This window comes from Crassostrea angulata, chromosome 7 (assembly GCF_025612915.1).
Source record: "Crassostrea angulata isolate pt1a10 chromosome 7, ASM2561291v2, whole genome shotgun sequence".
Classification (NCBI taxonomy): Eukaryota; Metazoa; Mollusca; class Bivalvia; order Ostreida; family Ostreidae; genus Magallana; species Magallana angulata.
Genome location: NC_069117.1, coordinates 2,299,653 through 2,362,821, shown reverse-complemented (window position 1 = coordinate 2,362,821; position 63,169 = coordinate 2,299,653). Strand labels below are relative to the sequence as shown.

The window sequence follows — 63,169 nt, the reverse complement described above, 5'->3', positions numbered from 1 at the left end:
ACATTCAACCTGGACGAATTTCTGTCCACGTTCAGGCAATTTTGTGAAAAAGTCAAAGCCTGTCAACAGGTTTGTTTACGAGTAACATTACTCTATTTATATTTAGGCAGGTAATTTCTTAATTTTGATGATTTAGGCCAGACTCCTTAACATTAAACTTGATTTTTTAAGGTGAAGGTGGGACCTTGATAATAAGATAAATAAATAATAAATACAAAGCAAATTATTTTTTCAGGAGTTAGAAACTCAACGTCAGAAGGAAGAAACAGAGGAAAAAAGACGCAAAGCGCAAGAGGACAAAGTAGACCGTAGAAAAGGTTTCGTTATTATATCAATGATTTTTATCTTTCCTATCTAGACATAATGTTTGTAATTTTTGCTTAGTAATACGTGTTGAGGCTCTGTATGAGTTTGGCCTTGTTATATTGCAGTTTGTTTTAATCCCTCCACAAAAACTGAGGACAGAAAGATAGTGGACAACATTGTTGACGAGATCCGCCGGGGGAAGGTGCTGAGGAGGCTGTCCCTCCGGAAAAAGAACAATGTGACGGGAGGGGTGGGCAACGGCTGTTAGAGAGAGAGAGAGAGAGAGAGAGAGAGAGAGAGAGAGAGAGAGAGAGACAGACAGACAGACAGACAGACAGACAGACAGACTACTTTAATTATGCTAATGTTATTCTTTTTGTGTCAGTTGGTTAATTTGAAATAAATTTATCCTAAGAACATCAAGGCTTGAAAATTTGTTTTGTTTAGTAGCTTAATAACAGTGAAAGCAGACTTTGGCCACTTTCGCCGTCATTTAGTTCATATCTTATAACCATTGTTCTGTATCTGTATTAAGATTTAATTTTATAAACTTGCGGTTGTTATGGAGACGTATGTAATGCATTCGGGGTGGATGTTATTCGCGAGCGGAAATTCCCGACAAGTTGCAATTGAAGTAAAGTAATTGCGTGGACCCTGAGGTCCACGCAGAAAATATATAAGCGAGGTTAAACCGGATGCTATGGGGAAAATTCAGCCTGCGCATGAGCTAGCCTGGTTCCTGTGCGTAATGGGTAGCTCAGGGAACCAGGCTAGCACACGTTTATCTGAATTGGGATCGGGATTCCGTACCATATGCACACATAAGTTCAAAGGCGCTGTAAAGTTGTCGGTAAACAGTACAGAAACAAAGTATTCCTTTTAAAGAAATGAATGGCATGTGATATGAACTATCAATATTATGAAATAAGTTAATGTTATGCCGAAACTACAACATGCATCAAATAGCATAATTTGCAATGTTTTGTTTTCCGAATACACATGTAACTTAACTTTACTTTTATAGTAGGCGAAACTAGGGTACTTCCCGATTAATTTTTTTTTAAGCATTTAAGTATGATTGAATATTTATGTCACTGTATAAAAGTTAAAATCTCAAGAAAAATGCATCAAAATATGAAATTTTTAATTTACACAAAGCTGTCACTGCATAGTTTACAAAGTAGTGCGAATCGTAATGTGTGCGCAAATAGTAGAATTCACCGAATGCCTGTTACTATACATGCAAACTTCATTCATAGATAGATCCTAATTATTTTTAGAATTATGAACACTTTAAATTCTGAGATAAAAAGTCAGGGCTATACATACATGTATACGTAATACAACGTACAAATTTAGTGGTTAAAAGCAGAGGGCTAGAGTCGGTGGAAGCTCTGATAATCTTAAGGCTTTCACGTTTTCGTTGGAAACACATGCAAATGGTCCACGTATTGTAGTCCTTTTTTAAAGGACAGCAACTTGTTTTTTTTATAAACCGCAACTTTTGATATTCCGTCAAGTAGAAAAACAATACTTAATTTATGACGTAGGCATTCATAAAAAGACGATTTAAATAAAGGGTCTTGCTTCATCTATTAATCATTACCCATACGTTGATGAAGAACATAAAGTTGAAGTAAAAGGACTCTGGGTCAGAGGAATACCAGTCCACCATAAAGGCCAACGGGTGTCTTTTATAAGGTATCGCTACAAAATTCCTGACATCACAAATTAAATCAATGAGATTTATTCATTACTAATTTTTAGCATTAAAACTTTTTATGAGATTTGATTCAACTCAAAAGTTGTAACAAATTAAGTTTGCGAACTGATCCAACCTAGAGCAATTTTTGTTGACAAAGTGCAATGTACATGTAACTTGTATTAATCAATATAAGCGTTCAGCGGTCGTTATCAAAATGATTAAATTTATCGCACCAATCAGATTTGCTGAATTTACTGATATGTATGATTTCCACGTGAATATGATGCAAATGCACCTGTGTACTAACCAGGTTGCTATAATCGAAATGGTAAAGTTCACAGTACTGATTAACATGTGTCAAAATTGAAGGTGACATACAGTTATTATAATGTAAAACTAGGTTTTATTGACAACACTTTTTTTCGTTTCCCAACAGATAAAACATATGTACATCAGATACAGGACACTATCAAAAGAGGAGACTGTGGCTTCTTCATATATACCTGTTTGAAAAGAGTCTCATAAAAGAGTCCAGGTACTCTTTACTAACCTCCCTAATACAGGTTTATTTAGCTACCTTTATTCAAGTTTGGTAAATAATCATTTTCTTAATTTTATTTTTTAATGTAAAACTGACAAAAAGTCGTGAAGAAGTGACAACATTTTTGCATTAGGTAGTTTAAAAAAAGTAACACAGCACTAAGATAGTTACATGTAAATCATTGTTGTATTTTAAAAGTAGTTTTATCCATTATTTGAGTAACAACCTTGTGTGCGATGAGGCATAGATAAGTGTGATTTCCGCACATTGTGTTGAATTAGTATCAAACCATTGTCATGTTATCCAGAACTGTTTTTTCTTTGGTATTTTGTGAAGAAGTAGTCGTTAGGTAACACATCAACAGTTATTCACAGCCTCAGAGCTTTAAGAACTTTGACTGCATTTGCCCTAGGGAGCAAAATTTCTAAGGGCTATTTTATAAATTGTCTTCAGATCATTTCAAAGGTAAAAACCGCAACAAAGTGCGACTTTTTGTACAAATGCTCTTATAGGAAAGTTGATTAAGTAGCTACATTAACTTCCTTTACAAGATGTAGGTAGGTTATTAAAGCTATGTGGGTATTTGATTAAACTACTTTGCTTAATCTAGTGGCTGTGCTAGACCTGATTATAGCACCGACTGTTAATGCGTAGGGTCTTTGTACAGGAGTTTTCACTGAGTTTCCCCCCAAATATTTAATCACGTGTACTTTCCCGCTCATTGATTCCCCGATCCAAAGCTTCCCTTTCCTGTCGATAACTACGGCTCCCGGTGTTACGATTGTAGGCTCTGTCATCAGGAACGTCAGAAACTCTCCATATTTATCCAGCAGGTGAATCTTGTGGTTAACGTTGTCTGTGATCACAATGTTACACAAATGGTCGGTGGCCAAACTATATGGTCGGAAAGAGTTTTCGTTTTGGCCCCGGTACGAGAACTGGAAGACCCCAAACTGGTCAACAACAATGACGGCATTCAGTCCGTGGTCTGCTACACAGACGTCACCATTCCTATTGCAGCACACAAAGGAAGGTTTCTTGTACAGTGGCTTGTCACCATTGTGCTCAATTTCCTGGACCTTTATTATATTTCTGTCGTAGCGCTCGACGAAAGAACGTTTATCTTTTTTACTGCACACACAAACAAGGAGGTGACCGAATGAGTTAAATGCTAGTCCTCGGAGTTCAACATCAAAAAACCATAAAACCGTATCTATTTCGTTTGAATTCATATTTTCAATTGTCTTTATGGTACTTCTTTGGTCGTCTGTTCTGTGGCTATAATAAATCCCTCGAGAAGATGAGAAAGCAATATAGGGACTTTCGCATGATACTTTATATGTCTGAAGGCTGCCATCTCTCATGGTAGCATCCAACATGTGGACCCGTTTTTCAGCCCCACTCGTCAGAACTCGACTAGGACTGACAGTAGCAAAATCAAACGAACCTTGTGTCGGTGAGCTACTCTGCAAAACCTTCAAAACAATTGGATGCTGTTGAAGATGCTTTTTAACTATTTCAAAATTATCCGTTCTGATATCAAATTGGCTGATGTGGTTTTCTGTACCCTGATAAATAAATTCTCCTATAAAATGAGGAAAAGTTTCATGGACTAGTAAATTTGGTTTGAATTCGGGTTTTTCTAAGCCGTTCAATTGTTTTAATTCAGGATGCGTGCGAAAATCGGCAATTTTTGATTCAAATAGACAATAAATAGATTTGTCGTCTGAGCTCAGCAAATTTGAATTTTTTTGTATTAGGCTTTCCAAATCATCTACTTTTCTTTCGATAACTTTCTGAAGGTGTTCGATACGATTTATTTGTTCATCTTCCTTTCCTTGGAGAGCATTAGCTAAATATTTGGCTGCACTTTTTACTTGCTCGAGTAAAAGACGTTCACAAGTCTCCAAAAGTTCTTTAGCTGTTTTGTAGGCGGTCTCAATCTCTAATCGCTGTTTGGAAATAACATCTAGTTCTTTTTGAAGGAAGGGCTTAATGTTTTCTTTCAGCTCCTTATTTTCGAGGAAAATCTTCTCCTTTAAGACAGCATATAATGCCTTAGAGTCGTCAGCCCTATAATGACAATGTTGTTGAAATACTGCGGACTCATTACACTTTCTACAGAACCATTCGGAATTTTCATTATTCTCCACAGGCTGTTGCTTGTCCTTTTGTTCTCCATAATGTTCACTGCAAAGGTGGGCATAACTTGAATAACACGTACGGGCTGGACTCTGTCCACAAACATCACAAAATGACTTCTCGTCCTGTGCTTCATTCGTTGGCTGGTCCGCCATTACTAAGAAATGAGGATCACTTTATGATTGCAAATTACGAACTAAATAAGTGATCCGCATTGTGTTCGTTTATGTTTTGTTTATAAAATGATATGGTATCAGTAAGTAACAGATAGTGATGGGACGTTTAGTTACTTTGACACACATTGATAAGATTTAGTTTTCTCCCAAACATTCATTATCGGTATGTTCATTGTTTTATTTCATTTTACAATGTAGTCAAAGCCTGTTAGTTATACAAGATAAAAAGGTTATAACTTTTGCAGGAAAAGCGATGTGAAACTGTTAGAAAACATATTTAATGATTAAAAATGCTTGCATAAACAATTCTTTGAAGATTAATAATTTTTTAATTATTGAACTTGAACTACTATTTTTTCTATCTATACTATACTTGAACCTTTGTGGACTATTCACATTTTCATCATAATTGAATTGCATATCTTTAATCTCTATCGGTGCCTATTCCAATCGCCATTTTCCGCTCACTTTTTATTAACCGATGGGTTAATTGAACCTAGAGACGATTTGAGCTTAAATTTTTCAAAATTCTTCCATTTTTACTAAATAGAATGGTTAGCATGGTATCTTTAATGCCTGGTAATAAAATATTTTAAAAATTTCAATATTTGTACAAACACAGACAACCACACACCTCGGGTTAAAGTTAAAAAAAGTCATTTATTATTAAATGTCAATTTGGAAAAGAATTACATGTACAAACATGAAATTAGTTTCACAGTATTACACTTCCAAAGCTTGCAATGATCAAAGTATCACCAATTGCAACTTCAAAGCTCAATTAGCGCAAATACTTGAGCAGTATGTTTCATTAATTCTTCTTTTGAATGTATGACATGTTTACCTTAACCCGCGGCCATCTTGTACATTTGAGGATAAGAATGTAACCATTTCTTGAACTGGCTTATTTCTGCCCGAAACTGGCCAAAAAAAAAGATATAAAAGCAATAAAAAAGAAGTCCTACATGTCATTTTGTTTGAAAAGTATGCATACAAGAACAGGACAATGCCTTTTTAATTACTCAGAACAGCTGTGGAACCGCACAGCTACAAACTTATTTCGAAGATTTAAAAAAAATTATGAAGGGGGTTCATTGGTGTCCTCTATACAATTATTTGTTGTTGATGTTGATCACCCTTTTCATGATAACCTAAAATGTTTATATATTTGGTATATAAAATTTAAATTAAACAGTTAGGATTAAGACAGACATAAATAAATTGGACATAGACATGATTTATGATCAAAAACGTATTCTTTTATTTTATATGCTCGAAATTGTTAACTTGTACATTTTGAATAATTGGCATACAATTGAATGTTAGAAGTCGATATACAAGCGAGATACAGAGGTAAAAATTCATTCTTATATAAACAAAGCTGTTTATATAACTTGTATATGCTTGTAACACAAATTTTGATTTTCAAATTTGATGAAACATTAAGAATACCCAAATTTACTATCATAGGTACTAAACATGGATGAAATGAATATAATAATTTTGAGCATAAATCGTGTCTAAGTCTTCTAAAACAAGTTTTTGCTCTATATTCTACCCCTTATTCTATAGAGATCCGTGTTTGCGCTGATCCCTACCGGCCAGAAGAGGGTGATTACTCCTTTATGGCACCTGATCCTACGTCTAATTTTGGTAGAAGCCCGTGTTTGCTCTGCTCCTGTTTTGTATTTTTCCGTTGGACTTTGATTAAGAACTCTGTTCGTTATCGCCACATTTCATGGTATAATGTTAAAATTTAAATAAAAAAGTATTCTTTCTACTACCTATCTATTTTTTGGTTTATTATACTCATTTTTGGTTTTAGTCAACTTATTAATATCTTGTTATTAATATATTGGTCGTGATATATTCTCTTAAACTCTTGCACTTGTACTATTATTTTAAAATTGAATAAAATCGTTCTTTGGTTCACCTTGTTTCGTACAAATAGCTCAGATACACCTGGTTTTAAAGGTACAATCAAATCAGGCCTTTTAGCATGTTAATCTTCTGCTTCAAATTTTAACTAAGTTAGGACAAAGTCATTTCTAGTGACAGGCATTCAACTTCATTTAATAAAATGATGAAATAATGGAGGTATTTACAAAACTAAAAATATTGTTAGTGCCTTACGATCTTTTTTTCAAGGACTACAACTAAAGCATGTTTAATTCAGTAAAATTTGTTCATGTTCGCCTGTGACGTGAAAAGGAACGGGTCATTTAGAAATGCATAACTAAAATTCGAGACAGTCTATTATTTTAATATAGTAGTATAGATGATGCTGTCATTCCCAATTTGGATATTAGATGATGTGATTGTGCGTAGATTCTAATAAAATGTTCCATGTATCCTTCGCAAATCAATGCTTCATTTGATCTTATGTAATGTTTTTGAAAATCTCAACTAAGTATATACAGTCTCTTCTTCTTTGCTAATAGGACATTCTGTGTAGAAATAAATTCCATAGTTTTCGAAAAGTGAACAAAAACCCCACATGTTTATTTTAGAGTATGTATGAAATAACACAGTTCTTTAGGTGGCTTTAAACACCAAAATAAATTCTGATGAATATATACAGTGTCATTTTTAAAACATTATCTAAGAAATGAAAGATTGATACCAGCTCTCATTTATATTTCATGTGATGTTTTTATATATCTTCAAAGAAATTTGAAAAAAAATGATTTGGCTGTTACAAAAGTTCTTAAGGCTGAAAATTTGTAAGTAATACTTGATAAAATATCTAATATTACATGCCAAATAAATTGAGATAGAATTGTGATCACATTTATATCAAAAATTATCTATGACAATCAAATATCATATTCGTTTTGGTAATTTCTAAACGTATGGAGATTATAACTATGTACGAGATCAGTGTTCTATGTCCAAAATTCAAAGTTATGAATTACCTCAAGATGTCCCATAAAAGCTTTCTTAAAAAGCTTATTTCCAATGGGGTCCTTATATAACAATTTAATTAAAATAAAAAAAGTATAGCCTACTACAAATTTACACAATGTAATTTCGGCAGGGTACTGAAAATGAAATGTAGCATAATGCTTTGAAAAATGCCATGTCTCCTTCGGTAATTCATTATAATGGAAAGTAATAACAATAATTAAGATAAAAAAGAAAATGGACAAGCCGTTATAAGTATCTGTTGCAATTGTAGACTAAACAGATTTTACAGCTTTCTTAAATTTCCTTGACCTTCAAGGGCATTGCTTTGCAGTATTTGATTGCATTGTGGAAAAACACGAAGACTCTCTACCTTTCATCTTAGGTATAATAAAATTCTTATTGGTTGCACTTCTTGTAATATTATTTAGAACAAAAACTTCATTTAGATATGTTGGTGCATTGCCATAATAATGTATTAAAACATGGTGTAAGGTTAATCATGATCTACGTTCACAAAAAATACGTAATAAGCAAAAAAAATTAAATATTTTCTATCATTTTTTTAAAGGAAACATCAAGCGCATGGTTGCTCCAATACTATTTTGTAATATAATGTGCAAAATGAATGAACAATAATATATGTGAAAAAGATTTTGGAGAAGCGATGCGCTCTTTATTTTCTAATGTTAGATAGAAAGGAAAACTGATGAATTTTTCATGTGTTTGAGATATAGCGGAAAATTACGTGACGCCAAAGAGACACCAGGAATGAACAATGCTGTAAAACTTATACATTTCCATTTTGTTTATATACAATCAAATTATTAGTGTGATATGATTTGATTTAAAAATGGGGCAGATATATAAGACCTTATCGAATTAGTCCTTTTTAAATTAATCATCAAGCATATTCGACAACCATATTCATAATAAGAAATTGAAACGAAAATCAGAAGTTATATTTTTTTTTTGAATTATTAACAGATATAGATTTTCATTATCAGTTTTTAGAAAAATTAAAGGATTACTTCACCTTTCTCAACGAATATAATTAGATAATGATCTCTTGCATAAATTGGGACCAAATTTTAAGATGTATCATAAAATATCTTGCCTACGCCTAAACTTGTTTCCAGTTTCTCTAAAACAAAACAATATGTGTTAAAATTCACATAAAATAAGTTAGTGTTAGTATTAATCTCTTATTAGTGAATTCATTTTTCAAACTTTGATACTTTATAGTTCCGTCAAATAACATTTCGGTATGCAGAGGAACCTTTTAAATAATGTTCTGGGAAAAAGAACGTTTTGTTTTTAGAAGTTTTGTTCATTCATTCACAAACATGTGGTCAGATTGAAGGAAGCTAAACGAAATGCAATAAAAAAAATATCACCTGAGATTTCAGCGCAGGTGAGTATTTATGTATTTTAAACACTTAACATACACGATTGTAATCTTTCATCACAATATCACACACAGTTTATGTTGAGAACTTCCCTTGGATTCACTCGGGCTTGGTTTTCCATCGTCTATCATGCTTTTTATAAGTCTTCTTTTCTTTGACAACGCCTTTGGTAACGCAACTTGTGCATTGTTTAGAGGTGTTTGTTGCATGTTGGGAACAATCTAAACGAAAAAGAAACGAACCTTTTAAAGTCTTTACATCTAACATAAAACTGCATGTAATATCTACGAGCTGAAATTTCTACATGTGTCTATTATCTTGATACTTTGAATAAACACGTCATCAATGTATCACTGCAACAAGCAGTCATTACGTTCAGGAATATTAAAGTAAGTTCAGGAATATTGAAGTAAGAATATATAAGTAGTATTGTTTTCTTTGAAGCACAGCACACATTTACAACAAGACGTCAACAACTTAACGCATGTAAAAAAGATTAACGAGCAAACCTTTAATTTTCTTACATATATGTTTATAAATCTATGAAACCAAATACAACAGCATACACTTTACATTCACAACTATACACTTTTCAATTAAATTATTTTTTCACCATTTCATCCTACGTCACTAGGCCGCCTAAAATTATGTAATGTTTAATTATGACGCCATGTTGGGAAAGAATACAAGGTGTAATATTAAAAATGTATCCCATAATTAATATCCACCGTATATTTAAGGAATGAACTCAATATCTACCCAAGTTTTACTCGTATAACCTGGGTTGGGGCAGTTTACGCTATATAATCCGCGAAGCGGATTATAAAAAAGCGGAAATTGCCCCAACCCAGGTTTTACGAGTATAAGTTGGGCAGATTATGAGTTCATATCTTATAATTTAATTTTCTGTACAAATTGAATCAATGACATTGATCTGTTCAAAATTCAAACGTAACGTCAAGCGGAATAGTACATTTTTTACGTTGGTGCATGTGATGTGTCTTATGACATGCAAAGCAGGGCTGCGTTTTACAAAAGAACTTACGACCTAATAAACGGATGTTATTTGATAAAAACTAATCAGTGTTTCAATTTAGTTCTATTAAAATATGAAGATAGAAATCAAAATAATTGTGAATTAACGGTGTTATATAAGTTTTGTTTTTTAAAGATCAATCCATGAGACTAAAGATACATGTAAATACGACTTTGTCGTAAGTTCTTTTGTTACACGCAGCCATGCAGAGAGAGAGAGAGAGAGAGAGAGAGAGAGAGAGAGAGAGCTTTCTTTCCTTTGATTCACTCGGGCTTGATTTTCTATCTGTCATGCTTTTTCGAAGTCCTCTTTCTTTTGATAACGCCTTTGGTAACGCAACTTGTGCATTATTTAAAGATGTATGTTGCATTTTATGAACAATCTAAGCGAAAAAGTAAAAAAACCATCCGTTTAACTTCTCTACATCTAACTTACAACAACATGCAATATTTATGATTTTTTATATCTTAGTGCACCTACTAAATTGACACAGTAAACAAATACGTCATCAAGATATCAATATCATTACTTTCACAAATATCACAGTTATTTACTTCATAAATTACTAATAATGGAATTTTATAAAAAAAAAAAAAAAACCAAAAAAAACCCCGAGTTTCTTTATCAAAATTCTTGAATCCACGTTTTATTTAAACTAAAACCCAGTTTTAGGGTCAGTGTGCAGAAATAATAAAAGCCCTTCTGATTTATAAAAAATTGTATTAATTCTTTCAACAAATCTTAAATTACCACAGCTTGATCAAGATATGTTTATTCGCCCATGATTTTTATTGAAGCATTATACAGAATAGAGTTTTAATTTTTGTTTTTATTGCCATTATAAGAAAATTGAATATGAATCTCAGATTTTTTCTCGAATGAATTATAATATATCCCAAAATGCCTACAGTTTCATAAAAAAGGTATAGAAACCATTTTTTTTTTAAATTTCAAATGGTAAGTCAAGTCAAGATTCACTTTTCATTCTAAATAGTTCACAATCCTGAAATGTACAGGGAAATTACAATAAATTCACAAAGGCAACTCCCACTACTTTCAATATTTGACAACAAATTTAAGAAGGCTTACAAAATAAATATGCTATATATGTCATTTTCAATAGATATAAAGCCCACAGCGAAATGAAGATAATCGAGAATTACTGAAAGGTTCTTTCGTATATGTATGATTATGTTAAAACAACAATCGGAGAAAAAAGATGCAGTTGCCACTTTAGCAAAATTCACTTTACTTACATCTGTCACAACTGATACATGGCCTTGTCCAAAAAACACAGCACCCCTTACTGCTGCCATATTTGCCTCACAGGGAATGATGACATTTTTCGCAGGAAATGACGTTTTGATAATGTCCTGAAGAATCGGGGATAGTGCAAATTCTCCAGCAAGAATGATTTGATTAATATTTGAAAATTTAGTAAACAATTGTTTTTCTATATAGTCTACAATGCGTCTTCCAGCTCCAGTTAACAGAATCTGAAACTGTTCTGATTTAATTGCACATTTGTCTGCAATAAATTCAAGGTCGTCTTTGTGTCCTGTTCCAAAAACCGAATCATGCATGCTTTCAGACGATTGTGTCTCTTTAAGCAAGGCAGGCGATATCTTTATATTTAATTTTGAGCATGTTTGCGATATCCGTCTGATTTTTGTTTTTACCTCCTGTAGAAATTCGTAATATTCTAAGGGGTATTTTTCAAAGAAATCTACTAAGGTTTTCTTAGCGTCAAAACTGATCATTTCGACGAAATCGTGTAGAACATGGTACCCTTTCCATATTTGTAGGTTATCCTTATACACAATCTCCACCGTTTTTTTGTTGATAAAATGTAAGACCGACATGGTTGCATTATCTTCTGCAAAAAAGAAGAATAAAGCAAGAGATCTAAATTACAAATATTTTGCCGATTACCATTTCATAATAAGTTCTCAAAAAGACTACAAGTACATGCCATGAAAAAAGAACAATAAAGTAAATATGGGTTTTCATTTAGTTGATGAATTCATGAATAATTTTTTGGTGTTTTTTTAAAAACATAATAGTGTTTAGTCTCGATACTTAGAGCCCGAGATCTGAGATCCATTACAACATTAAGATTACCAAAAAAGTGTACATTATTCTTTTTCTTATCAACTTACAAGTCAAGTTCATAATGCATCGACCACACAATTGTATAGATGAACTTTTACAGTTTTGTGAAGTATTGATAGTTAATTGTGTTCAAACTCACAAACCTTTACATTCCACAACTAAGTACTTCCTGTTGTACTTGTCATCTAATAAGGTTATTCCTTCGTCTTGTTTATTGTGTAGACAAAACTGTAACACAGCAGCAGCTTCTTCAACGATTTCGATATTTCCTGACGAACAACCTGCCTGGATCAACCGGTGGTTTTTTTTTTACAGTAATACATTTCGATTTTTTTTTCAAACAAGATACCCATAGGCCACATCGCTCACCTGAGAAACAAAAGGTCTGATAACATCAGCAAAACATTTTATGAGCCTCAAAGTATCTTTTTCATCATAAGAATGATATTTTTCTTTTAACCTTTATAAATGAAATAATATAAAATGACTGAGACTATCCATGCATTTTACAAAGTTGTTGTAAATTCGTCTACAATGGATATAATGGAATAAAGAAACAAGTTGAGTTAAAAAAAATTCCGGTGTATCGAATGGCTCGAACTCTATACCAAGATGTATATAAGTGTGAGTGCTCCGTGGATCCACTACGCCAAACATGCAAGTGTGTTACTGATGGTTATACTAGCAGTAGAATACTAAACTAAAATTGTCTGTATAAAGTCAGATTTATGGTACGAATAAAAGAAATCTGGATAATTTAGAGTTATCGAACTTTGCTGAGGATCAAAGATCGTTATTGTAGGCAAGATACAAACTATCTGGACAATGTACAATAATACATGTAGATCCTGTATAAATAAAATCCATTTCCCCCTGGATATTCTTATGTTTATAATCATAAATCCCTTTTCTAACAGGATGATTTTATAGTCGTATCACATGTTAAGTACTGTACTTCTCAAAACGATCCTTAACAATTGTTTATACATGTATATGGGATATAAACCTACATCAAACGCTGAACCTCTTGTGAGGCCGAAGAATTGTTTGGGGGCCAAAGTCTTAACAATAATAAATAATCATCTGGCTGACTAGTTTCTGAGAAGATTTTAAAAATTTTACTCTATATATTCCTATGTAAAACTTCGACCCGCCCCCAATTGTGGCCCCAACCTACCACTGGGGATCATAATTTTCACAACTATGAATATACACTACTTGAGTATGGCTTTACACGAGTTCCAGCTTTCCTGACCGATTAGTTCATGAGAAGAAGATTTTTTTAAAGATTTACTCTATATATTCCAATATAAAACTCCACCCCCCATTGTGGCCCCACCCTACCCCAGGGAATCATGATTTTTACTACTTTGAATATACACTACCTGAAGATGCTTCCACACAAGTTCAGCTTTCCTGGCTGATTTGCTTATAAGAAGAAGAATTTTAAAGATTTACTCTCTATATTCATATGTAAAGCTTCGACCTCCCATTGTGGTCCCAACCTACCCCCGGGGGTCATGATTTTCACAAATTCGAATCTACGCAACCTGAGAATGCTTCCACACAAGGTTCAGCTTTCCTGACTGATTAGTTTCTGAGAAGAAGAATTTAAAAGATTTACTGAATATATTCCTATGTAAAACTTCGTAAAAATTCTCCCCTTGAAAAAGGGCGTGGCCCTTAATTTTTACAACTTTGAATTCTCTTTGCCTAAGGGTGATTTGTGCGAAGTTTGGTTGAAATTTGCCCAGTAGTTCTTAAGAAGATTTTGAAAATGTAAAACGTTTGCGGACAGACGGACAGACAGACGGACGACAGACAAAATGTGATCAGAAAAGCTCTCTTGAGCTTTCAGCTCAGGTGAGCTAAAAACATATAGATAAAAATACCAAAATTACCTTTATGGCTGCTTCTCTCATAAATGTTCTCGAATCTTCACATGAACATGTCGGTATTGTCAAAACGTACTTTAAGTTTACTGATAAACTTTGAAGAAGCCCTGTTTTATTTTCGATATGACCGATCATGTGAACAAAGATAGCGGTCACTACGTCAATTGATTTCATTTGTCTGCCGTTCACGGCAATAAGGTTTTCTGGAACCTAAAGTAAAATGAGCTCTTTTTATTAACATGTTAAGAAAAGACTGTCAGTTAACTTTAAATGTTTATGAATCTTCTCTTGGTTGAAAATATCTGTGTTAATGAAATAAACTTACCGTTTCTTCTGAACAAAAAAGATCCTAAATAAATTCGCGGAAAAGAAAATAGTGACTAGTGTTATCAAGCTGCAGATGTTGGAGCTCAGCTTCTAATCCGTATGATAGGATGGCTCCCTTGTCATCAAATAATGCCGTCGTAGGTATTGTCACTGACTTAGTTGCATTTGACGGTGTTTCATATGGTACATTAAACTCTTTATACTCTTTTTGTTGATTGTTTTTTATCATGCAAGCGTTTGATGTTTGATTTAATCCGAATTGTATCGCAATAATAACTTCTGTTGCTCCCCTAGTTGATGCTCTCCTAGTTGACATTTTTCCTTGATTGCCTATGCTTAATTTTTGTCACAAAGTACCAGTTGCTGGTTGCTGAGGGAGAAATAGTAATTTTAAGTATTTGCATGCGCTACATAAGAGGGTGAAGTAATTCAATATGAAGATAAGATATAGCTCACCTAATAAGCTACTTGTAGAAGTTTTGGGTGAATTAAAAAAATTATTGTCAATTACGAGACTAAAAGTAAAGAGTTCAAAAACTAGAATTAGAATTAAAAAGTTTAAATCAGCTTTTCCACCATTCTAAATGGAAACTGGCCCGGGGCTTCACAGCCTTTAGCTAGGCTTTAGAAGGCTTTAACTAGTTAAGCTAGTAACTAAGAAACCTGAACTATGAATTCTAACAATATGCAATAGATCGTGCGACTTTAAAATCCTTGCTTACAAGTACATGTATAACAAACACTATAATATGTCATACCACTTTCGACTTCAGAAAAAAAAGAAATATTTTTATTGTTGAGGTGTTTAAATTGTTATCTAATTCACCTACTACACAGTAAATTAAAAAAAATTGTTAGTTATCATCGTGAATAATTATTTGAACAAGAATGCATTTACACGCACTCACATTTTATTTCAATGCTATTAATTTTTCCGTTTAGAATTACAACAATGTAGGGTATACATATATATAAAATATTACAAAATGATTTTACTAACGTTGGACTTTATCTTGGCAAATGGCAAGGCTTTTTTAATATTTTCTTTCAAATTTTACTTTTTCACATTGCTTTAGTTTCCAGGTATTTTCCAAATAATCAATATTTTAGTGTCAATTGTTAAATTTAAAGCGAGATATAATTATTCTTTTTAAGTTAATGAAAAATGACAATAACAAACTGTCAATCGTCTGAAAAAGGCCTCAAGTGAAATACAAATTCAGAGCAAACACAGACCTCTTAAAAGATAGAGGTAGGATCAGGTTCCTAGGAGGAGTAAGCATCCTCTGTTGCCCAGTCCCATCCGATGTGTGCTCATTTTCAAGATCATGAAAAACGAATAAACCGTAGCCCATCCTGTGTAAAAATAATGGTCTAACCAATATGAAAAACGTCAGTAAGCATGGGTCTTTTAAGATCAATTCTATGTAAGAATCAAAATTCGGTGGCCAGGCATAGTCACGGATTTTCTTCATACTTGACAATTTGATATACTTTGGTGAGTAAAAAAGCACCATTTGTTTGTTGCTATGTGGTCCTGTTGCCATGGTAACCGAGGGTAAAGACCTAAAAATGGCATTTTAATGTTTATTTGAGAACATATTGTGAGTAATGTGCAGAACTTGGGGTTTCCAGGGTAGAATATATTATTAAAAATAGTTGTCATTTTTCAAAAGAAAGAAAAATATTCATGGAGAAACGCACGTTTTAAGAGGGTTTCCATGGTTACTAAACAGAATTAATATTCTAAAATCTGTTTTCTTCATCTAATTTGAATAAAAAGTGCAAATCTTGGATTTTTTGGTAAACACTTTTATGATTGTGCAATTAAAAATTTAAATATGAAAATTGAGAACCGTTGCTATGGTAACAAGCTTAAAAATAAGGAAAATTATAATATTTTAAGGCATCTTTAAATGGATATTATTCACTTATAATGAATAAATATATAAAATCAAATGGTAAGAAAAAATAAAGTATGTACTTAACTTTAATGACACTTGAAAAAAATCTGAAATTTTCTAAAAAAAAATAACTGCCGTTGCTATGGACTTTTCAAAAAGTAAGAATTTCTGTGTGAGTTTTTACGCAACTTAATACTCCATAGCAACAACACTTCTCTGTTGCATAACAGAGGTTTTACGGGTTTATAATGAAAATTTAGATATATTTTTACAAGTTCCAACTAGAACAATTGCAAATAGATTCTAAAATCAGGAATGAAAGCATATCAAAATAATCTTCAATTTCTCAGTTTTTCTTAATTTTTGGCTTTGTTGCCATAGCAACGGATGTCAATTTTCATGATAAAATATATATTGCATGAACATGGATACAGATTAAAAGATTTAACAGTTTCACATTTGGGCTTATTAAAAAACCTCAGAAAACTGATTTCAAAAATTTGTAACGGTTTCCATGGTAACATTTTAAAAGTGTTGGTTTCTCCATCAATCTTATTATGTAATTAAATAATTAAAAATAGGACAAAGGCTGTTTTATGACTTTGATAGTTTACATAAGTGGGCAAAACTTTCTAATATGGCTTCAAAGTAGGTAAATTTTGCTAATTTCCCATCTTAAGCCTCGGTTACTATAGCAACGGTTACCCCCAGCAACCAACTTTTAGTGGTTTTTTGCGTTTTATACCTAGGTGTGTCATGTATGAAATATAAGGACAATTGGTGACTATGCGTGGCCAGACCCTTTTATAAATTATTGATTCTTACATAGAATTGATCTTAAATGAAATATTGTACTTGCCGACAAGGTCATTGTATCGACCATAGAACTTGCGAAAAGATGATTTTAATCGAGATTCTTGATATTCTTGTTCCAACAACATGTTTGTTAGTAGCTTCTAGTTTAAGAAGTCGTTTGTATATAGAGCATGATCATGCAAAACGAATAAGCTGAAAGACATAAACCCCATAAGCAGGTGATGATGTTGTATTGCTACATAAGCAAGGTACGTTAACGATGAAAAAATTGAAATCATTATGTTTATCAAATAGTTTTGTCGCTAGCTGACCTTTTTCCTAGTAAAATATCCAAACATGAAACAGATATCTAAGAATCTGTAGTATCTTTTTTCATGCCCATTTGTATATTTTAAGTAAACAGAAGAGCCAAAGTAACTCTTGTTAATGGATAAAAATCATCAATATATCTAAATGTCAAATTAAAGGCCACAGCAAGTGTTTCATTCTTTTCTTACACTTTCTATTGAATAAATTCTGCTTCATATGAATAATCTAAAAGCTTAGATTTTAATTTTTCATGGGGAATGGTTGTATAAAGCGTTGAAAATTGAATTTTTCTGGTGTATTGTTTTGATTCTTTAAAGATTTTGAGACCTCAACCTCAATCCTTTACTGGAACCTGCTATATATCTTTCTTACTTCTGAAAAGCTTTTGAATCAAGTATAAATACGACAAATCAATTAATTTTGTTTTTTTGGGATATGACAGATTTATGATTTGAAGCATTTCCTGTTTGTAAAGACTGACATGGGCGTAAGTGTAATTACCATATGTATAATTGTAAACAAGAACCGTGCTATTTTTTGGTAAAATGAAAGTTGGTGTCTTATTAGAAAAAGTATTTTAAACATTAAAATTTAAAAAAGTAAATTTTGAAACTGCCCCTCCAAATTTCAACAACAGTCTGCTTTAAAATAAACTTTTCTTGTTATTACAATTTTTAAAGGGTCCGTGTTTGCTTTGCTCCTGTTTTGTATTTTTTCTTTTTGACTTTTGAAAACACTATTTTCATCTACCAAGAAAAATAATCGATATAATCGAAATGAGAGTAACACATCATGTATTACATGTTTTGAATGTTTTTGACGTGATAATATGAAAAGAAAATCAAAAGAAACGCTTGGGTGAGTAAGGGGTTGGGGGTTACAAAACTTTGTATTCTGACAATCAATAATTCCATTCTTCAACTATCACATGAATTTGCAGGTTTTCGGATATATTTAAATAATTTTATTTTCTTCAATTTATTTTTACATACTGTCTGTTTGTAGCCGTGTGTCATTTTACCATTGTTTGCAAGGGAACAAGAAAGTATTTGCTATAAAGAATTTAAGTAAGATGTATATCTTATGAAGCCCAAACCAATTAATCTTTTATTAATAGAATTAATAATTACCATAGTCGAACATGGGTATTATGAAGAGTCTTGATGCCTCTAATTATTATACATGATATAAAATAGGTTTAAAAACGAAAGTTGATGTTAAAAGTAATGTAGTTTTAATTATGCTTTTTTTTAATTACACCATTGGAACGACTGTAATTAAAGTATTCACCAATCCCTATCTTATATTTGAATAAAATATGGGACATAAATTGCTCTACCTGTAAGACTCACTCCCTTTCTGGAGATCACTGGGTCACTTTGAGATCAATGTACTATATGTTGTGAGTGTTTATTGATTTAATACTTAAATACTAGACTTTGACCCGTGCGTGCACTGGTTGACATTGCATATCGGACATTTACGAAATAGATACATCGACACACCGTATTGTTGACATTTACATGACAAAGCTATAAGCGTACAATAATGATAAAATTTCACTACTCTTTCCTTAGTTTGAATAATCTAACCGTGTCCCGTAATATAGCAGAAAAATGCAGAATTAATTTTGAGAAAATTAATGAAGTTGCCTTGAAAATAACAGTTAAATTCATCATAAAAAACCTTTTTGAGAGTGTAAATACATGTACCTTTCATTCAAAAACTTTTTAGCGCGTTAAAAAATTTGTATGCATACATCGCTGCAGTTATGAGACTGTATCTTTCAAAAAATCATGCTTTAATGCTTATAGCGAGCGCCGCTCGCCGGCGCGCAGCTAGCTCTAAGAACCAGTGTGCGCGGGAAAAAGAACGAGCTAAACCTACAGTTCATCAAACAAATTTTTTTGTCTACGTCCCATAATGCTCTCTAATGTTTTCACCCGTGGTGCTATGCCAAAAATGGCCGACTTTTAACTCGTAATTTACGGTGTCTTAAAGTTTGAAGACACGTTTTGAGTACCGCATATGCTTTTGCGAGACTTAAAAGATTTGTTACATGCTTCCATACCTTCGTATTGAGTCGAGAAATGTAAACAAAGACGAACAAAGTCATGGATGACGTCACAGTGCTCTCGCGATATATTTCCCGCGATAAATTTAGAGGTGGATCAAACATATGTAATGAGTGTACTAGCTATTTCAGTATAGAGTGCGATACCTGCCTCATTAATATATGATTTGTTTTTAATTTTTTTATATAGAGATTATATAAATATATACTAGCAAGAGCCATACTTTACTGTCATATCGATCCATTTTTAAGTAGGCAGGTAAGTATATGAGTAGGAAGAAAATAAACAATAGGACATTTTGAACTAAATAAAAAGGAATAAAATGAAAAAATAAACAGTTAAAAAATTATGTAAATATTGCCTATAGTCAAATCATTAAATTTGAAAGTGGGAAATTAGACAACCAACAAACAGGGACCGGGCTCTCTCTCTCTCTCTCTCTCTCTCTCTCTCTCTCTCTCTCTCTCTTTCTCTCTCTCTCGGGGTAGGGGGTTGCGCTGTATGTATCATAACTAATGAAATTAGTACCTTTGGCATACTCATTGTACAGCAATACTCTCTCAAACATTCTTTGACATTCGTTGATACCTAAATAACACTAGGTTTAAAATGATGCAAGGACATTGAAGGTATGTGTAATTCTTGCTGCGCTCGCCAGAACGGTAGCACCGTAAAAACATATTATTTACATATGTTAACTTCTTGCCTTGACTGCAAATGTGATTTATACCTTATAATTCCTATCTTATCCTAGGGATAAATTTATAATATGTTTTACGGTGTGACCGTTGGGGCGAGCGCAGAATGAGTCACACATCTGTCATCATTGTTAAATGCAACCCGTGGACTTAACCAAACCAAAAAACTTTGGCTTTGTCTTGAAAACTTTTACCACCGCAAGGAACCGGAAGATGTCAAACTTTTATTCCAATGGTCCCTTCCTAGGTTTATACACTTAATAAAAAAACTACCACTGTGCATTAATGAAATGTTAAACAGACTTAATAAAATATTTTGATAAACACAAAGCCGGTTTTTTATTTTTATTTTTTATCTCTTCTTTACCTGTTAATAATGATCATTAAAATCAATAAATTGTGTGTTTGTGTTATTTCTCATTTTGTTCCTTGTTGTTACCGATGTTTTAATTTTCCTCTGTGACATCAATTTTGTTTTTAATCTTTTTAATTTTTGTACGCTATATAAGCGTTGTAGACATGTGCCCTCCCCCTTTTTTAGGGGCGTCTGTAAAGTGCGAAACGAAATCGAAACGAAACGAAACGAAACCAATCGAAACAAAACGAAACCAATCGAAACGAAACGAAACGAAACGAAACCAAATATCAAAACGAAACGAAACGGAATTTAAACAAAACTAATATCAATTTTGACTACATAAAAGTGAAGTAAATTCAATGAAATAAATTTTTGAACCATAAGATATAACTACCTGTATGTATGTTTTAGATTGCCGCTGTAAATTTTTAAGCCGATTATCCGAAATTTGCAAAAATTATATAATTATGTAAATAAGTGATGCACATTCCTATATTTTTTTAATGTTTCAAATTTGTTTCATTAAATGATATTTAGACGTTTAGAGAGAGAGAGAGAGAGAGAGAGAGAGAGAGAGAGAGAGAGAGAGAGAGAGAGAGAGAGAGAGAGAGAGAGATATGATGATGATGATGATGATGATGATGTATTGAAGGGGACATTCTAACAACAATTTTCTTTCTATCGATTTGAAATATTGTAAAAATGAAACGATCGAATACAATGTGATTTAGAGCAGATGGTTACCAGTTTCTAACATATAATAAAAATTGCTTTAATACCGTGGTATGTATATCATGAATTTGGACGTCGTAATTTGACAAAATTAACGTGCAATATAAAGAGGTTTTTTACCTATGCACTACCTTAAATCAAACCCATTCCCTTCTTTTCTCCCTTTCACACGCACGCACATTGTATTTGATTCATTTTTACAATATTTCATATCAATATAAAAAAAAAATCGTGTAGTTGGAATGTCTCCGTAAATACTGTAAACACATAATATTTAGGGTGTACACTATTTGGCGGAATATAATTTTTCAACAAGTCAGCATGGATTTGATTTACCGCATTTCTGAATTTACCTTTTTATCGACTTATATATATTTTACATTTGGCAATGTACTTGATTTTGCGGACGCCGTTTTCCGCCAAAAACGCAAAATAGAATACACAGCCAAAGGACTAAAGACAGTTTTTTTATATACTTTTACAGTATGATAATCTTTATATTGCAAATTAATTTTGTCAAATTACGACGTCCAAATTTATGCTATACATATTAAAACAATTATTATTATGTGTTAGAAACTGGTAACCAACCAGTATGCTCTAAATCACATTGTATTCGATCGTAACATTTTTACAATAATTCAAATCGATAGAAAGAAAATTGTTGTTAGAATGTCCCTTTAAGCATCATCATCATCATCATCATCATCATCATCATCATATCTCTATCTCTCTCTTTCTTTCTCTCTCTCTCCCAAACTTGCGTATATACTTTGCTATGTGATGTCGCTGATAAGTTTTAAGGCATCTCTCTCTCTCTCTCTCTCTCTCTCTCTCAACGTCTGAATATCATGGGCGCCTGTAAAGTGCGAAACGAAATCGAAACGAAACGAAACGAAACGAAATCAAACGAAACGAAACGAAACCAATCGAAACGAAACGAAATCAATCGAAACGAAACCAAAAATCGAAACGGAATTTAAACAAAACTAATATCAATTTTGACTACATAAAAGTGAAAATAAATTCATTGAAATAAAGTTTTGAACCATAAAATATAACTTCCTGTATGTTTCAGATTGGCGCTGTAAATTTTTAAGCCGATTATCCGAAATTTGCAAAAATTATATAATTATGTAGATAAGTGGTGTACATTCCTATACCTTTTAATGTTTCTAATGTGTTTCATTAAATGATAAAAATGATATTCAGACGTTTTGAGAGAGAGAGAGAGAGAGAGAGAGAGAGAGAGAGAGAGAGAGAGAGAGAGAGAGAGAGATATGCCTTAAAACTTATCAGCGACATCACATCACATAGCAAAGTATATACGCAAGTTTGGGGTAGAGAGAGAGAACGAAAGAAAGAGAGAGATAGAGATATGAGGATGATACTAAATTGGACATTCTAACAGCAATTTTCTTTCTGTCGATTTGAAATATTGTAAAAACGAAACGATCGAATACATGTGATTTAGAGCATACTGGTTGGTTACCAGTTTCTAACATATAATAAGAATTGTTGTAATATGTATAGCATGAATTTGGACGTCGTAATTTGACAAAATTAACTTGCAATATAAAGATGATTATACTGTAAACGTATTATAAAACTGTCTTTACCCCTTTGGCAATGTATTCTATTTTGCGTTTTTGGCGGAAAACGGCGTCCGCAAAATCAAGTACATTGCCAAATGTAAAATATATAAGTAGATAAAAAGGTAAATTCAGAAATGCGGTAAATCAAATCCATGCTAACTTGTTGAAAAATTATATTCCGCCAAATATTGTAAACCCTAAACATAGTGCGTTTACAGTATTTACGGAGACATTCCAACTACACGATTTTTTTTATATCGATATGAAATATTGTAAAAATGATTCAAATACATTGTGCATGCGTGTGAAAGGGAGAGAAAGAGGGGGTCATGTTTGATTTAAGGTTAAAAAAAAACAGGTAAAAAACCTCTTTATATTGCACTTTAATTTTGTCAAATTACGACGTCCAAATTCATGCTATACTTTCTTATCATATGTTAGAAACTGATAACCAACCAGTATGCTATAAATCACATTGTATTTGATCGTTTCATTTTTACAATATTTCAAATCGATAGAAAGAAATTTGTTGTTAGAATGTCCCCTTCAGTATCATCATCATATCTCTATCTCTCTCTTTCTTTCTTTCTCTCTCTCTATCCAAAACTTGCGTATATACTTTGCTATGTGATGTCGCTGATAAGTTTTAAGGCATCTCTCTCTCTCTCTCTCTCTCTCTCTCTCTCTCTCTCTCTCTCTCTCAAAACGTTGAATATCATTTTTATCATTTAATGAAACAAATTAAAAACATTAAAAGGTATAGAAATGTACATCACTTATTTACATAATTATATAATTTTTGCAAATTTCGGATAATCCGCTAAAAAATTTACAGTGCCAATCTGAAACATACAGGTAGTTATATTTTATGGTTCAAAAATTTATTTCAATGAATTTATTTTCACTTTTATGTAGTCAAAATTGATATTAGTTTTGTTTCAACTCCGTTTCGTTTCGTTTCGATTTTTGGTTTCGTTTCGTTTGATCACGTTTCGTTTCGATTGATTTCGTTTCGATTGATTTCGTTTCGTTTCGTTTGATTTCGTTTCGTTTCGTTTCGATTTCGTTTCGCACTTTACAGGCGCCCGAATAGGATTTAATGAAACAAATTAGAAATATTTAAAGGTATTAGGAATGTACATCACTTACTTACATAATTATATAATGTTTGCAAATTTCGAATAATCGGCTTAAAAAGTTACAGCGGCAATCTGAAACATACAGGTAGTTATATTTTATGGTTCAAAAATTTATTTCAATGAATTTATTTTCACTTTTATGTAGTCAAAATTGATATTAGTTTTGTTTATATTCCGTTTCGTTTCGTTTTGATTTTTGGTTTGGTTTCGTTTAGTTTCATTTCGTTTCGATTGGTTTCGTTTCGTTTCGATTGGTTTCGTGTCGTTTCGATTGGTTTCGTTTCGTTTCGTTCGATTTCGTTTCGTTTCGTTTTGATTTCGTTTCGCACTTTACAGGCGCCCCTTTTTTAGTGTGTGATATCCAATATTATTGAAAGGTTTGACCACATATGCAACTATAACAAATACATGTAGATATTTTAACAGTTTAATTTTTTCTTTTATTTATTCATTACAAAATGACGTGGCTACATGTAGATCTAATAATGATTAGACTTTTCTTTTTTAATAATTTTTGTCACCTACCTAACGTATACAATGATTGGATCAATATGACAATAAATTTAGCATGGAACTTGCATGTGTATTTACTGAGCAAAAAAAATCATCACAACAAAACTAATCAGCCAAAGAGTCACCGTTAATAGTGAGCGCAGTATCAGTATCAACGGTGACTCCCTACTGTGTACTTCCTACATGTTATATTCAGTACAGATGCTTGATCCACCTCTAAATGTATCGCGGGAATATAAAACGCGAGATCACTGTGACGTCATACTTAACTTTTTGCGCTCGACAGTTTTCGTAAATTGTCGGACAAATTCGGGAAAGGAAATGACGTCATAGGTACAGTTTTTTACGTAAGCATATGTGTTGTTTACTTTTAAAATGTTTTTAAAAGGATTTTTTATTGTTAAATGAAAATGATGTATGCGATTTAGAGGTAAGAATTTTCCGTTGAAACGCTTCCTGTTCCTCCATGTTGCTATGCACCGCAAAGGATCACTGGGATAGTAGAACGTTTTCACGCGGGTCCACAAAATTCTCTTTGAACAATGTGCAGATTTCAACTCGAATTTCCTTCGTTCGTACACGTTGTCTATGGAGCTCGCTACGCGAGCGGCGCTTCGCGCCGCCTCGCTGCGCTCGCTTTTAATGGAAGAGCCACCGTAATAGCCACAAGCGTGAAATTTGATTTTCGCTTGTGACGTTGCATTTTACAGCGTCCAACGTTTGTAACGTCATAATAAATTTCGACATTTAAACCTTTGAGTACCCTGTGTGTATTCTAGTGTTATAACTGCCGTAGCTTTCAGTACACTTAAGCATTGAATCATTATTTTTTGAAAGATATAGTCTCATAACTGCGGCGGTGTGTGCATACAAATTGAGTAACGCGCGTCAGCGCGTAATGACATAATACAAAGTTTGACAGTGCGCCGTGGCCTCATTTTTGCAGGATTAGATTTAAAATTATTCTTAATAATAAAGGAAAATTTGATCTTTTTTTATTTCAAATTGTTTGAAACAATCGATTAATTATGTCTACTGAATTAAGTAATAATATGACGTAAAATAACATCTCTATGGCAAAAGTCTTCGTATTTTTTGATTGACCCTCGTAAAATACAAAAAGACCACTTCAATATCGATAAACTGAGGTTCAATTGTCAACCATCTCCTGCCCAAAGCTGTTGAAATAACAAATTTTACAAATGTCTTTTTAAAATATGCTCAAAAAGATGAAATGCATTGTAAATGATGGCCATGATCGCATTTTTTATATGACAACTACTCAAAATTCAGGGACAAAGTTTCAAGATAAATTAAAAAAAACCCCGCAATTTTTATAATGCTACAATTCCCCCTAATAATACCTAAATTATAATAATATACCCCGGTATAGAATTTAATACATTTTTAGTGCAATTGTGGAAAACAATAGATCATTTCTTTTTTCGTTTTAGTGTAAACCATATTCTATTATGAATACAACGTACAACAAATATATACAATGATACATAATTAGGCAAGGATTCGTTTTGCCTCGTTTTGTTTTCATTATATTTACAGCATTTATAATAGGTTAAATATGAAGAAGTGCCATATTTTTTACCCTAAAAAGTAACTTTTAAAGTGTAATCCCGAATCCCTTAATAGGTTATTCTCATACCCTGTTTAAAACAGCTTAATACAGGTTAATGTGAGTTTTTAGCATTCTCTAATATTTGCTTAATATTAACGACAATGAATTTGAATCACAGTATCACACATCGAGATGGTTGGGGACTTTTTTCATCGCCTCTGTGAATTGTCCTTACTCGCTTTTCCATTGGTAGCACAACTTGCGCATTATTCAAAGATGAATGTGACTTGCTGTGGACAATCTAAACAAAATAGAAAAAAAACCTTTCAGAATTTCTCCAGATAAAATTCAACTTAGCTAAGTGAGATGATGACAAGTCAGTTAGGTGAAGTTGAATGATAATTTGTGTGTAACGTGCTTTAACAATTAATAAAAAAAGAAACAACATTTATTCATCTTTTTATTGTTTGATATCCTGAATAATGTTGTCTTATAAAAGATCACGATTTGATTATTTTGCAAGCTTTCATAAAAAATGCCAAAATAGTCGAATAGTTTATTAAAAAATTAATATAATAATAACATACGAATCTAGCTTGTTACACAGAAAAAAACCCACTAACAAATTTCCAGCTCCGTGTTCAATTCAAAATCTAACACAACATTAAACAGCATAAAACTGTATATGTTATATGTACTTATACAGATTCCATGAGATAAACAGCAAATGCAACATATTTAACTACTTCTTCAAATGATTATAAACAGCTAATACAACAAATACAAGATCCTTAAGTAGTACTTTTTACAAGTATTTAAAGAGACACCTTTACTATATAAGCGTACTTCAATGTTAAAATTTGGAACTTTTCAATGATTACGCATTATATCTAAAGGTTTATTTATTGGTAGTTAAAAAGTCATATTTATTTTAGAAATCCATAAAAAAATTTTAATCTTAATCTTTCTTCATTTCATAAATTGAAAACGACTTTCATCGAGAGAAAGTGGTGGTGGGAGATTTCATGACTGTATATTGTAATTTGTTTTGCCTCGGACTAGAATGTCTCGACGTCATTGGATGAATTGCGTCACGTGATTGCCTTATAAATTTCTTTACACGGCGAGCGTAAAAATTTATACGGCAACATGGCGGCCGTAACGTTCTTTGAGCTGTTTTTTTTTTACACAAACGCTCAACCATACTTTTGATTTTTAAGACCAAAAATATTTAGAGTGACCCCCTTTGCCCGTGACGTAATATTACGATCCTTACAATGGCATCCAGGTTTGCACGACTGACAAAGAAGGTAAAAAATTAGAGAAATGATATATAAATTTAATTGTTATAACGTTATATTATTTTTTGTTTGTTTACATATAAAACTTTAGGTCCTCGACAAAACAAAACACTTATTAGGTTTGTTACTGACTGTTTAAAGACATTTGTGGTGTCGGTAAAGTCCATAGAAGGCTCGGCTCCGCCTCGCCTTCTATGGACTTAACCAACCCCACAAATGTCTTTAAACAGTCAGTAACAAACCTAATAAGTAATAATATTATGTAGGTAGCAATTGTAGCATATTTTATATAATTTTATATTTTTGCAATATCGTACCTCAAATCCATTGCCGATTGTCATTCAAATTCATGTGATAAAATTAAAGATTTAAAAGTCTGATTTGCGTTGATTTTTAAAAAATTGCAAAGTCCTGTCCTTACCAATTTACCACGCAACTGCGACTTTACTAGTATTTTTGCCATTAAGTTATTCTTATTTTTAGCATAAATATACCGTATATAGATAGTTTTCGCGATGATCTAATTTTCGCGATCACTTCTAAATCGCGATTTATTGAATACACAGTACCTTTCGTAATATTTTCTATTTTAAACTTTTCAAATCGTGAAAAATGACTGACACAAACTCCTCATTTTCCCCATTTTTGCAAATTTTGTGACCTGAGAAAAAAAACCCCGATTATATGGAAAGTTTTATCTTTTTTCGATCTGTATCATGAAAAAAATAAACAAGATAGGAAGATTGATATCCATAATTATGTAAAAGCAAAAATAAATGTTCTTTTAATAATGAAGATATTATTTGAACTCACATCTGTTTTTACTGAAACATCTCTGTGTCCAAAAAATACAGCACCTCTTACTGCCGCCATGTTTGCATCCTCAGGAATCAAAATATTTTTTGCCGGAAATGACGCTTTTAAAATTTCCTGAAGCATCGGTGATTGTGCAAATTCTCCAACAAGTATGTTATGATTAATATCTGAAAAGACAGTAAACAATTCCGATTCGATGTAGTCCACTATACGTTTTCCAGCCTCAGAAACAAGAATTTTGGACCGTTCGGATTTAATGACGCATTTGTCTAATTTGATATAAAGCTCGTCTTCACACTCTTTTCTTAGAACAGATTCCTGCATGTTTTCAGAATTTTGTGTCTCGTTCAAAATGAAAGGGGATAGCTGAATACTTAATTTTGAACTGCTTGGTGATGTCAGCCGGATTTTTGTTTTTACTTCCCGCTCAAAATTGTAATATTCAAGTGGGTATTTTTCAGAAAAATCTCCCAAGGTTTTGCGAGCTTCTGAACTGATCATTTCAACAAAATCATGAAGGACATGGCATCCTTTCCAAATTTCTGTGTTTTCTGCATACGCAATTTCGATTTGTTTGTTGTTGATAAAATACAGGACCGACAAGGTGGCATTATCCTCTGAAAATATAGAATTAAAGAAATATTGAAATAAAGGAATTAATTGCTCTTTGTACAAGGCCAAAGCAAGATATTGAGTATAAAAATATTGTTTTCTTAAACTTGTGGTGTATACTACCGGTGTGAAATACCTTTCCTTTATAAAACGGGTGATGATATATCAATACGTCCGGTCAGAAATATTTTTGACAAAACCCTCGCTTCAACGCTTCAGTGACCTACTTTTAAAGATTTTCCTGTGTATTTCATGATAGTATTTATTCTAATAAAATTGATTTAAAGAGGTCGATTTAGATTTTATTGGGCATTTTTGAGCATTCTAGTATAATTCTGTGGATTATTACTTCTGATGTTTTTTTCAATATCCTTTACAAAATTGAGCACAAAAAAAGAAATAAAGATAAAAATATTTAGATTTTTTAAAGGATTTCTTTATTTTTTAAACGATTTTTCCGTTGTGCGGTAGGGGGGCGTTCTCATTGCGCTTTTATGACGTAATGATAAAATGAAGCTTTGCAGGAGTACATGATAAGAAATAACATGAAAAGATAAAAATTGTACGCCGTTGAAATTTTAAACACGGAATGGTGCTATTCTCAAGGACATTGTCCTTATTTTATATACATGTACCTCTCGATAGTCGATTATCTTGAAACTTCGAAAAGAGACTAGAAATGGTTTAAATGACATATGGTTAAAAGATAAAGAGTTTTGATATTGTATTTCTCAGCAAAAAAAACCCAAACCAAATCGACCTCATTAAATATATTTTATCGGCGATTTAATATTTAAATGTGTAGTTAATAAAATCTGCAAATCACGTCAGCTATCGATGTGATATACGATGAAAAAAGAAAAGTTGTGTTTCACAAAAACTTCCCGAAATAATGCGTGTCATGACTAACCTCCAGTAAGCATCTTAAATCAATATTTTCGAAATCGAAACATTTGTATTTGTTTTTTTGTCCGACACCAACAATTGTTCTTTGTTCGAGTCAATTCAAACTAATGAGTAACCGCAACTTTGTGTAAGTCAACATACTCTTCAAGTCTTTAGTATTTCCATTTAACTTTTTCAGCTCTAAAAATATTTATGGATAAAATTATTCACAGTCTATTTCAATAAAACCTTACTTTAAATCAGCTTTATTTATCTCGGAAATGACTGACTAAATTGTATTGCACAATATTGCCTTGCATCATCAATTAGGTAAAAAAATAAATTTGTCATAAATTTAATCATTTGAATTTGTTGAATAAAGCAAACATAAAATCACACAATAAAGATATCTCTTATCTATCGTATGATATTAAAGTACTCAAGAATGTGACTTGGTGATTACATATACCCTTCATGAACCATGTAAATGCATTTTATTTAAACTTATATCAGCCTGATGTATATATATATAAGGAATAAGAAATCATTTTTGAGTATTATGAGGTGATAATTTCGGTCGGGCCGTGATCAAATTCAATAAAGCCAGAAGGGCTTTATGATAGATTTGATCACGCCCCATCCGAAATTATCACCTCATAATATTCAAAGAATGATTCCTTATTACTTATATTTTTATAATTTTAGGCCATTGTACGATTAAATATTTAAATATTAATAAGCAAACCCCGCTGGCGCCCCAATTTGACGTTATGGGTTATATAGTACAAAATCTATACGTAGTGTTATCACTGGCAAATGCACTGGAATATATATATATATATATATATATATATATATATATATATATATATATATATATATATATATATATATATATATATAAGCATTGAATAATTATTTTTTGAAAGATGTGGTCTCATAACTGCAACGGTGTGTGCATACAAATTGAATAACGCACGCTATTGCGTTATGAGTCTTTGTTTTCACACACTGTTGCAGTTATGAGACCACATCTTAAAAATAATTATTCTAATGCTTATATGTACGTTTTTTAACATTTATTTCCTTCTCGCATATATGATTTATTTTGAAAAAGCTCTGTTTTATTCAACGAGTAATGCGAAATTAACGGAGTAGCCACTGGAGCCGAATTATGCCGACAAAAATAGTGCACATCGTTTTAAATTCCTAACACAATTTTATTTCTCTTTTTGTAATTTAAAAAAATTACTTTTGACATACTAAGAAATTAATCAATTAAATTCATTTCACCGTCAAAAAACATTTACATTAATGAAATATTAATCAGCGTAAGTATAATATCAAGTCGTGATCCGATTTGAAGTCGCAAGAAGAATAAGTTTCTGTTCGTCGAGAAATACTGAAGGAATACTGAATTTATTCATACGCCCCAGATGCGTAAATATCACACAAATCAACCAATGCAATTTAATAGAGGGAAAGAAAGCAGCTTCTTCAACGATCTTGATATTTTCTGACGAACAACCTGCCTGAATCAACAAATGTTATACAGTTGAAGTTATTAAAATAAGTAAAAATGCAATCAAGGATGGAATGTTTAGATTTATGACTCACTGATCATATTTGTGGAGACTAGTCGTATCATCATAGCTGGTGGAGTAATTGATTTTGATAAACATTTATATAAAGAAGTGTAACAATGTAGACCGTCTGATTATTAGCAGGAACACAAAAGAAATATAAATGCATGACATTATGAAAGTTTCAAGGCAAATAGTTTTTTACAGATAAACAAATGGAGTAAAAATTTGATATCCATAAATATTTTTATCATATCTTTTTTAAACAAACAAAACACAAACATATTCAAGTTCTTTTATTACCTTTACGGCAGCCTTTGTCATGAATGCCCTTGATTCTTTACAGCAACACGTCGGGATTGTTAAAACATATTTGAAAGCTATTGACGAACTTTGAAATCCTGTTTTAGTTTTGATATGACTGATCATGTGGCTTAAGACAGCGGTCACTACGTCAATTGACTTCATTTGACTGCCATTCACGGCGATCAGGTTGTCTGGAACCTAATGTAAGAACTCAAGCTTGAATGTATCTAAGCATGTTCATAAGCTTCATCTTGTAATAACTTTTTAAAATATCATCAACCTACCATTTTATCTGAGCAAAACAGATCCCGAACGAATTCGCGGAAAAGGTGATGGTTACTAGTGTTCTTACACTGTATGTGTTGAAGTTCAGCTTCAAATCCATATGACTGGATGGCTCCCTTGTCATCAAACAATGCCACTGTTGGTGTTGTAAGTGACTTGATCGGAAAGTGAGTATTTGACTGTGTTTCAAATTGTACATTGATCTCTTTACAGTATTTTGGTTCATCACATTTGATCATGCATGTGTTCGAAGTATGGTTTATTCCAAATTTTATTGCTAGAATAACTTCCATTCCGCTTACATTTGACTGTTTTTTCTATGCTTTATATAGCAAACAAAATATAGATGTCATGCTGCAATGTAAATAGTCATTTTTAAACATTGGTTTGTGATATGCAATACAGAGCATAAAGTAAGTCAATACATGTGTGATATACTTTTTTTTCAATTACTCACGTAAGTTACTGTCATATATAAGTTTTACTTTCAAATAGGTCTGGACTAAAAATATATTGGTAATACACCAAAAAAAAGAGGAGGCTCTAAAGAGTTAACTGATACAAAAAAATATTGTTTCATTCTAGATGAAACTGGATTTGGGCTACAAATCTTATACTTACTGGCAATTTCAAGACAATTAAAATTTACAATACTGTGTTCAGATTCAAAATATAAAAAAAACCTTGGCACACAATTTAGCAAAAATCGGTTTCGCCATCTCTTTCGTATGTAAGTAAGTAAATGAAATCATAAGTAAACAAGAGGCCCAGGGGCCACATCGCTCACCTGAGCAACAATTGCCTTCATTCTGATCAAATTAGCATTACAGTATCAAAATATCTTGACAACTTAGTACAGTAGATCTTGCTAAAAAAAATTGAAAATCTGCCAATTTTTATCCACCTCTTTTTTTTGGTAAATACCAAGCCCCTTTTGTTGTTGTACCTCTCAGAAGATTTTTCTCTTTTCCTATATACCCCCCCCCCCATTTCGTGGCCCCACTTTTCTCAAGGGAATCATGGTTTGATCAAACTTAAATCTGCATAACCTGTGCCTCACACTAAATACTGAGTTTTGGACCGAAAACTTTCCCAAAATATTTTTAAAGATTTTCTCTATATATTCCTATATAAAAATTCAAACCGCCATCACGGCCCCGCCCTACCACTAGGGACTTTGATTTTGAAAACTTGAATTTACACTTCCCGAGGATGCCTCTACACACGTTTAGGCCTTTTTGGCCAAATAGTCTTTAAAAAGAAGATTTTTAAAGATTTTCTCTATATATTCCTGTATAAAATTTATCCCCCAATTGTGGCCCCAACCTACCCCCGGGGACCATGAACTTGAATCCACACTATCTATGGATGCTTCCACTCAAATTTGAGCATTCCTGGCCTAATAGTTTTTGAGAAGAAGATTTTTAAAGATTTTCTCTATATATTCCTATGTAAAACTTGATCTCCCCATTGTGGCCCCACCTTACCCACAGGGACTATGATTTAAACAAACTTAAATCTACACTACCTGAGGATGCTTCCATTTTCATTTGAGCTTTTCGGGCCTAAAAGTTTTTGAGAGGAAGATTTTTAAATATTTTCTCTATATATTCCTATGTAAAACTTGACCCCCGTCTTGTGGCCCCTCCCTACCCCCGGGGACCATGATTTGAACAAACTTGAATCTACACTACCTGAGGATGCCTCCACTTAAGTTTAAGCTTTTCAGGCCGAATAGTTTTTGAGAAGAAGATTTTTGAAAGATACCAACAAATTTTCAATAATTCTCAATTATCTCCCCTTTTAAGAGGGCGAGGCCCTTCATTTAAACAAACTTGAATCCCCTTTACCTAGTGGTGCTTTGCGCCAAATTTGGTGAAATCTGCTCAGTGGTTCTTGAGAAGAAGATGAAAATGTGAAAAGTTTACAACCACGACGACGCCGACAACGACGACAGACAACGGACAAATTGTGACCAGAAAAGCTCACTTGAGCCTTTGACTCAGGTGAGCTAAAAAGTAAGTTAGTAGAGGATACCTTCTAAACAAGTTTTCTTTACACTTTGCTGCACTTTTCAATGCAATAATTAGAATTAACTTTGACACATAGAAAGTGAAAATGGATAGAAATATATATCTAAATAAGTATTTCTGCAACAGTTTATCTTACAATGCATTAAAATATCATATATACTCTGGCCTTATTTTTGTTTCTATACGTTTCATTACATCTCAAAAAATAAAATTTCTTCGTAAATCGTACATTGCAAACGACATGAAACGCTTCCTAAGGGTAATATTTAAAAAATATTTAAAGAGTCCCTAGGATTTCAAAATAGATTAAAGATGTCTGATTTTCCTATGAATTAATATGTGTATAAAGAAAAATATAAAAAAAAATTATCTTATAATTTGTGCCATATATATAGATTTCAATTGTTTTTCGGTTACAGATATGTGTATTCATTAAGAAATAAAATGTAGTGGAAATGGTAACCTGGGACACACTTTGAAGGTATATCTTACCTTTATGATATTATTTGAACTTCAAAGTCACTATGGAGTAAGAAATAATATATCAAATCTCTATCAAATCTTTTGCAGTAGAGATACTGGTATATCTTTAACTAAGTGTAATATCAAAATTTCATTCAAAATAGATAATAACCGTAGAAAAACATTGCCATTTTGCATATTTTTTATATATATTTAACAAAAGCATTTCGTATATATTTATAAATTTTAAAAACGAAAGTTGATTATTCTAAAGTTCACGTATTTTTTTAATAAATCTCGTAACTTAAATTGATCAACTGTATTTTAAGTATTGGTCACATTAAGTTATCTATAGCGTTTGGTTAAATAAAGATACTTTATATTGCTTTACCTTCCTCATTTCATTCCGAGGCTCATCGAATGATTGTGCAATAAATGTTTACCTACTTTAAATCATTGATTATGTAGTAAGGAACACCACTTCATGTCGAGGTATTTAAACGAATGTCTTAAAGCAATGTGTCTGATATATACGGTGATACCTTTCTACAGAATTATACATACATGTAGACAACCCATACAAAATAACACGACGATCTTAACTCCATGAAATATATATTTAATACACTTATTTATTTCGCTTGTCTCTTGCAGGTGATTTCATTGATGAGTTTGTTTTATAACTGTTTAAATAATGCATATCATACGTATTTATACTTTGTAGCTATAAATTGACCTTTGGCTGACTTACAATGCAGAGCTTGAAAACTAAACATAAACATCAATATAGTAAAAATACTAAAAAGAAAGAGCAGAACAATTAGTCCTGGGTTTTAGATCTGTGTAAATACTTCAAAACTTTTTCTAAAAAAAAGTTTCAATGTTGTTAATGAAAAAAAATGAAAGACAGTTAATCAACCATTGTAACTAATTTTTTTTTTAATTTTTTAATATATTTAATATTATGTTTTTTTCAGTGAGTATGCAAATATTTATTAATTGAAACTTTATTTGTAATTTGAACATTTTTAACGATATGCAATGAATTGGCAAGTGTACACAAGCAAAATATTGTAATATTTTCATCCACCAACAAGGTTTTACTCAATTACACAGATTAAGAATGTGCCTCGCTAATACTGTTGTGCATGAAGACATACAAGAGTTACATTTTGGAATAAAAAGCTGCTTTAACTTCTATAATTTAAACATATACAATAATTGCGTGGGTTACATCTTTTTGCTTTGATACCTAGTACTTTTTTGGTGCTTGTTAGCGGAAAAAATATTTTCATATTTTCATAAAAGTCCCTGATATTTGTTATAATGTATCTGTTTTTAATTTATTTTATTATCGTTATTTCTGAAACTTGTTTAAAACATACACAAGTTACGACAATTTTTTTTTTTTTTTTTTTACAGCCCGTTGTCTAACCCTGTCTTAACAAATGATGTGATGAAGAGATCAACTTCTCAAATGCATGTATTTAATGTCATTATGGAATTGGAGTTTTGTATTTAAATTTGAGCCTTAATATCGTTTTTAATTTAAATACTTTCAGGGTTGTTCTGCCCCCCGTATTGACCAGTCAAACTCAGGCAGTCAGTTAACGGACTTTATTAGCATAAGATCGCCATAAGATCGCCGTAAAAGCTAAAATGAACAAATAACACTAATAAGCACTCATTCGTTTACATACACACTCATTCAATAATGTGAAGTACAGTTTAATACTATAATCTACTGTGACACAAACATTATACCAAAACATGATTAGGGAAATTCGAAATGACCAGTTGTTTGATCCTTTAAACACAGTTTAACTAAGCATTTGTATGAAAAATATTACTTTGACAATGAAGAATCATGAAACACTTACATCAAGGTGCCTGACTGACTCTAAAGACATAAAATATGCTCATAAATGTTTGCTGCAAACTTTGCAAAGTGCGCGCTTTCGCACAAGAACGATAACTCTGTATCACAACAAATAAATATATAACTCGTACCACTACACACTCGTGTCACTACACTCCTCGTCAGATATTGTCAAATATCTCCACCAACACACCTTTTTAACTAAACCAATCGCTCAACCAAAATTAATATAAAAGTATATTACCGTATACAGCAAATTACCTGTGCAACTAAACAAGCGTGACGAACGATGATAAAGTCTACTCGACTAAGATACGAATTGATAACAATATTATGTAGATTATCATAATTCAGACTAGGTACAAATGTAAACAAACAAACAATGACAGCTGATTAGATTCGTTCTTCAATGACTAGAATCTCACATTTAATTCACTAAGCTGACAAGCTGGGAGTTCAGACGCACGAGGGATGTTGGTCTTCCATCCTTGATGATACGAACTTCTACTGTACGAACGTTGTCATCATCCTTGGAAGGAAAGATCCGAAGGATCAAACCCAAAGGCCACTGAGTTCGACAGGTTGAGGAATCACACACGAGAACCATATCTCCCGTTTTCAGATTCTCTCGTTGTTGGTTCCATTTTCTGCGAGTTTGGAGACCGCTCAGATATTCTCCTTTCCATCGTTTCCAGAATATGTTGGACAACATACAAACACGTTCCCATGTCGTCTTGTACATGTTTTTCATGTCACCGTCCAAATCAGGAATAGGGTCAAAGCCAGTCTTCTGGGTTAACAGCATCGCAGGACTGATGATAATTGGATCATCAGGATCTGTTGATATTGGAGTTACTGGTCGAGAGTTGATGATTGCAGACACTTCATACATAAATGTGTGAAGGACTTCATGGGTAAGTTGACCTTTGTGCTGAAAAAGCATCGTGTATAGGATCTTGCGGGCCATGCCGATCATCCTTTCTCAAGAGCCCCCCATGTGGGAAGCATGGGGAGGGTTAAACTTCCAGATTGTTCCTGACTTGTGGAGAAAGTCCTGGACTGGTCCTTGCTCCACACACACGCTATCTATTCTGAGAGCGTCCAGAGCTCCGACAAAGTTGGTTCCACGATCGGAACAGAATTCTTTTACTGATCCTCGTACACATACAAAACGTCGTAAAGCGTTTATAAACGCAGAGCTGCTCATTTCTTCAACGAGCTTGATGTGCACGCCCCGTATGGCCATACAGGTGAACAAGATTGCCCATTTTTTACTTTGTGCAAGGCCACATCTCGTCCTACAGGCTACTACTTCCCATGGTCCAAATGTGTCAACACCGACAATGGAAAATGGTAGGCCCATGGAGGTGCGTTCATAAGGTCAGTTGCCCATTATCTGTTCCTGGACCTTTCCGCGTAGTCGTCTACAAGTAACACACTGATTGATAACTGAGGAAACCAGTCGTTTGGCTCCTGTGATCCAGTAGCCCTCACTTCTGATTGCAGCCTCTGTAATCAATCTCCCCTGATGTTTTACTTCTTCATTATGATGTGAGACCAGGAGTTTCGACACATAAGATTTCTTTGGAAGGAGAACAGGATTCTTCATCTCCTCTGGTCACTTTGGTTGAGACGTCCACCCACTCGCAATAGCCGGGACTTATCTAGATATGGATTCAGGCGTATCAGTGGACTTCCTTTGGGTAGTGGTTTATGTTCTTGTAGGCGCTGTATTTCTAATGGGTAGGCCTCTCTCTGGATTGCTGTAATGATAAACTCTGTTGTCTGCTTCAACATTTCCCCTCGTGGAAGCACAATTTTTTCCTTGAAGGTCCTCCCTGCTCTCTTTAACACCATGATGGCCTTTATCAACCTCTGCCAGCTGGAGAATTTTTCGAACTTGGATGTAATCTGTCTAGGTAAGTCTTCTGTGGCAGTCTTTGATGTTTTGATGCAGGGTCGTACTTCACAATCATTGTCTGGGTCAAATAGCTGGTAACTATCTGGCCTTGCATGGTCGTCATTATCTTCACTATGGGGAGGTCCTTGAATCCAATTACCTCCTACCAGTTCTTCAATACAAGAGACGCCTCGAGTTCCAACATCAGCAGGGTTCCGAGAAGTTGAGATATACTTCCACTGTTCAGGTCGAGAGCGTTTATGAATGATTGCAACTCTATTGCTCACATAGGTATAGAAACGTCTGGTATTATTGTTCAAGTACCCAAGAACTACTTTGCTGTCAGTGAAATAGTTTATGTTTTCCATTGGAATGTCTAAATTCTGCGTGATGATGTCCCCTATTTCCGTAGCCAGGACTGCGGCGCATAATTCCAGACGCGGTATTGTATGTCCCAGTAGAGATGCAAGCTTTGCCTTGTCCAAGATAAAGCCATATTTTCCAGTTTCAGGATCCTTAACAAGGGCGACTGCTGCTATTGCTTTCTCAGAGGCATCTGAATAGACATGTATCTCAGGTTTATCAGTCTTGCTGAGAGAATCAAACATGAACATCCGTGGAATGCTAAAGTGGCTGATGCTGTGCAGAGAGTGTCTCCAGCTGTCCCAATCAGGTCGGTAAGTATCGGGTAAATCATCATCCCAGGCGGTATCTGTACTGCAAATGTTCCAAACCAAAATTCTCCCCGTTATGACTAAGGGTGCTATGGAACCCATTGGGTCAAATAAACTGTTTAAGGTAGAAAGGAGTCCCCTTTGGGTAAATGGTTTATCCCCTAGTTGATTGTTGAAGGTAAAGGTGTCTGAGTTAAGGTTCCATGAGAGACCAAGACTCTGTGCTGGTAAATCTTCAGATCCAATGCTGACTTGAGTCAAGCTTTTCTCCAAGTCTTGACTGGGAGACGCATTCATAACTGTCACACTGTTAGATGCGATCTTGTGTAATCTAATGCTACCTTGCTCCTTCAATTCTTGCTGTGTTTTCTTCACCAGTTTAATAGCTTCATCAGCGGTTGAAACGGAAATCAGTCCATCGTCAACATAGAAGTTTCGTTCAACAAATTCCCTGACGTCCTTGTCACCATTCTTAACTGCCTCACGTAGTCCATACGTAGCTACAGCAGGTGAAGGGGTATTGCCGAACACATACACTCGCATGCGGTATTCTATGAGCTCATCCTCTGGGTTGTTGTTGCGATACCATAAAAATCTCAGGAAGTCTCGGTGTTCTTCCTTTACGTAGAACGAATAGAACATCTGTTCTTTATCAGCTATTACTGCTATTTGATCTCTGCGGAAACGAAGTAAGACTCCAAGAAGGCTGTTCGTAAGGTTCGGACCTGTTAACAATACACTGTTGAGTGACTTTCCTTGGTACACGACTGAAGAGTCAAAAACACCTCGAATCTTATCGGGTTTCTTGGGGTGATACACTCCAAATAGTGGCAGGTACCAGCACTCTTTGTCTTCTGGAATTGGTAGAGTAACCTGTGCCGACCTCGATCTATGATGCCTTTCATGAAGGTTACCATGTGGTCTCGTTTGGTGGGATTCTTCCTCAGGCTAACATCTAAAGAATGGGCTAGTTTCAAGGCTAAGACTTTGTTGTTGGGTAAGATGGGCCGTTGCTCTTTGAATGGTAAAGGTGCTGTCCAGTGACCATTCCTGTCTTTTTCAAAGGACAAGTCCATGATTTCAATGAATTTTCTATCATCTGCAGATAGGCCAATCTTGTCATCATCTTTGGTCTTGACAAATATGCTGTTATTTGTACTAACATGTTCTTTGGATAGTTCACTGTGAATTTCCTTGATACTCAGTATGTTTTCGCAAGGCTGTAGGATAGTCGGTCTTCTATCCTTGGACATATACGTCTTGGACACTTGGATAGTTCTTGAATGAAATTGTCCTAGGCATACTTCACCAATTATTACCCACCCTAAAGGGAGTTCCTGCGCAAACGGCGTTTGCTTAGGACCAATTGCCTGACTCTTCACGTGGTGGACCTCAGGCAAATCTCTACCGACAAGGAGGCTTATTTCTGCTGATTGATCCAACTCTGGTATATGGCATGCAACATGACGTAGGTGTTGGTGATAGCTCGCAATTTCTGTGGTCGGAATTTCTGCTCGATCATTGGGCATGTTGTCACACTCAATGACCGGTGGCAGATCAAACGTCTCCCCGCCATTCCAAGGTTGAATACAGAGATTGTTTGCTCGTCTTGCAAACAACCTGACCTTTCCAGAGCAGGAAGACAGAGTGTATTCAAACTTCTCATCCGCGACATCTAGCGCATCGAGAAGAGCTGATGTACCAAGTGTCTTGTTACTTTTGTCATCTAATATGGCGTATACCTTTACTGCTTTGCTTGGCTGCCCCTTGGGAAAAACTTTCACTAGCAAAGTCTTTGCGCACGAACGTCCACTGAAGTTATGACCGCACAGTTGAGTGCATTTAGAGACAAGGTCCTTGGTGGACTCCCCGCCATGCTCCTTCCCAGATGTCGCTTGGGATGACTTCCTGAACGATGCACTCTTCACTTGACTACCCTGACTGCTTTCAACTTTATGAAGTTCTGTTGAATGACGTTAACTACCACAGTCCCCACAGCAAACAGCAGCCTGACAGTCTTCAGCATTATGGGTTGAAGTCAGACAACATTTGAAGCAGATGTGGTTATCACGAATGAACTTCTTTCTGTCTTTAAATGGCTTCTTTAAGAATTCCCTACATTTGTTTAGGGAATGGTTGGAGTGATGGATGGGACATTTGTCTAGTTTCCTTTATTCTGGATCTCCCAGCACTTCTGTTTTCCTGGTATACACTGTAGGCTGCTTGCGGGTATCAGCGTGAGGTCTGCTTGGTCTTGATGTGGTGGAACTCTCTACGGCGTATGTTAGACCCGGATCGTTCAACATCAAACTCATGTCCTTGACGAAATCACAAAACACATTGAAGGGTGGCAATCCTACATCGTGTGCTCTCTTATACCTCGTAGCTCTGTCGCACCATTTTCCCTGTAGATGAGTAGGTAATTTGTGCATAATGGGAATGATGCTTGCGGATGAGTCATAGTAACTCAAAAGTTGAGTGTACTTTGGATTATGTTTCACCGCTTCTATTTCCATTAGTATGTCATACAAGTCATATAACTTCTTGCTGTCTTTCACAGTTATCTTAGGGAAATTGCCAATCTTAGTCTTCAATGATGCCTCCACCATCTCAGCAGCCCCGTGTCTCTCTTCTAGTCTCTCCCATATCTTCGCTAATGCTCTTGGATTTCCTATATTTGACGCCCTGATGCTCTGTGCAAATTTGGATGACTCAGGTCCTAGCCACTTAACAAGCAGGTCAGACTCTTCCAGTGGACTTACATCTAACTCTGATGTTACAGCTCTGAAGGAGGTTTTCCAGAGAGAATAAGTTTCAGGACGATTATTGAAATTTAAGAACCTCGACATGAGCAACTCCTTTTTCAACAAGAACTTTTATTAACTCGCTGGTCGTCCCATGGTTTTCATCCTGGCCCTGAGTAGGTTGGTGAACAAGTCTAGACGCTAAAGTTCTTGGCACGAAGGGGGTCGCATAAGAATTCACGGGTGTAGATTTATGATTTGTTATGCTTTGACCGGACGAAGCCGAAATGTCAACTTGACCTGAAGTTGGTTCAGTCAAAGTAAACTGGCCTGGTAGAGGCTCCATTTGATTATCTTGGCCTTGCTGAGGTTCAAGTGATCCAGGATGGTTTGGCTGAGGTAAGGCAGGCGACCTTTGGCTAGGAGTAAGTTCACTCGTACGAACTGCTAGATTCTGCTCGTTAACATAGCTCATTGTCCTCTCTTGATGAATTTCACTTAAATCTTCAGAGGCGGATTCTTCTTCATCTTCCAGCATGGCGTTAAGCTCAGCTTCTGCCACTGCCGCTTCCTTCTGGGCTGCTAGAACAAAGAGCTCCTTCTGCAAATTGGCTTCTTGCTTCGCAAATTTAAGTTTAGCTCTGGTAGCTTCGGCCTTTGCCCTCTGTTGCATTAATATTGATGATGACAAGGAGCTGAAAGCAGAGAGTTTCGAGTGCCGAGAATTCGCTGTTGATTTCACTTTGAACGTCTCCATTACATGTCCTTTAGAATCCGACATCTTTGACTGAGGTTCGATTTTTGGTTTTACACGATGTTTGGTTTCTATTAGCAATTGTGAGATGGCTAGGTCTGGAATTTCAGGTGTAGGGGGATGAAGTTGGTTTGTCCTTGCAATTGCTTCCGAATGTGTTCCAACAGAATTTCAGTTTTTGTAACTACCGTGTCTCTAAGAAAGCGCTCCGTTGATGCTTGTGTAAGCGACTTCTGAGTGTTTGTTCTGTACAGGTAATCTATGAACTCCTTTGATAACTGAGAGAATTTCGATAGAGCTGATTCGGTTCTCCTTTTTTCACTGGTGTAGTATAATTGTGTCACTGTAGTCTTGCAGTTCTTGAAATATCAATGTTTCCTCTTCTATTGTATGTTTCAGTTCTTTTAATTTCTTTTCAAACTTTATTACTTGTAAAGTGTGAGTTTCATTTCCTTTTTCTGTGAGGACCCGCGTCCTCTTCCCAAATGAAGGGCTTCCTGACTTCTCGTCTTCAAAATCTTCAAGATTGTGCATCTTGAATTCAGTCGTTAGTGTCTTGATCTTTTACTGTTCTGCCCCCCCGTATTGACCAGTCAAACTCAGGCAGTCAGTTAACGGACTTTATTAGCATAGATCGCCATAAGATCGCCGTAAAAGCTAAAATGAACAAATAACACTAATAAGCACTCATTCGTTTACATACACACTCAATTAATAATGTGAAGTACAGTTTAAACTATAATCTACTGTGACACAAACATTATACCAAAACATGGTTAAGGAAATTCGAAATGACCTGTTGTTTGATCCTTTAAACACAGTTTAACTAAGCATTTGTATGAAAATATTACTTTGATAATGAAGAATCGTGAAACACTTACATCAAGGTGCATGACTGACTCTAGATACATAAAATATGCTCATTTATGTTTGCTGCAAACTTTGCAAAGTGCGCGCTTTCGCACAAGAACGATAACTCTGTATCACAACAAATTAATAGATAACTCGTACCACTACACACTCGTGCCACTACAAGGGGCAATAACTGAAAGAAGGGGGCATTCGATCCTTTTAATTTGGTATGAAAAATTGAAGAATGAAGACATTGCTCAAATTCCAAGTCTCTATTTCCTATCATTTCAGAGGAGTACCTACCGATAATAATCTCGTTACTGAATTCATCTTTCAAACCTTGATACTTTATAGTTCCGTTAAATAACATTTCGGTGTGCATAGGAACCTTTTAAATAATGTTCTGGGAAAGAGAATGTTTTGTTTTTAGAAGTTTTGTTCATTCATCAACAACCATGTGGTCAGATCGAAAGACGCCCAACGAAATACAATAAAAACATATCACCTTAGATTACAGCGCAAGTAAGTATTTTTTTTTATTATAAACCCTTACTTCACATGCGCGATTGTAATCTTTTATCACAATATCACACACATTTTTTGTTGAGAACTTTTCTTGGATTCACTCGGGCTTGGTTTTCCATCGTCTATCATGCTTTTTTTAAGTCTTCTATCCTTTGACAACGCCTTTGGCAACGCAACTTGTGCATTGTTTAGAGGTGTTTGTTGCATGTTGGGAACAACCTAAACGAAAAAGAAACATACCTTTAGAAAATTCAACTTACAAATACTTGTAATCGTACTGAGTTTGAAATCTATATGAACCTTCATACTTGATACTATGGTTAAAAACGTCCACGTGGAATTAATGTAAGCATTTATTATCATTACAAACAAAACAAACAGTTTATTACTTCATAAATAACTAAATATCATATTTTAATAGTTAGACTTATAAAAAATACTACATTTTTAAAACTGAAATTACTTTTGTCTGCATTGGATTTTCAAATCCACTTCTATTTAAACTAAAACCACAATTTTAGGGTCAGTATACAGTATATAAAAAGAGCCTCTAGGTATACAGTTGAATAAAACTTGATATGAATTCTTTCAGTGACGCTTAGATAACCAAACGTTAATCAAAATATGTTTATCGATCCTTGATTTAAATAATCGAGTTGTAAAGCATTGTTTTCAACGCAGAATTAGGACTTTGTTTCAGTGTCTGTTGAATACAATATATTTATATATCGCGAATGTCTACATTTTGCTACAATATGCTCTCAACCATTTTTTAAAAAAATGATACTGAATTGCACAATGGCATTGCCATTATCATTTTTTTTAAAATAATTTCAAAAGGTTAATCAAGAAAACTTCTTCGACATAGTCCAGTGTAATATACGTGGCAAATCCATCAAAATAAATTCACTACCACTTACAGTACCCCCAACACTTGACAACAAATGCAACAAGACTTACAAAATAAAAATACATAATAAAAAGAAATAATCAAGTAATACCATGGTTAATTCCACCTTAAATAATTTACGAGATGATGATAATCGGGAATTACTGTAAGGTTGTTATGTATGATTATGTTGGAGCAATAATGAGAATGAATAAAAATGATGCAGATGGTACTTGAATAAAATTCAATTTACTTACATCTGTCACAAACGATACATGACCTTGTCCATAAAACACAGCACCCCTTACTGCTGCCATACCTCCGTCCCAGGGAATGATGACATTTTTCGCCGAAAATGCTGTTTTGATAATGTTCTGAAGTATCGGTGATTGTGCAAATTCTCCAACAAGAATTATTTGATTGATATCTGAAAATTCAGCAAACAACTTTTTTTCTATATAGTCTACAATGCGTCTTCCGGCCTCAGTAAACAAAATCTTAAACTGTTCTGGTTTGACGATACATTTGTCTCCTTTGAGTTCAAGCTCGCCTTTACGTCCTGTACTTAGGATTGATTTCTGCATACCTTCAGCACATCGCAACTCCTCCAGCATGACGGAGGATATTTTGATTTTTAAATTTGGGCAGTCGGGCGATATCCGTCTGATTTTTGATTTTACCTCCTGTAGAAAATCGTAATATTCTAAGGGGTATTTTTCAAAGAAATCTAACAAGGTTTTCCTAGCTTGTAAACTGATCATTTCAACGAAATTGTGTAAGACATGGAATCCTTCCCAAATTTCTGTGTTATCCTCAAACACAATCTTTATCATATTTTTGTTGATAAAATATAAAACCGACAGGGTAGCATTATCCTCTGTAAATACAAAAAAAGGAAAATATGATATGAATGAACGGGTTTGGTTCTTGTATGTGAATCAAGCATGAGATCAATATGTCAGAAATACAAATATGATACCCTATGCTTATTGTACCTACCATATTATGATAACTACCATAAAATATTGTGACAAAATTATCATTTTAGTACACGGTATGTAAAAGTACAATAAATTAAAAATGAATTTTCATTTAAAAAAACAAAAGATGTGAAGCCGATGCAGTAATATTTATTTATCAATTTGTGTGTGCTGTTTTACTGAGACGTAATATTGTTATCGTCTCGGTATTAACAAAATTTTGTTAAAAAGCGTACTTTGACTTCATCAAGATCGGTGTACTTTAAAAAATACACTTTTTTTCTTTCTTTCTTCTTTTTTTTTTTTTTTGGATAATTTGAAAGTAAAGTAAATATCACGTGCCGATCACAAAGCCCTACAAATGAGCTTGAGTTACAGGTCTTTTTTTTTTTAAATATTGTTAGTTTATTACAGATATTTTAACTCACTAACGTTCACACTCCACTACTAAGAACTTCCTGTTGCAATTGTCATCATCTAGCAAGATTATCCCTTCATCTTGTTTATTGTGTAGGCAATATTGAACACAGCAGCAGCTTCTTTAACGATCTTGATATTTTCTGACGAACAACCTGCCTGGACCAACCGGTGTTATTTTGAATAATACATTTCAATATTTTTAAAAATAGGCAAAATTTATGCGGAACAATGCAAAGTGCTTAAAAATATAAGTGGTTTTTGAACGACTTTTTCATTGACAAAATAAAAACCAAGTTTTGCAAAATAGATATTGCTTCATTAATCAACCCAAAAAATTAAAGATATAAATATAAATTAATGACCCTATAGTTATATTGTTAATGTTAGTTTCATCACATTAACAAAAGGAGTTAAAAAATATTTAAGATCGATTATATTTTCAAAATAAATCGATAAAATGTAATTATATCATTGCATAAATGATTTTAAAACTTGCCTGTTGTTTAATGGGCTATGCATATGCAGAGGAATATTTTGTGTTGAAGAAAAAGGGTGTTTTAAATAGTGAGTTCCTTATTTATCTATCTGTTGGATTATATTATTATTTAGAACCAAAATACAACTTGTTTTGTGCTTTTTATCACGCCCCGAATTTGTCGAGTTTTTACGATTTACTGTACCAGTTATCGGCTTCGTGATAATATAATAGTAAAATCCCTGTACATATTGATTTTATACTCTGCTAAATGTAATTTAAATTTTGCCCCTTGAGAGATCAGACTAAAGTCGTCGGGATTATGATACATTATAAACAAAACTCATAAAATAATTATCATAAGGTAATACACAAAATCGTACGCTATTAAATACATTATTGTGCAATCAGGCGTTCAACTGCGCTATGAATCTCTCAGAATTTAGTGGATTCCTTTTGTTTATAAATGTTATATGTATTAATATTTTATTATATGTCAAATGAAAGAAGGAATATAATAACGTACCACAAAGAGGTCATATGCTATATTTAACTTTTTAAACGGTAAATCAGCGGTAAACAATGATCGTTCAAGCTCATGTTTAAAACATATTCATGAAAGATCTTGGATAGTCGCGTGCTTTAAACCCAAACTCTAATTTTAGCCGATAACTGGTACAGTACCAGTACAGGTTTAAATAAAATTAAAATAAATGGGTTATACTTGTGCATCGAACCCCTTTACCTTTTTGTAGTAGGTCTCCGTGGAACAACTATTCCACATAGTTCTTTGAACAACTGTTTGTACTATTAACATTTCACGACTTATTTAGTTAGCTCACCTTTCCGTTAATCATCGGCCATTACCGGTTATTACTCACGGGTAGGTGGATTTTCGTTAATCATCGGCCATTACAGGTTATACTCAGAGTAGGTGGATTTCCGTTAAGCATCGGCCATTACCGTTTATTACTCACGGGTAGGTGGATTTCGTTAATCATCGGCCATTACCGGTTATACTCACGGGTAGGTGGATTTTTGTTAATCATCGGCCATTACCGTTTATACTCACGGGTAGGTGGATTTCGTTAATCATCGGCCATTACCGGTTATACTCACGGGTAGGTGGATTTTCGTTAATCATCGGCCATTACCGATTATACTCACGGGTAGGTGGATTTCGTTAATCATCGGCCATTACCGTTTACACTCACTGGTAGGTGGATTTTCGTTAATCATCGGCCATTACTGTTTATACTCACGGGTAGGTGGAATTTCGTTAATCATCGGCCATTACCGGTTATTAATTACGGGTAGGTGAATTTTGTTAATCATCGGCCATTACCGGTTATTACTCACGGGTAGGTGAATCTCGTTAATCATCGGCCATTACCGGTTATTAATTACGGGTAGGTGAATTTTGTTAATCATCGGCCATTACCGGTTATTACTCACGGGTAGGTGAATTTTGTTAATCATCGGCCATTACCGTTTATTACTCACGGGTAGGTGGAATTTCGTTAATCATCGGCCATTACCGGTTATTACTCACGGGTAGGTGGATTTTTGTTAATCATCGGCCATTACGGGTTATTACTCACGGGTAGGTGGATTTTCGTTAATCATCGGCCATTACCGATTATACTCACGGGTAGGTGGATTTCGTTAATCATCGGCCATTACCGTTTACACTCACTGGTAGGTGGATTTTCGTTAATCATCGGCCATTACTGTTTATACTCACGGGTAGGTGGAATTTCGTTAATCATCGGCCATTACCGGTTATTAATTACGGGTAGGTGAATTTTGTTAATCATCGGCCATTACCGGTTATTACTCACGGGTAGGTGAATCTCGTTAATCATCGGCCATTACCGGTTATTAATTACGGGTAGGTGAATTTTGTTAATCATCGGCCATTACCGGTTATTACTCACGGGTAGGTGAATTTTGTTAATCATCGGCCATTACCGTTTATTACTCACGGGTAGGTGGAATTTCGTTAATCATCGGCCATTACCGGTTATTACTCACGGGTAGGTGGATTTTTGTTAATCATCGGCCATTACGGGTTATTACTCACGGGTAGGTGGATTTTTGTTAATCATCGGCCATTACCGGTTATTACTCACGGGTAGGTGAATTTTCAGTTTTATACTGCAGTTTTTATCAGAATCTCTTATGAAACAGAAAAAGAAATTATTTTGTGCTTTTATCGATTTGAAGCAAGAATTTGACACTATTTGGAGAAGTGGGTTATGGTACAAAGTGTCAAAAAATGGTATTAGTGGAAAATGTTATGTTTATATGAAAAATATGTACCAGGGTATTAAATCTCTTATTAGTATGGATGGTACCACATCTGATTTTATAAACTGTAATGTTGGAGTTCGCCAAGGCGAAAACCTATCAACATTTTTGTTTTCAATGTATATCAGTGATTTGGAGAATTTCTTATTAGACAAAAACATTGAAGGTCTCAAGAGTATTTCTGATGCTATAGAAAATGAATCATTTATGTATATGAAACTTTTTATCTTTTTTATGCTGATGATACTGTAATTATGACCGAGACTGCCGAAGACCTCCAAAATGCACTGAATGAATTTTATCTATATTGTAGTCAATGGAAGTTACAAGTCAATACTGACAAAACAAAAATTTTGATTTTTTCAAAAGGCCCTCTACCGACAAATGTGTTTTATTACAATAAGGTTGCTATAGAAAATGTCAAAGATATTAAATACTTGGGTATAATCTTTTCCAGAACAGGATCATTTGCTAAAGCTAAAAAACATTTGTGTGAACAGGCACAGAAAGCAATGTACAGTGTTATTAGAAAAATAAGACAATTTATTTTACCTGTCGATTGTCAGTTTGACTTATTTGATAAAATTTTAGCCCCAGTGTTATTGTATGGGTGCGAAATTTGGGGTTACGAAAGTTATTGAACGTGTACATTTGAAATTTTTAAAATATGTTTTTAACTTAAAAAGTAGTACATCATCTTATATGGTTTACGGGGAAACAGGTCGTTTCCCTTTATGTATCAATGTATATACCAGAATGATTTCCTACTGGTCAAAGTTATTCACAAACTCTGAAAGCAAAATTGTATCTGTTTTATATAAGTGTTTGGTCTTGCAATATCAAAGGGGAAATATGTCAAACTCTTGGATTGTAGGTGTTAAAAATATTTAAGATATGTGTGGTTTTTCAAATATTTGGTATGAACAAAATATTGTAAATGTAAAGTGGATTTCTACAATTGTAAAACAAAGGTTACAAGACCAATATATCCAAAAATGGTTTAGTGAAATTAATGACTCGTCTAAAGGGCAAATTTACAAGATTTTTAAGAAAAATTTTCATTATGAAAATTACATTAATATATTGCCACCTATTGGCTCAGAAAGGTTTTTATGAAATTTAGAACCTCAAATCACCATATCCCAGTGGAGACTGGGAGATGGTACAATACACCTTTAAACCAAAGAGTGTGTAAACTGTGTAATTCAGGTCAAATTGCTGACGAATTTGATTATATTCTTGAATGTAAAGAACTATTGACATTTAGGCGTAAATATCTTGATGATAAATACTGGTCAGCGCTTTAATATAACTTTGCAACGATCACCTGTTTATGGAACAAGGTTTCATGAACAATCCTGCAGATTACTCTGAGAATGGTAGCTAGTCTCTAACTACAAGTATTGAATATGGTAACAATAACTAACCTTTCACATATATTAGAAATGAGATACTATAGCTTAGATATCAAAACTATGAATTACTGGGTTAATTTATAAAATACATTCTTTCATAAATACTATTAAGTTTTGTGAACTTATGTCTTGTTCTAATGCTACAAACCTGAAAAAATTATGTTATTTTATTATCAAAATATAGAGTTTGATATAAAAGTCTGTCCTCCATTAATATACTTTTTCCTATCTTCATTGTATATATTGTATATTCATTCTTATTTAATATTTATCTACTACTTATCTATTCATTTATACAATGTACCTCTGACTTTTGAACTGTATATAATGATTGACCTCATGTATTTTTCCATGGTGTGAGCGAAATAAACTGAATTGAATTGAATTGCTCATCTAAATTATCTATAAGTATACGATATACCGGGGTGTATCGCTTTAGTCTGTTGATGCATACGATGATACACTGAGAACTGAAAAGGCATCTTATTTGAAGTGTCTGGTTTTTAAAGTTCATTGAAACTGGTATCTTAAATAAATTAAAATCAATTAGTGCGAAAAATCTGCTCTTTTTTCTGATATCAAATTAAAGATCCTAAAATGATTTAATACATATTTTGTTATATGTTTCAAAGTAATATGATTGATTTGGAAGATACTATTAAAAATACATTAAAATTGAAACTCAGAATGGATCTCCATTTTGGAACCCTACCAATCTTCGACATTTTTCGAGTAAAAACATTTAATCCATTCTGCAAAACTTTAAAATTTTGTCTATTATCTCTTTAAATTAAGCTTAATATTTTTCTAGTCGTATGAAAAATGTTCTTAAGTTCTTTGGACAAAATTGCCCATTCCCCCCCCCCCCCCAAAAAAAAATTATCTAAAAGATAAAATATCCCAACAGAGGAAGTGACGTTGTCAACAAATATATTTCTATATGATTCAATCATTTTCAGTCGGATCTGAAAATTTCATTAAAATCAACCGAGTTAATAATTGTTTCTAAAATTCGCGTGCAAAAATCAGTAATAACCGATATAATTATTGAAGGGAAAGTCCTAACGAAAACATTAAAAGATACCAATAAACCATTCTGTTGACATCATTCAAAAACACATTAAATTGATACAATGTATAGAAACATATCTTTGCCTAAATATAAAATGTGTGAAATTATTTACTTAGTACAATTGCCGACATTGGAGAAACTGCAGGACACTTTTCGTTATCACCACATTTCATCTTTATAACAACAAATTGATAAATTGGTTGAAAAAATTAAAGTCAGCTTTTTTCTCAATTTCAACGAATACATTGCGTCTTAGTCATGTAGTCATATGATGAAATTATCATCAATGTATAAGATACATCTTGTTTAAGATATGTTCAATTCGACCGTTTTTTTAGTTACAGTCATGCCATTTTCAAACCCATATTATAATACCTATTTCGTTTTATCATTTATTGTGTAAATTGCTTCGGAAATATTTCCTTTGATTAGATAACTTTACTATTTTGACATTTGAACAATATAAGTACACCATTTACCAACGTCCATTAACCTCTTGTATAATAGGTAAGAAATGAGAACAATTTGCAGTCATCTTGAATATCTAACAACATTTGCATCCAATGGCTTACAATTGCATGACAGATACCTGTAAAATAGCACAATTTACAGAATTTTTATTGGAAAAATACTGAAGAAAAATAAATTGTCTGAATGAACTATGACAAGTCTTTGCTTTTTCTTCGTATTGATTTTCAAATCAGAATACATGTAATATTTTTCATCTTTATTTAGAATGTCAGTTGTTGCAAGCATTAAGTTATATCTGGTGCATATTAAGTTTGTATTAGCCTAAAATATGTATCATAGCTTTTGCATAGTGCTTTACCTGAAAGTAAACAGCCTGTATCATAATAACTTGGTCCAATTTATATCATTTTTGTACGTTGTAAAACGATTGTTTTGTTTAGTATTTATAATGGGCAATACAATTGTTTTCCGGATCTTGTAGTGCACTGAAAATATATTATTCTTGTATAATTTATTGAGATAGTAAATGTTTTCTATCTCCAATTATAATTAAGATAAAAAAACTTCAAATATAATTTTTCAGTATATAATTGATAAATCAAATAGCCCAGAGGTTTTCTTTTCATAATATTGACCAGCCAATTTTGGCCATTTTGAATTTGGTATGCTATAGATCACGGGTATTTTCATTTTCTTTGTTTTAGTGGGAAGAAAGAAAATTTAAAATTGATTATGACTGATATCATAGATCCGTAAGAGTTTCAGGGCCCCTATTGCTCACCTGAACAACAATGATTATAATTTTGATCGATAAGGCATTAAAAACTATTATACAAAATGGTTGGACAAGTAAAACATAGTAGTATATTATTTGAAATAAGTTTTAGATTTTGCTGCACATAAAATAATTTTCATATTAAACCTTGAGCCCCTTTTAAGGCTGAGTTTTCCTGGGTGGATAATTCATAAAAGATGTTAAGTTCAAACAAATATAGAGTTCAAACAATTACAAATTGATACTTTATCACAAGGCTTGCTTTGTTATATCATAGCGGAGCATTTGTGTGATGTTTTGGAATTTTTTTGTTTTTGGAAGTCGTCCTTCCTCTAATTTAATTGATTAAAATTTTTGAGAAAATATGATTGAATTTCATCCAATTATTGACCAAGATATAACCAGGTGCAGAATTTTAAGAGCCACCTTGATATGAATCAGATGTTTTGAAATTGATTTGAAGTTAGTTTAACTTGATATTATTGAATTTAATTTTTTGAAATTGAACTTTTCCCCTTCAATTATAATGAAATGTAATAAGATAAAAAAAAAATGCAAGGGCAACCTAGATTGGTGTTTTGAATCGATTTAAATGTAACTATTTTAACTCGAGTTATATGAATCTAATATATTGAAAATAATTAAATGTCAAACAATCAATGCAGCTAATGAACGCAGAATTGAATGTGTGACATAAACGCATTGTTCCAGCTATTGAAACTCGATTTTAACACATTCAGGGGTTTTTTACATTAAGAATTTTATATTGTAACTTTCATTTCATCCATACACAAGTTTTATACATTAGACTTAAAGGAAATAGTATTGTGAAATTGTGCAAAAATTAAGCCTCAAATTAGCTACATGTATTAAGATTTTAACTATCAGTAACTGTCATCATGCAAGATAATTCAGTCTTACAAAATGCATTTTATGAAAAGCAATAATCACCACTTCAGTTTTTCTCCTGTCCTTACATAATACAATATTTAACAGTTTCATAACATTAACATGGAAATTATTGTATTATACGGTTCAATATCACTTGATGAAATTTTATAGCACATCAATCTTTTTAAAACATAATTTATGGTGTAATATCATTTGAATCATTTGATATACCATGTTCATGTAGATCTACAATTAAATCCATCAAACAAGCTTAAGTGAGGTAGGACTAAGAACTTTTCCCTAATCCTTGGTAATCAAGATCAGCTCTGTATCTGAAACCTTACGTTTCATACCCATAGTTGAACCATATGATTTATTGCAGTTATTTTTTAGAACAGGCATTTTGTTTAAACTTTCTGAACGTATCATTTGGATTATCAAGACGAAGTTAAGTATCTAAAGCTATTTCTAAATAAGACACCAATAGTCATTAAACCTTGTTGAATGTAGAAGTATTTAAGGAATGGGGAGTCATTCTTTGAGTATTAAGAGGTGATCGAATATGGTCACGGATGTCTAATCAAATAAACCCCGTATGCCTTTGACAGATTTGATCGCGCCCGACCGTATTTGATCACTTAATAATATTCAATAAATGATTTCACATTACATATATTTAGATAATTTTCAGCAATTACGGTTTAATATCGAAATAGTCTTCGATTAAAAGTATTGGAATATACATTACAATTCAATTTATAGAGAATAATACATACCCTTTTCCACATCACAGCCTGTATCAGCCCGAGACTCCAATAACAGCCCGAGGGCCGAAGGCCCGAGGGATGATATTGGTCGAGGGCTGATACAGGCTATGATATGGAAAAAGGGTATCTATTATTATATTTATTACTAACTTAGTAATAAAATTAAAAAACAAAAACTTGAACAAATTGATTTTAAAGAACTTGAATTTCTTCAGGTTTAAGAAGTTAACTGCTCCAAAACATTTGCTAGCATTTAAAGTTTTCAACTACACTTAAAAATGTTGATGCAACACATATTTTATTTTTCGTCTGTAAACATGCACAAATGCCGAAACGAAAAAAAGGAGAGGAGTTCCGCAAGGGGTGTGATACGGATCCATACCAGCCCTATCGCTGATAACCTGTATCAGCCCCGGAGGCCGATACGAATTTCGTGATGCCATCTGTATCACACATGCAAAAAACCTGTATTTATTACTAAGTATGTAATAAATAGTATTATCTCATAGAAAGACGGGGAAATGTAAAATAACTGGGTAAATATGAACAGGATTTGCTTTACGCAATCAGCTCCACATTTATTCTCCAACATAATTTTAGTTGTTCTAAAATCTCAAAACATGCCAAAGCATCAGGAACACCACGAAACATTCTGTTTCTAAGACAAACTTTGTACCTCATTAACATAGTATACTATTAATCAGCCGTGCACGTTCGAAAGCTTCAAAGTAATCAATCGACTGCCAACTTTACGCTTAATTGAGTTAATTAGCTAATTAAAATTGACGTCCAAGTCCACATAGGAAAATTTTAACCCCCGTTGTTTACTCATATGGCGCTTATGATTTAGAAAAGAATTATTTACCTAAGTTTATAATAGGTAAGAGTTTGATCAATAAAAGAAAAAAAATGATAATATAAATTAAGAAATTATAGAAATAATTTTTAACAAATGAAAGATAGCAAGGGAAACTAATAACTGAGAGGCGCAGTTGATAAATCTAATAAAATTACTACTTGGGTGTCAGGTGATGTATGGTTATGAGACGTTCATTTTAGTGAAGTCCATTTGTTTGTTCATGCCATCAAGTCTGAATGATTTGAGTCTGTGTATCTAGAACTTTACCTTGCTTGTCCTCTCCGCGTCTGTCCAATGAGTATTATGGTCAATAACCAATACTGTCATGTCTTCCCGTTTGTGGCCACTCATATTAAAATGTTTCCCGACGAGCTCCTTGTTTTTTTTTTTTTTTTTGGTCTATATAGTAAAGCGGTGGTTATTGATTCTTCACCTGTTTCACCAACGTATTGCTTTGAACAAACTTTTGCAGCTGATAAGACAGATGCAGTTGTCTGTGCGGTAAGACGTGTTGCCAAATGTCTTGTAGGTCTGACCCGTGATGGGGCCTTTAAAACTGTCCTTGTTGGTGTTGTGCTTGCACAGAAGGTATCTGACAACAGATCATGTTTTCTTTTTTTACGAAATGAATAAAAAATGATGAAATATGTGTTAATGTTTACGAAATGTTTCGCCCAACCAATTGTCGACCGGGCCAATTTTAAGGAAGGAATGCCTGGACGCCCCATATTTAGTGCCATTGGTCAACCCACGAAGAAGAACCCTGCTTTTTTCTGTTTTGTCTTTGTATTGCAAAAAGGTTTTCCTGTCGTGCGAAATTGATTTACGCTTTGATGAAAAAATTGTAATCTTTTGATTTAACTACATTAATTTTGGGATATATAGAAAAATGTTTTCTCTGATATTGTTAGCAGAAAGTTTTATTCATCGTCGCATACTTTGCCGTCTACGGATTTGTTGTTTATATTCATCAGCCATTCTAAATGTATTGAAAACTGTTCCTTAAAATTGCGTATGTAAAATGAAAACAAGATCAAGACGGATAAAATTGTTTATTGGATGATTTTTCTCATTTTCGTTTTTCATAGCATGTAAAAATTGATTGGAAAATTAAAAACTTACAAGACCTGATTGTCAAAAATTTACAACAGGCAAGTATGAAAACTATTACTTTTTAAATCAGTAATAGGTTTAAAATCTAGATATAAATCGTAATTATCGTATCAAAATAACTAGGATTAAAAAAAATGAGAAAAGAACATACTCTCTAGCAAAATTCACAATAGCCTAGAACTTTAAGACAGTACAAATTAAATAGCTAAACAAAGCAATGCAAATTTTTCGTATAAAAATGTAATAATTCCATGTATCATAATGTAAAATCGGTTCACACTCTATAGAAGTTTAAAAGTATTAAAATTGTAAAAACACATTCATATAACACAATAATACATGCAAAGTTACAAAGATTTTGACAAAGTTACATGTAAACTACATGTCACCTATTTTAAAAATCGAATATTTTTAAACTATATATATTAATATCGAGTTAGAATCAACATAATTCAATGTAAAAGAAAAAAAATAGGTCTAGCTTAGTATCACAAATAGACACATAAACAACATATGCATATGCACATACACCATCTTAAACTTGATTTTACAAATGTCAAAAACTATATGTAACATTAGCACACAGCATACTAGCAAAAAAATGTGTTTAGTGAAAAAAAAAGAAAAGTAGGATCAAAAGGTTAAACAAAATTTCATTGATCAATCACATCTCATCGCCAGCCATTAAACAGAATTAAATTCAACTAGACTTTGACCCGTGCGTGCACGGGTTGACATAGCATATAATATCAGACATTTACGAAATAGATACATCGCCACACCGTATTGTTGACATTTGCATAACCAAGCTTTAAGCCTACAATAATGCTATTTATTTCACTACATTCTGCTGAGTTGGAATAATGTAATCTGTGTCTGCCTCCCATATACCAGTAATGTAGCAGAAAATTGCAGAATCGCTCCAAAACGATTTTGGAGAAAATTGATAAAGTTGCATTGAAAATAGCAGTCAAATTGTTCATAACAAACCATTTTGAAGCTGTAAATACCTTTCTTCTAAAAGTTTAATTTCATAATTGCAGAATTCAACATTTCTTCTACAACGTTTTTTACACACCATGTTGACATTCAAAACTCTCGGGATTTTTTTTATAGTAAATGCACTGTGTTAGACTTATCTCCCGTAATTTCTTTGATGAACAGAAAAAAATTCCAATGAAAATTCATACGCATTTGTTTTACCGTCTCTGGGTTTATCCATGCAAATGTGATATTGTGGAAACATAAAATAAAGAGCATCCCGTGATTTACCGTGAATGTAATGCGCATGCGTAAAATTGTAAAATCCAAAAAAATTCAGATGATTTCCGGAATTTTTTTGAGGAATTTTCGTTGATTATTAATTAGCGAAGCTTGATTGAGAAAAATAAAAACAAATTGGTAATCTTCAAGTACCAATGATGTTTAGAATAATTGGTATTAAAGCTCAAAAATTCGAGTCTATCATTTTAATATAGTAGTATAGATACACAAACTGGTAATGGTAAAGACACACTGGTATAAAATCTACACACTCTAGACACATTAACTTAAGTTCAAGAAAGTGTTTTGTTAACAGACAAGCAAACGGTAAAAACTTGAAAAAAGTAAAAAATAATTAAGCTTTATTTAGATTAGCAAAAATAGATTTACTTTAAAGGTACATAAACCTCGTATCACATTATCACACATCGTTTTAGTGGTGATTTTTTCTTGTTTTTTTTCTGAAAAATTTTTGAATTCTCTTTTTTCCTCATCTCAATTCCTTTTTGCTCTGCTAACGCAGCTTGTGCATTGTTCAAAGGTGTCTGTTTCATGGTGTGCACAGTCTAAGCGTAAAAAGAAACCAGGAAGATTAAATTTTATATTAGCTCAGTCAAAGAATTAACAGCTATTTACATTTGAAAGAAGACTCAACCCACAGCTTTGAAGCAATGTGGACAAAAACTGTGAGGTTGATTTTTTTATTTATAGAAGCCGTAGAAAATTAGAAAAAGGTTGGCGTATGTATTGTGTACTACCTTAAATGAAACAAACTCACGTTTGTCTCCACTGCTATACTCATTTGTCCAAAAAATACAGCACCCCTTACTGCCGCCATGTTTGCCTCACAAGGAATGATAATATTTTTTGCCGAAAATGAAGTTTTGATAATGTCATGAAGTATCGGCGATTGTGCAAATTCTCCAACAAGAATTATATAATTGATGTCTGGAAAAACAGTTAACAACTTTTCTTCTATATAGTCTACGATGCATGTTCCAGCATTAGCAAACAGAATCTGAAATCGGTCTGATCTTATGACACACTTGTCTCTTTTAAACTCAATCTCGTTTTTACAGTCTGGTTTTACTAGAGATCCGTGCATGCCTTCAATAGATTTTATCTCTTCAAGAATAACGGCTGATATTTTTATTTCTAATTTTGAATTGCAGGTTGAGATCCATCTGATTTTTGATTTTACCTCACGTAAAAAATCGTAATATTCCAGGGGGTGTTTTGTAAGGAAATCCTTAGTTTCCAAACAAATCATATCAATAAAATCGCACAAAATTTTGCGCCCGTTCCAAATTTCAGTGCTATGATTGTATACAATCTCCATCATATTTTCGTTGATATATTGTACAACTGACATAGTGGCATAATCCTCTGTAAATATAAACTTAGTGAAACAATGATATCAAGTGGGATGAGTGGTTTCGATCTTTTTATATACTGTTTTAATATTCGTTAAAAGAAGTGCTCTGTATCATAATATAAGGAAATAAACAGAAATAAATGCTAAAATTTGTAGACTGTTTATCTACTAAATAATAGTTCATACCAAATAAAATCGCATCTAAAATCTTAAGTTAGATATGATGGTTATATTAATTTGTTGACCACCTACCCTCCTTAAGGACCAATTTGACATATACACACATGTACATGCATCACGCCAAAGATTAAATATATAAATATGATATCGTATTCTATTGAATTACTTCAAATGTGATATGACCATGAAAAGTATATGGACTATGTTTATGTAGGTAAACTTTTTCCGAATACTATGAGATTTGGTGCCAAGTGAAGCAAAATGGCAAGAATTTTTTTAACAACATATGCAGTACAAGGTTCACAAGAGAATTAGAATATGTGATTCTATCTGTATGTCTATCTGTATATCTACATCTGAATTCTTGACTTTATCATTAGTTCAAGATTTTCTTTACAATAAAAAAAAGAAGCGCATTTTTCTCATCAACTTATTTTGGTAATGATGATGAATAAATTATTCCCTCCGGCAAATTTACATGTATTCAAAAATGTTATTAAAGTGGATACACATTTAGTTTTCAAATTTCAAGCATATTGGTTTTTTGACGTTTTGCCTTTTAAGTTTTCGTGTGTTTTGGGACAGGGAATAGAATAATGCAACAATCGTTTGAGGAAAGGATAGAAAGAAGTTTTTGCATCATAACTAAAAAAAAGGCTTCTTTTGTTTTTGATAAACATAACTAACGTATCATTTTTTAAAAATATGTTTGTTTATTAGCACATGCAATTGAAGCCAGTTGAAATATGTTTTACAATGGTTCATTATCAATACATATAAATCAGTTTTGTTTCTGGCATAGCCCAATGGTCCAGATAAGAAGTAAATTTGCTGTAAACGCAACATAAAGAAAATGAAGTTGCTAAGCGACGCAGTTCATGTCATATTTTAAAAATCTCTCGAGTTGTTCTTTATGTATATTTACATTCAATGTATATTTCCCCTTATGTTTGCATTGGAAATCTGCGACGTTCAATTTTCTATGAATACACTTTGATAATTCATGCGACAAGTGCACATTTATAAGCGTCACCACGTGTTTTGAGTATATTTATTTTGCAAGATTAAATGAAACGTTAAACCTTACATAACCAATTTGATATGTACGAGGGTTGTTCGGAAATTATTGAGACTACACGGATATTTCCATTTCTAAGTGACGAATTATGGTGAAAGTTGGCATCAACATTGAAGAAACCTTAACAAATAATTAAAGAAAGTAATATTTAAAAAATGTTTAATATTTTGTTTACAACGGTAGATTAACAAATCGGTGGTTGGGGTACCCGGCGCAAGCATAAACTCGGAGAATAAGAAAACTAAAACATCGTCTATCTAAGTGTCCGCAAACTTACATCTTATACTAAAAGAAATCAGATTATATATGTTCATTTTGCTATTTATTGTGACTAACTTTTGATCAAGTTTCACGAGTGTTTGAGTTGTAATACGGATATGGTACAGATATATTTACCAAGCAATAGGAATTTGAAAACGACAGCATATAGAAATTTGACGTCAAGGCGGCGCAGCGAAAATACACCAAATTGATGGAAATTTCGGAAAAAGACCTTTTAATACCACCCAACCGCTTTAACAAAAACTATACGATGGCAAGGGATAAAGAACTTCAGTTTATCGTCTTTTTTCACTAATTGTTTAGCTAGAATTCAGACAAAGTGACTAAATATCAAGTACTTTTTACACACTAACTGATGTAAACAGTTCTAAAATATGTACACAGAATCACTGTAGGAGACATTTCACAGTAATTTGACTTTCAGTTAGAAATGACCCGATTTTTTTCCACAAAATCAAGAATGGAGGGAATATGCGAATGTTGACATCTTGAAATGTAAACAAAAGATGAGAAATCAAGAATTAACTCTAATTTTCCTTCGTTTGTTAGGTTTTTAAAATATAGGATCAATAAGAAGCGTCAAAATGACGTTGCGGTAGGTTTGCGGTTGCGCCGGGTCACTGGGCGATGGCAATTTGGTCAGCTAACCAGGAATGATCCAATCATGCTATGGACAATAATTTTTTTACATTGATAAACCCTATCCTGGTGTACGTTTTGGTGAAATTTCAAGGATTTAACTTTTTCCCCAAGGAAATAAGAGTAAATGTCTCAATAATTTCCGAACAACCCTCGTACTTTTGAAAAACAACCAATAAATTTTATCTTCTCAATTTATTTTTCTCTATAAAGTTTCTAGTACTATATTTTTAGCTGCGGAAGCGTACTAAATAACATGTGAATGTGGGTGTTCCATGTATGTTTCATATCCCTGACTAAAAGCGTATATAATGGCTTTACAGCGACGATACACATTTCTATTTAAAAAAAAACCATCGTATGAATATAAATATAAGCATTGAATGTGTTCAATTTGTTTGAACCGCATTGGTGTGTCATAGGACCTACGACATCCAAAAATAAGCATTCAATGCTTAAGTAAATTGTCCAACTACGTAAGCTTATAAGAAAAGAAAAATAATTCTAATCGAGAAACTGTTTAACAATTAGCTGAGCACGCATTGAATTCTTTTTTAAATATATCCCACTGAGCTAAACAAGGTTATCATTTATTGCATATAAAAGAATCAATTTTTTCGACTAAACCCTGCACAATTTTTTTTTCAAACTGCGTTAATATCTAGACGATATCAACGCACTTTGAAAAAAATTTTTACAGGGTTTAATTTTTCAAAGTGCTTTGTAACAACGCACGATGATCGCTCGGAAAAAATGGGAAAGTAGAACGTTTTAGGGAATGTATATCTTAATTAAGTTTGAATAGCGGTTACTTTTGGCACTGACAATACGTCGTCAATTTTTTTTTTAATTTGTCATGCTTACATGTCAAGGGTTTTAAGTCAAATTTGGTCAATCATGTGTCGATTCTACAAACGAGTAGAAGTTTAGCCTTTAATTAATCATACCTACCTTCGCACTCTACTACTATATACTTTCTGTTGCACTTGTCATCTAACGATGTGGCCCCGTAAATGTGTTCATTGTGTAGACAAAATTGTAAGACAGCAGCAGCTTCTTCAACGATTTTGATCTTCCCTGATGCACAACCTGCCTAAATCAACCGGTGTTATCTAAAGTTATTCATATATAGTTTTTTAATAAATATTGTGTAATGATGCATTTCCAAGCATGATTGCTCCTACGCATTATTCATTGATTAATCAACGAGTAATGTGTAGCAATGCGAAAAGCAAACGTATTTTAGCTGTTTTGAGGCGATGAAAGACGTAAAGTATTATCTGGTTTGGGGGAGTTGGGTTTTTTTTTTAGAGATAACAGAAATTGAAGTTTATCAATATACATGTATATTCTGTCTGATAAATTACATAAACAACATATAAATATAAAAATATGCCCATACGTTAAGGAAAGGTTTGCAGCTTGTATTTTTTTAAAGAAATGCACCAAAGAAAATTTTTTTGCTTTTTATTCTCATTTATTTAGAAAATAAAATTCAAATGATCTTGCAGAACCTGTGTTATAACTAAAGTCAAGGTTCATGATTTCAAACTGTCGAGTTGATGAAATATTAACAGTTCCGTGAAAGTATGCACATTTTTGAGTGTTGATTACGGGGGTTATTGTTTGCTAAAATGTTAGAAAGGATTGTTACAGTTTATATCATTATTCGTTACTAGAAATATCTAATGAACAATTTATTAAAGAATAAAATGCAACAAAATTAAAACTTTTGAAGTACTATAATGTGAACGAAATATTCTTCTTTGAAACTTCCATCGATTTCAGGAAAAATTTATCTTAGTTTGTGTAATCTGGTGTTTCTAAACCACTATTTAAAACCATATGATGCGGACTTCGTTTTTGTGAAAATTGATAAAATGTGTCCTGTTAACGTTAACTTTTCACTGTAAACTAAAAACCCTGCAAAACAAAGAAAACATGCAATTAATAATTACGTCATATAAACTTTGGTGTCATATCGGAAATAAAGGGTAGTTGATGTTACGTCACAATGAAAATTTGTAAGTAATTTCTGT

The 63,169-nt window shown here is 33.2% G+C and overlaps 5 protein-coding genes, 1 long non-coding RNA gene and 1 pseudogene across 8 annotated transcripts in view; 1 reads left to right on the top strand and 6 right to left on the bottom strand.

Annotated features, from left to right (window-relative positions):
• LOC128157177 (inverted formin-2-like) overlaps window positions 1–725 on the top strand; it is an 8,467-nt gene extending 7,742 nt beyond the window's left edge. The window contains exons 12-14 of the mRNA XM_052819607.1: window positions 1–69; window positions 236–317; window positions 432–725. The exon at window positions 1–69 is cut by the window's left edge and continues 96 nt beyond it. Coding sequence (XP_052675567.1) covers window positions 1–69; window positions 236–317; window positions 432–574 — 294 coding nt within the window. The 3' untranslated portion in view covers window positions 575–725. The remainder of the gene's footprint in view (window positions 70–235; window positions 318–431) is intronic.
• Window positions 726–2,726: 2,001 nt separating this feature from the next.
• LOC128155631 (uncharacterized) lies at window positions 2,727–4,899 on the bottom strand. Its single transcript, XM_052817441.1, has one exon. It carries the CDS (start codon window positions 4,847–4,849, stop codon window positions 3,140–3,142), a length of 1,710 nt encoding a protein of 569 aa, XP_052673401.1. The 5' UTR covers window positions 4,850–4,899; the 3' UTR covers window positions 2,727–3,139.
• Window positions 4,900–7,263: 2,364 nt separating this feature from the next.
• On the bottom strand, window positions 7,264–14,885 carry LOC128156344 (uncharacterized; annotated as a pseudogene).
• A 10,452-nt stretch (window positions 14,886–25,337) lies between these two features.
• On the bottom strand, window positions 25,338–32,403 carry LOC128155633 (uncharacterized). The gene is made up of 5 exons (XM_052817443.1): window positions 32,053–32,403; window positions 31,766–31,966; window positions 31,331–31,411; window positions 28,380–29,135; window positions 25,338–26,566 (listed from the first exon to the last, which is right to left on the bottom strand). Exons 1-5 carry the CDS (start codon window positions 32,344–32,346, stop codon window positions 26,438–26,440), a joined length of 1,461 nt encoding a protein of 486 aa, XP_052673403.1. The 5' UTR covers window positions 32,347–32,403; the 3' UTR covers window positions 25,338–26,437.
• Window positions 32,404–43,930: 11,527 nt separating this feature from the next.
• Window positions 43,931–45,642, bottom strand: LOC128157045 (heat shock 70 kDa protein 12A-like). The gene is made up of 2 exons (XM_052819398.1): window positions 45,023–45,642; window positions 43,931–44,095 (listed from the first exon to the last, which is right to left on the bottom strand). The coding sequence occupies exons 1-2, from the start codon at window positions 45,596–45,598 to the stop codon at window positions 43,931–43,933; spliced, it is 741 nt and encodes a 246-aa protein (XP_052675358.1). The 5' UTR covers window positions 45,599–45,642.
• A 12,187-nt stretch (window positions 45,643–57,829) lies between these two features.
• LOC128193149 (uncharacterized) overlaps window positions 57,830–63,169 on the bottom strand; it is a 68,127-nt gene continuing 62,787 nt past the window's right edge. Inside the window, exons 1-2 of one of the 2 annotated variants that reach the window (XM_052866429.1) lie at window positions 58,355–58,918; window positions 57,830–58,142 (exon numbers count right to left, since the gene is read on the bottom strand). In XM_052866429.1, coding sequence (XP_052722389.1) covers window positions 57,990–58,142; window positions 58,355–58,918 — 717 coding nt within the window. In that variant the 3' untranslated portion in view covers window positions 57,830–57,989. Of the gene's footprint in view, window positions 58,143–58,354; window positions 58,919–63,169 lie in introns of those variants that run through there. The other variant, XM_052866428.1, reaches the window with a different exon arrangement.
• The window catches only part of LOC128193150 (uncharacterized), a 17,868-nt gene continuing 16,485 nt past the window's right edge, over window positions 61,787–63,169 (bottom strand). For both annotated transcript variants that reach the window (XR_008244600.1, XR_008244599.1), the window contains exon 4: window positions 61,787–62,223. This is a non-coding gene — a long non-coding RNA (uncharacterized LOC128193150). The remainder of the gene's footprint in view (window positions 62,224–63,169) is intronic.

Coding starts and splice junctions, on each gene's coding strand:
- LOC128155631 (XM_052817441.1), bottom strand. CDS start 4,849: ATGGCGGACCAGCCAACGAATGAAGCACAGGACGAGAAGTCATTTTGT.
- LOC128155633 (XM_052817443.1), bottom strand. CDS start 32,346: ATGGAAGTTATTCTAGCAATAAAATTTGGAATAAACCATACTTCGAAC. Junction 31,967..32,052: donor TGTTTTGCTCAGATAAAATG/GTAGGTTGATGA, acceptor TTCTTACATTAG/GTTCCAGACAACCTGATCGC. Junction 31,412..31,765: donor TGACAAAGGCTGCCGTAAAG/GTAATAAAAGAA, acceptor TTGTTGATTCAG/GCAGGTTGTTCGTCAGAAAA.
- LOC128157045 (XM_052819398.1), bottom strand. CDS start 45,598: ATGATAAAGATTGTGTTTGAGGATAACACAGAAATTTGGGAAGGATTC. Junction 44,096..45,022: donor ATGTATCGTTTGTGACAGAT/GTAAGTAAATTG, acceptor TTTTTCGTTTAG/GTTGTTCCCAACATGCAACA.